This window comes from Gorilla gorilla, chromosome X (assembly GCF_029281585.2).
Source record: "Gorilla gorilla gorilla isolate KB3781 chromosome X, NHGRI_mGorGor1-v2.1_pri, whole genome shotgun sequence".
NCBI lineage: Eukaryota > Metazoa > Chordata > Mammalia > Primates > Hominidae > Gorilla > Gorilla gorilla.
Window position 1 is genome coordinate 161,393,057 of NC_073247.2, and position 70,592 is coordinate 161,463,648.

Here is a 70,592-nt window from a genome sequence, read left to right on the forward strand (position 1 = left end):
GGAAGATCCTGGCAATGTTGTCGCCCTGAACACACGCCTCCCACCACTGCCACCTCAGGGGACTGGGAGTCAGAGACTTGGTGTGAAGGGAGCAGACCCAATTGGCAGAGGGCAGGGTGTCCAGGCTCTGCAAGGAATCAATGTCAGGACCCTAAGGGATGCTTGAGGGCCCCTATAACCATTCCTACCCCCATGCCTGGAAGAATCCAGTTCCGCTGCTGCTGTCGACCCAGGGAAGCCCCAGGCTTGGGGGCCGGATGTCACGCCACTGACGTGGCCTCAGGGGTCAGAGGATAGCAAGAGCGCCTCGCTCTGAGTGGCAGCTTGAGATTGGTGGAGGGAAACAGGCCCTGGCTCTGTGAGGAGGCAAGGTGAGACACTGAGGAAGACTGAGGATGCCCCTACCCCAGAGAGAGGACCCCAATTAACCCAGTGCCACCCCTGCTGCCAGCCCTGGGCCACCTGGGGGCAGACTTCTCAGGCTGGGCCGCTCCCGGCTCCACTGCCACTTAAGCCGCAGGGCATTCTGGAGACAGAGCTTGGTGTGACCAGGGAAGGGCTGATTAGGAAAGGGCAGGACCCATGCTCTGCCTGCCAGGCATCACGGCCCGGTCCCTGAAGGAGGGCTGAGATCCCACAGAGCGAGGCTCCATCTCTGCTGTCAGCCCTGGGAAGTTCCGGGCATGGTGGACAGGCATGTGGATCCTGATGTTCACATCGGGGGCTGATGGAGGGAAGGGGCTTGGAATCATGAGCATGGCCTCAGGGGAGCAGAAGGTGGGTCCAGGCCCGGCTGGGAGACAAGGCAGGCCTGAGGGGACCCAGCAACCCAGAACAGGTGGCCTACTCCGCTTCTTTCTGAGACCGAGGCAGCTTCTCAATTGGCCTTGGGAATTTGAGGGATATAGATTCAGGTCCACAAAGGGGTGAGGCTCAGCCCTGACAGGATCAAGAGGAGGAAAAAGAGGGAGGACTCAGAGGACCTCGACCCTGGGAGGTCCTGGGAGTGCTGGCTGTGTGTGGCACATCTTTGCTGTGTCTTTGCGGTGCCAGTGACGAGAGGGGTGTAATATGAGGAGTAGAGCCTCAGGCCAGCAAAGAGAGAAGTCCCCTAGAGCCCTGAGAGAGGACTCAGCAGACCTGTTATCCTGGACCTAGGAAATCTGCCTCTGCTATCAGTCCTGGGAGGCCCCAGGCAGGCCTGTGGAGAAGGGACATGGTCCCCCACTTTCTCCTTGGGGGTCCCAGGAAGATGGTGGCCTTGGCACACAAGACTCATCCACAGTTGAGCAGGAGCAAAAGGGCTGGGCCCTGTCGGGAATAAATCTGAATACCTGGAGGAACGCAGACAGAGGAGGCACCCCTGAAACCTGCTCCTTCTGTCAGCCTTGGGAATCCCATGCAGAATTTTCCGTGTGGTGCCCCCTCACTTCTTTCTCCCAGATCTCAGAGAGGTTTGGGCCTTGGTCTGAGGCAGTGTCCTGAAGTCATACAGCAGAGGAGGCCCAGGTATTGCAAGCAGGCAAGGTGAGGTGTTTACTTTAAATGTATACAAAGGGCTCCACCGGCCCCAGAGCAGAGGGGACTCCAAAGTGCCAACCCCACCTGTCCTACTGTTAGTGCTGGAGCCGTGGCTTCTGCTGACAAGCTGCACCCTGAGGAGCCCTCTTGTTAGTGGTGGCAGGTACCCAAGTTACCCTGAGTTACTGGTGGTGTATCCATATAGGTCTGCAGCAACTTCAGTTCTTACCTCCTCAGAAGAAAGAATTCGACTGAGGGGCCAAAGGCAGAAGGAAAGACCGAGGCAAAAAACAAACAAACAAAACACAAAGCTTTAGAACAGTAAGGAAAGGAAGAAAAGGAAACAAGAAAAGTATAACTTGGAAGAGGGCCAAGTAGTCAACTTGAGAAACCAAAGTCACAGCTTGACCTCTTGACTTGGGGTTTTATGTTGGCATATGTATTAGTTTTCACATTGCTGATAAAGACATACCCAAGACTGGGCAATTTACAATAGAAAGACGTTTAACTGGACTTACAGTTCCGTGTGGCTGGGGAAGCCTCACAATCATGGCAGAAGGCAAGGAGGAGAAAGTCACATCTTACATGGATGGCAGCAAGCAAAAAAAAAAAAAAGCTTTTGCAGGAAAACTCCACTTTATAATAACCATCAGATCTCATGAGACTTACTGTCATGAGAACAGCATGGGAAGGACCTGCCTCTATGATTCAGTTACCTCCCACTGGGTCCCTCCCACAATGCGTGGGAATTCAAAATGAGATTTGGGTGGGGACACAGCCAAACCATATCAGCCTACTTCAGAGATCTTGTGTTACTTTCTCCCCAGTCCTGAGATCTTATTGGGAAGTTGCTGATCCATTTCAGGTGTTTTCTATTAGGAGACTGCCTTTCCCTGGCAAGGGCTGTGAACAATTATTACTTTACAGAAATAGTTAACAACCACTTGACCATCGCCTAATGGTCACCCAACATTCCTAGTGTGTGTGTGTGCATACACGCATGCATGTGCACATGCGTGAAGGGGCTGGGGAAACCCTCTCCTTCCCTATTCATTACCTGACTAGCTACCCACTGTAACACTCTCACTTCCTCCAAGTTCTCGGTGAACAGGCCAGCTAGGAGGATAGGTGCCCCAGGAGGCCCCAGAGGAGCACCAAATGAAAAGATCCATAAGTCTGCTTTTGTTAGAGCCTCCAAGGTTCGGCTCTCAGCTGAGGTCCCTCACTGGCTCCCTCTCTCCTCAGGCCTGTGGGTCCCGCTTGCCCAACTCCTGCCCACACTGCCATTCTGACCAGAGTCATCATGTCTCCTGAGCAGAGGAATCAGCACTGCGAGCCTGAGGAAAGCCTTGAGGCCCGAGGAGACGAGGCTTTGGGCCTGGTGGGTGTGCAGGCTCCCTTGGCTGAGGAACAGGAGGCTGCCTCCTTCTCCTCTCCTCTGACAGTGGGCACCCTGGAGGGGCTGCCTGCTGCTGGGTCACCTGGTTCTCCCCAGAGTCCTCAGGGAACCTCCACCTCCCCCACTACCATTGACAACACTCTATGAAGCCAATCTAATGAGGGCTCCAGCAGCCAAGAGGAGGCTCCAGGCACCTCACCAGACCCAGCAGACCTGAAGACCTTGTTCCAAGAAGCACTTGATGGGAAGGTGACTGAGTTGGTTCATTTCCTGCTCTACAAGTATTGAGTCAAGGAGACAATCACAAAGGCAGAAATGCTAGAGAGTGTCATCAAAAATTATAAGGATTACTTTCCTGTGATCTTCAAGTGCATGTGGCTGGTCTTTTTTTTTTTTTGACATGAAGGAAGTGGATACCACTGGCCACTCCTACATCCTTGCCACTTCCCTGGGCCTCTCCTGTGACGGCCTGCTGGGTGATGATCAGAGCAAGCCCAATGCAGGCCTCCAGATAATGGTCCTGTGCACGATTATAATGGAGGGCAACTGCACCCCTGAAGAGGTCATATGGGAAACCCTGAGTGTGATGGGGCTGTATGCTGGGAAGAAGCACAGTGTCTATGGGAAGCCCAGGAAGCTTCTCACCCAAGACTGGGTGCAGGAAAACTACCTGGAGTACCACCAGGTGCCCAGCAGTGATCCTGCACACTATGAGTTCCTGTAGAGTCCAAGAGCCCACACTAAAACCAACAAGATGAAAGTCCTGGAGTATGTGGCCAAGGTCCATGGGACAGATCCCACCTCCTACCCATCTCTGTATGAAGAGGCTTTGAGAGAGGGGGAAGAGGGAGTATGAGTACAAGTTGCAGCCAGGGCCAGCAGGTGGCAGGTTTAGGGACAGGGCCAGTGCAAGTTCCAGGGGCACAACCTACCCCATGTGAAATCAGGCCCTTTCTTCACCCTGTATTTGAAGAGAGTAGTCAGAGTTCTTGGTAAGGGAGGTCAAGGTGGGTGGAAGGAAACACATTGCATACCATCTTTGGCTTCCTGTTCTATTGAGTGATTGGAGATTTATCTTTGTTTCCTTTTAGTAATTTTCAAATTTGTTCCTTTTAACAGAAGATTTAATTAGTTTCAACATCTAAGTTTATGAATGATATTAATCACACATGTATTTTTACTAATCCATTTCATGTATAAGAGTTTGTTATTTTGTAATGTTATGGGACTTTTGGGGTGTCATTTTTCTGGCTAGAAACCTCTGTGGCCAGTGGCACCTTTGCCCGAATTTTGCTTGGGCCTGTTGGGCTTGTTTTGACCATTCAACCTGGCATGCTGTGCTTAGCTCGCACTACCAGTCTGTGTCCCATTCCCGCCAAGGGCGAGTCAGGCGTGGAATGGTGAGGGTTGTGTGAATGACTGTGGGGTCCAGCCACTGCACACAGTCCGACATACCAGCTGCTGCAGTGGGGCAGGCAGCTCTAGGCACTGGCACAGGTGTTGGCTCTCCACAAACCTGCAGCTGGACCAGGCACACCACAAGCAGCTTCCACAGCTGGCACTGCAGAACATGGTGGCACCTAGAAGCTTGGAGATGCCAGGAACTGCAAGGCCCCAAAGAGGGAGTCACAGCCCTGGCTCAGGGAGCTCCCAGGTCTGGGCTCCCGGATGGGCCACAGGTCTTATCTCCTTCTCTTTGCTCGCAACATGGTGAGCAAGGGGCATATTTCAGTCTGTTTGTGTTACAGCTCTATTAGCTCAGCTATTCAATGGGTTCCAAGTTCTTGTCCTGTGACCAGGAAGAATGAGGTACACAGACAAATGGAGGGTGAGCAAGATGAAGAGGAGCTTTAATTAGCAATAGAACAGCTTAGTCTCCTGCAGGGGGTCAGCTCCTTCCTGCAGGCAGGGTGTCCCAACAAGTGTTCAGCTCCTAGCAGAGAGGAGACCCTGGAGTGGGAAGCTTCTCTCTGCAGGCAGGTCCTCCCATCTCTGCAGCTTCCAGCAGAGGGGAGGCCCTGGAGTGGATAGCTCCTCTCTGAAGCTGGTTGTCCCGACATCTGCTCACTTCTGGCTGAGCCTGGGGATTTTTGGGCCTCAGAAGGGAGAAAGTGCATGCCAATTGGTCCATCGGTGGCCAAGGGTGGGCCCAGAAAAGGCACCACAAGTTCCCACTCTGGTCCACAGGACTGGCAGCCCAGCCCCCAGACTTCAGGCCCTCCCCGGCCTGAAGGTGGGGCCTCACCAGGGACTCGCCACCTTCTGCCCAGGAACCTGTCTGCCTCCTGCTGTCATTCACAGAGCCCAGGCCATAGGTGCCAAGGGATGCCTACAGGCCAGTTATGAGCTGCCCTCACCACCCCATCAGCTTCCCTACTATGCTCATTGGCGCCCAAATTCCGTAGGGGTCCAAGCCAGCAGGGGACTGACATGTCAGCACTGCCCTGAGTGTGTGCACACCCAGCCAGGCTGTGACAGCACCTGGGCTTGGCCCAACTTTGCTCTGAGTCTGGAGTGGTTGCTGATAGCAGGGAGAAGCCAGGAGTAGGAGCAGGCATTTCTGACCCTGCCAGGGTGGTGGGGGCCTTCCTGGGCCCTCAAGAGGGCAGGTATGCCAGAATCTGCAGTGATGGTTTGGGCGGTTGCAGCTGTGCCCAGGGGAGGGGGGCAGGGCTCCTGCCTGCTCCATGGAGCAGGATGCCTGGGTCTGCAGCCATGGTTTGGGTGGCTGCAGCTGCACCCAGGGGAGTGAGGCTCCTGTCTGCTCCATGAAGCGGGAGGCCTGTATCCAAAGCTGCGACTTGGGTGGCTGCAGCTGCACCCAGGGGAGTGAGGCTCCTGTCTGCTCCATGAAGCGGGAGGCCTGTATCCAAAGCTGCGACTTGGGTGGCTGTGGCTGCACCCAGGGAGCTCCCACCCCACCAACTCGGAAGGGGCAGGGCTCCCACTTGTCCCTGCCTCATGCTGGTTCCAAGGAGTGTGCAGCCCTGGCTGCACCTCCCTGTTGTAGTTCATATGATGGTAGCATCCCCTCCAGACTGGCCACTGCTGCCTTCAGTGAGACATACTGGGAAACCTTCCATATTGCTTTGTGACTTATAACAGTATACCATGGCATTGGAATAGATATTTTCTTGGCAAATGTAAGAAATTATCAATAAGATTGATGGGGCCATAAAATAGAGAAATAAAAGGAAAAGTCTGCTAATTCTAGCCTTTTTATCCATTTTCATCTGTTGTTCTATAAAATTGAAACATATACATATAACTGGATTTGCTTCGCTTTTTCAAGGTTGTCGGAGAAATTACAACTTAAACAAAAGACCTGCTCACTGAGTCTTTCTTTCCACAACTTTTATGAGCATCTCCTCTTTGGAAGGCTCTGGGTTAGTAGTGGAGTTACTAGAATAAGCCAGAGAAACCCCTACCCTTAGAGTAGTAGAGTCTAGGAGTTGCATTCATGTAATTAAGGTGGCGAGATGTCCTCTAAGATGCAGAGGAAAAGTAAGAGAGGGGTGAAGGTGTGGGGCTCCAGGTGAGAGTGGTGAAGTTAAATGCCCTGAGCTGGGCGTTTTGATCTTTGGGAAACCGCAGTTCCTTCTTGAGGAGTTGATTATAATGAAGCTGACAAGCACCACAATCTCAGACCATGAGTCTCAGAGGGTGAGAGAAAAGCCTGGAATGAAAAACTGCTCTGAGAAGTTCCTTTTGGGTGGTGGATGTAGCAGAGAGGAGTCTCCACCAGGGGCAGGAATGGAAGGTGTCCTGCACTTTCGTCCCAGTGTAGTTGAACACAGTGTAAGAGGTGGCTGACTGATACCCAACATCTGCCATCTGCAAGAATTTCCTGAGATAAGCATGAATCTCTCAGGAAGGGAGGCCAGAAGCCACTGGCCAGGTACTCTTCTGCCTGGTTTGGTGTACAGCTGACTCCACTGAAATGGCTATACTTTTGGTGGGGATGATATGAATGAGGTGAATGAAAAATAGTGGTTTGGTTGAAACAGAAGCTGGGAGGGAAGAAAGGAGTTTGTGACCCAAATTCTAGGATCTTAAAGTTAGGGAGTTGCACTCAGCTATGGAAGACTCCCCAACACCTAATTAAATAATGAATCCTCTTCAAGGGACATTTACTAAGCAGCATTTTTTAGTGATAATTCTGTTTCCCATTCAACTGCAAATTCTCTGAGATGTCCTGGAAAACAAAAATGTTTTCCAAAATCTAGGGTCAAAATAATATTAGAAATAAATGATAGTTGGGCTGGGCACGGTGGCTCACACCTGTAATCCCAGCACTTTGGGAGGCTGAGGCGGGTGGATCACCTGAGGTCAGGAGTTCGAGACCAGCCTCAACATGGAGAAACCCTGTCTCTACTAAAAATACAAAATTAGCCAGGCATGGTGGTGCATGCCTGTAATCCCAGCTACTCGGGAGGCTGAGGCAGGAGAATTGCTTGAACCTGGGAGGCGGAGGTTGCGGTGAGCCGAGATCACGCCATTGCACTCCAGCCTGGGCAACAAGAGTGAAACTCCGTCTCAAAAATAAATAAATAAATAAATAAAAGAAATAAATGATAGTTATTAAAGATGCAATGTATGTCAGGCACTGTGCCAAGTGTTTTAATAAATGTCTTATATTCTAATAGTCTATTATAAAAAGTACCAAACACATGTTACAGATAAAGAAACTGAGGCTCACTGGGCTTAGTAATTTCCCAGGATCACATAGTTAGTAAGTGACAGATTGGCACCAGATCCCTGGCCTGATTCATCTAGAGACCACGCTATTCCCATTCTCCCCAGCTTGAGGTCTATCTTCTGACTTGTAATTCATTTTTGTAGTAAGTATTGCAGAATGTCTCTAAGGTGACAAAAAGAAGAATGCTGAGGTCAAGGCACTAAAAGCTGACCTAAAGTAAGCATGTGAAAATGATCATCTGAAAACTGTGCCTTGCTCCCAGTGGAATGGCCCAGAATCACCTGCCTTCCCCCTGGCATAGAGCATGCCTGCTTCCTGAAAATGTCCTTTGGCTGTCACATTGCTCACCCTGGAACTCCTCCAATGGCAACAGCCTCTTTGACATAAAAGTTCACTTGGACAGTGATGTTCAGATGCCTGGTTATATGCCTGAGAGTCAAAATACACTCTGAAACTTTTCCAAATGGGTGCAGGCTCTGATTTGGCACACAACGTATTCCTTCTTGTTACTGAAATGTAAAGTTAGATAAAGGGTTTTTGAAAGCATCTAGATATAGGAGTAGGATTTTAATAAAATGTCTCATTAGACTTTCCACTGAATACACACAGGTTAATAAGATTAGCTAGGTGGTCAAACATCAAAGCTTGTAGATGCAGAAAGACCATGTAAACCACTGTAGGAAAAAAAAATCTACTGAAGCAGAATTTCTAAAAACCCTGGAGCCCTCCAAGGAGGTGAAAAATGCTTCCTTTTTGGACATGCTAGCTCTGATTTAAAAAGGAAAAAAAAACTATATTTCTGCTATCTCTTGTCTGTGTACCTCTCCACAGGAAAATCCTTGTTTGCAAAGTGCCTAATGGCATTTGCACAAGTCTTCAGGTATGTTCAGTTATGTGGACAGTAACAAAGACTCACAAGTTAAAATTTTGACCATGAATCAAAAAGGGTAAAAATCTCAACCTACTGAGATTAGAGGTTATTGCAAAGGGAAGTGCAGAAATGTGCCATTGAGTGAAGAAGGTGAACCTTCCCTGATGAGATTTCTAGAATTATTTGAAAAGTAGATGTGATCCTGTATTTGAAGCATCTGTCATATAATAAGTAGGTACTTGAAAAAGCTGGGGAATTTTGAAGCAAATCTGACCTTTTCAGAAATTCCTCCCAGAAATGAAGAGGATTGCTGTAGTAATAAATTATAATACAGTTGACCTTTGAACAACATGGGTTTGAACTATGTGGGTTCACTTATACACAGACTTTTTAAAATAAATATATTGGAATTTTTTTTGGAGTTTGCAACAATTTGAAAAAACTCACAAACTGCATAGCCTAGAGATATAAAAAAGAAAAGAGTTATGCCAAGAATGAATAAAATATATGTGGATACTAGGCTATTTTGTTATTTAGTACTATAAAATATATGAAGTCTATTGTAAAAGGTTTTATCAAAATTTATGTACACAAAAAGTTACAGACCGTACATGGTATTATTCACAGTCAAGATAAATGTAAACAAATGTTGAGATGTAGTATTAAATCATAACTGCATAAAATTAACTGTAGCATAAGCTGTGCTACTGTAATAATTTCATAGCCACCTCCTGTTGCTATTGCAGTAAGCTCAAGTGTTCTTGTATCTGCTTGAAAAGCCATGGGACGCTAATTATCTCCATGTGAGGAGTTTGTCTCTCCAGTAAATTGCGTATAGCAGTAAAAAGTGATCTCTCATGGTTCTCACGTATTTTTCATCATGTTTAGTCCAATACTTTAAAACTTGAATAACACCATTGGATCTATACAATGTGCCACTAGTGATGCTGGAATTCCTGCCAAGAAGCAGAGAAAAGAAATAACATTATAAGAAAAGTTGAATTGCTTAACATGTACCGTAGGTTGGATTTGCAGCTGTAGTTGCCCACTGTTTCAAGATTAATGAAATCTGCATAAGAACCATTGTAAAAACAAAAGAAAAAAGAAAAAGAAAAAGAAATTCGTGAAGCTGTTTCTGCAACTACATCAGCAGGTGTGAAAACCTTGCACATTTTGTGAAACACCTTTTTATCCCATATGGCAAATGCAGCCTTTATGTGGTGCAGAATTGCCACAAGAAAGGCATACCTATAGATTCTAATATGAATCCAGAAAAATCCAAGTTATTATATGATAACTTAAAGCAAAAGATCCGTGAAGAATATAAAGCTGGAGAATATAATGCCAGCAAAGGATGGTTCAATAATTTTATTATATATATACATATATATTTAAATATATACATAATAAAATGAAATATATATGTATACACATTATATATAAACTGGGCCAACTGACGCCAGATATTGGGGAGTATGGGCAAGTTTGGGCAAAGCACAGGTATATATATATATATATATATATACCCACTGGGATAGAGGCAGTGGTTTGATAATCTTAGAAAGAGATTTGGCTTGAAAAATGTCAAGATAACAGGAAAAGCAGCTTCTACTAACCAAGAGGTAGCAGACAAGTTCCCAGACGTCATTAAGAAAATTATTGAGAAGAAAAGATATCTGCCTGTACAGGTTTTTAATGCAGATGAAAATACCCTGCTCTGGGGGAAAAATGCCACAAAGGACATTAATTAGTGAGGAAGAGAAGGGAGCACCAGGATTTAAGGCACAAAGCAATAGGCTAACTCTATTGTTTTATGCAAATGCAGTCAAGTTTGTGATCAGGACTGTCCTTATCTATAAAGCTGCTAACCCTCAAACCTTGAAAGGGAAAGATAAAATATCAGCTTCTAGTCTTTGGGTTGTACAAGAAAGCCTGGACAATTAGAACACTTATTCTGGATTGGTTCTATCGATGCTTTGTCCCTGGAGACAGGAAGTATCTTGGCAGTAAGTGACTGCCTTTTAAAGTTCTTTTGCTATTAGACAATGTCCCTGGCCACCCAGAACCCAATGAGTTCAACATTGAGGGTGCTGAAATGATCGAAGTTATCCCCAAACACAAGGTCTCTAATTCAGCCTCTAAATCAAGATAAGGACTTCTAAGGCTCACTACACATGGTACTCTATGGAAAGGATTGTCAACGCTATGGAGGAGAAACCCCATAGAGAGAAAATTATGAAAGTCTGGAAGGATTTTACCATTGAAGGTGCCATTATTGTTATAGAAAATCTGTGAAAGCGATCAAACTTTAAACAATAAATTTCTGCTGGAGAAAATTATGTCCAAATGTTGTGCATGACTTCACAGGATTTACGACAGAGACAAATAAGGAAACAGTGAAAGAGGTTGTGGATATGGTCCAAAAGATGGAATGTAAAAGATTTCAAGATATGAATCTTGAAAAAATTCAAGAGCTAATAGACACCATGCCAGAGGAAATAACAGAAGGTGACTTGATGGATATGAGTGTTTCCAAACCAGTGACAGATCATGAGGAAAAAGATGTATAAGAAACGGTGCCAGGAAAAAAAACTAACACTAGACAATCTGGCGGAAGGGTTCCAATTTTTTAAGACTGCTTTTGACTCCTTTTACGACATGGACCCTTCTATGATGTGGGCACTGAAACTAAAACAAACAGTGGAAGAAGGATTGGTACCATATAGAAACTTTTAGATATAAGAAAAAGAAAATTACAACGTATTTTCATTCAATTACACTGAGTATGCCTGCCTCTCCTGCTTCCCCTCCTACCTCTTCCTCCTCTGCCAGCCCTGAGACAGCAAGACTAACCCCTCCTCTTCCTTTTCCTCAGCCTACTCAATGTGAAGATGATAATGACGCATATCTTCATGATGATTTACTTCCACTTAATGAATAGGAAATAGGAAATAGGAAATTCTCCTTATGATTTTCTTAATTTTTTTATAGTTTATTGTTAGAATACAGCATATTATACACATAATACACAAAAATATCTGTTAATCAACTGTTTACATCATCAATAAGGCTTCCAGTCGACAATAGCTTATTAGTTAAGTTTTGGGGGAGGCAAAAGTTATAGGTGGATTTTTGACTGCATGGAGGGTCAGTGCCCCTAACTCCCATGTTGTTCAAGGATTAATTGTAGTTGCTTTATGTTGGACATCTGCAAAACAGTTTATGGGAGATACTACAAGTGCTCATCTATGTCTTGTCCTCCTTTCCTTCCTAAACACAGGGGAACATCACAGTCCTTTTGAAGTTAGGAAGGGTCATGTGATGACTCTTTGCCACTGAAATAGAAGCAGACACATTATTTTGTCACAGTCATTTCTATTGAAGGTGCTGCAGAAGCAATACATTAATTCTCAAACCATAACAACACAGAACACAGATCACTCTACACCTAGGAGTTGTCATACACATTTGCTCCTTTAGATGTAAGAAACCAGATTCTGTGCATTTAAGGCCCTGGGTAGGAATCACCCCACAGGATGCTGACTACAGGAAGTTTTTCATGTGACCTGCAACCTTCAGGCTTCCGAAAGTGGTGTTGTCCTCCTCAGTATGGGTGGAAGGCAGTGGCCAAAATAGCCAAAATCTCAGTTGAGACCAGGGGTTTCCTTCTCTTGTTGCTGTGCCCAAATTTGCCCATAGTCCCCAATACTTGGCCTCAGTTGGCCCTGTTTACAGCTTTACCGTTCTTATCTCTACTAACAACCACTGGGCCCAAGACAGGATCTGATGATTATGTTAACACGCAAATATCATCATTTGAAATTCCCCAGTAAGGAATCCCCTTCCAAGATATTGTGGTAGAACTGGCAGGAGATGATGAAGTTTTTGGCGAGTCTCCTAGTGGTTGGTAAATAATAATCATTGCAGTGTGATGAGTGACAAATTACTATGATTAGGAGGTACTATTCAAATAATCCCCCATATAATGCCTGGCTTTTGATTAACTGATTACCTTAAATGGGTGACAATGAGGTTTTGCTTTCTGAGGTTGATCCAGAGAGGTGGGGCTGGGGTGTCCTAGCAGAGGCAGCTAGGGCCTCAGTATGCCCAGACAGGCAGTTAAAGAAGACTAAAGGCTGTAGCAGATGGTGGGGGCGGTGAACATCGGAACACTCCTCAGTTCCCGGAATACACTTAGATCCACATTAGGATTTCGAAAGGAGCTTGGTGTGAGAGGGCTTTGGGGTCCATGCTGAGGAACAGCCACCCCAGGAGATGAGTGAGGAGGAGCACCTGCCAAATCCAGCTGTACTGCCCTGGGCTGGCTGTGGGGAGAGGGACATGGGAGCAGAATGAGGCTGGACCATGTTATGAGCCAGGTACTCCTGGGAATGGCCAGATGCAGATGCCTGTGTGGCACTCCAGAATGGAAGGAAGGACACTGCTGGAAACAGGGATACCGCATGTCTCTTCTTAGAGCCAAGGTGTGTGGAGAGTGCTCACCCTGTGTTTCCTAAGGACTGCAGGGCTGGAGCAGCTAGGATGTTCCACACACCCCCACAGCCTCCCCTGGAGGCATTTACAGGGTCCAGCATCCTCCACAGCAGCCTCTAGTGTGGGCACACATCACACAGGACAGAGCCAATCTTGACCATGTCAGGGCGGAGCAGATAGGAGCCTCCCCGTGCCCATCCGTGGATAGGTCTTGAGGGTTTCCAGATGTCCTGAGCCTGCCCCCGAGGGGCGGGTGGGAGGCCTCACAGACGTGGTCTCACTTCCCTGGGAAACCTCCCTGTTCCACCAGCCATGGCTAACCCCCTACTCTGAACTCCAGCCCCCTTGGCAAGGAGCTGACCGCCTGCCTGGCTCTTGCCAGCCCTTCCCTTTGTTGACATCAACACAATAAATTGCTGGATTTTAATTGGGATTTTGTTAAATATATAGATCAAGTTAGGAAGAACTGACATCTTGACAATACTGAATCTTCCTATCCATGTATATTTGTTTTAAATGCCTCCATTTATTGTTTTTAATGTTTCTGTACCAATATTTGTCTTAGAGTCTACATGGGCATTGATTGGTACATTTCTTCCTCTCCTGAAAATCTGTTGTCATGGGTAGTTCATCTCACATCTCGGAACTGTGCAGATATGGTATAACTTGTTCTAGCCCTGGCTGGGGCAAAAGTCAGGGTCACTGAACTGGGGCCAGGATCAATATATGGATCTGTGGGTGTTGACCCTGAGGGAGGCTTCCAAGACATCTTCCAGGCCCACCCTCCTTGCATTCAACCCAACACCCCAAAGTTTTGTGAGGGAGAGTCCTCTGGCTGGACACCCTGAATGCCAAAGAAAAGGTTCCACACTGTGCATTCTCCTGGCCTCCCAAGTTCATGGTTTTGAGGAATGCTGGAGCCACATTCCAAATTACCTCTGTCACAGCTTGTACTTGCAGGTTGGCCTCCACATGATTATTTAAAAACCATTCTTACTAATTGTCTGGGAAATGCAAATTTAAACCACAATGAGACACCACCTTACTCCTGCAAGAATGGCCATAATTTAAAAATAAAAAAAATAGATGTTGGCATGAATGTGGTAAAAAGGGAACACTTTTACACTGCTGGTGGGAATGTAAACTAGTACAACTATAGAAAACAGTATGGAGATTCCTTAAAGAACTAAAAGTATAACTACCATTTGATCCAACAAACCCACTACTGGGTATCTACCCAGAGGAAAAGAAGTCATTATATGAAAAAGACACATGCACACGCATGTTTATAACAGCACAATACACAGTTGCAAAAATATGGATCCAACCTAAATGTCCACCAACCAACAAGTGAATAAAGAAAATGTGGTAGATATACACCATGAAATACTACTCAGCCATAAAGCAGAATGAAATAATGGCCTTTGCAGCAACTTGGATGGAGCTTGAGGCCGTTATTCTAAATGAAGTAACATATGAATGGAAAACCAAACATCGTATGTTCTCACTTATAAGTGAGATCTAAGCTAAGAGGACGCAAAGGCATAAGAATGATGTAATGGACTTTGGGGACTCAGGGGGAAGGGTGGGCAGGGGTGAGGGATGAAAGACTACATATTGGGTACAACGTACCCTGCTCAGGTGATGCACCAAAATCTCAGAAATCACCTCTAAAGAATTTATCCATGTAACCAAAAACCAACTATACCCCCAAAACTATTGATATTTTTTTAAAAACTACTGTTGCTCACACAATCATTTTCAAGGTTTGAATCAGCCTGGGGTTACCTACTTGTCAACTGCAAACCTCTCTTGTGCCAATAATATTTCCAATTTCCTTTTCTACATTTCCTCCCAGAAAGCAGCCAGAAGAGGAATTATGTCTCTGAGGACACAGTTATGCCCCCATAATGAACTGGAAGCCACCTCTGAGTGGTTTGGGTAAGACTCTGTGATGGTTAATACTGAGTGTCAACTTGATTGAATTGAAGGATGCAAAGCATTGATCCTGGGTGTGTCTGCGAGAGTGTTGCCAAAGGAGATTAACATTTGAGTCAGTGGGCTAGGAAAGGCAGACCCACCCTTAATCTGGGTGAGAACCATCTAATCAGCTACCAGCATGGCTAGAATATAAACCAGGCAGAAAAACGTGAAAAGACTAGACTGGCATAGCCTCCCAGCCTACATCTTTCTCCTGTGCTGGATGCTTCCTGCCCTTGAACATCGGTCTCCAAGTGCTTCAGTTTTGGAGCTTCAACTGGGTCTCCTTGCACCTCAGCTTGCAGACAGCCTATTGTGGGACCCTGTGATTGTGTGAGTTAATACTTAATAAACTCATCTTTAAATATATATACATATATCTATCCTATTAGTTCTGTCCCTCTAGAGAACTCTGACTCATACAGACTATAAAAGATTAGTTCTTCTGGCTTCACCTTTTCTATGCTTGACCCCTAGTGATCTGCCAGTTTCCTCATCTGAAAAATGGGGTGTATTAGTCCATTCTCATGCTGATATGAAGAAATACCGGAGACGGGGTAATTTATAAAGAAAAGAGGTTTAATTGACTCACAGTTCTGCAGGGCTGGGGAGGCCTCAGGAAACTTATAATCATGGCAGAAGGGGAAGCAAACATGTCCTTCTTCACATGGCAGCAGCAAGAAGAAAAGCTGAGCAAAAAGTGAAAAGGCCTCTTATAAAACCATCAGATCTTGTGAGAATTTACTCAATATCCCAAGAACAGCATGACGGTAACTGCCCCCATGATTCAATTAACTCTCACTAGGTCCCTCCCATGACAGGTGGGGATATGGGGAACTACAATTCAAGATGAGATTTGGGTGGGGACACAGCCAAACCAAAACATAGCACAACTTCAGAGCATTGGTGTAAGATTGCGCTAGTTTCCTGGGACTGCCATACCGAAGTATTGTACCACAAAGTGTGTGGTATAAAACAATACCAATTAATTCTCTCTCAGTTCTGGAAGTTCAGTGCCTAATATCAAGGTGTTGGCAGGGCTGTGCTCCCTCTGAAGGCTCTAGGCGCAGATCTTTCCTTGCCTATTCCAGCTTCTGGTAGCCCCAGGTGTTCCTTGGCTTGTGGCAGCATCACTCCAGTCTCTGCCTTCAGTTTTACATGGCTGTCTTCTCTCTGGGTCTGTATTTCATTTTCTCTTTTCTTACAAGGACATTAGTCATATTGGATTAAGGGCTCACTCCAATGACCTCATTTTAACTTTATTACAGCTGCAAAGTCCCTATTACCAGTGAGGTCACCTTCACAGGTATTGGGGATTAGGACTTCAGCATATTGAAGGGTATATTTTGGAGGGTACAATTCAACTCATAACGACGATTAAAAGATGGCCCAAAGTAGGCCTTCTTATGATGAATAAAAAGGAGCAATTACTGCTGAACGTCTAAGATGCACCTTCTCCTGTACATGGTAATATTTCTGAAAGAGTACAGATCTTAAGATGCATAAGTACATTGATTCATGCAGGGTTTCTCCCTTGAAAATCTGTTATTAAATAGATGGTTCATCTCACATCTTAGAACTGTACAAGCATGGTATAAGTTGTTTTATAATAAAACACAAAAAACCTCAACATGTCAATGATTTGTAGGAAAGTGGGAGTGTGGGTACCCACATAATGTCTGCAGCTATTAGAAACTTGGAAAGAAAGGGTCATTTTTCCTGCAGACACAAGTTGCCTGGTTTGAGGCAAGGGATGAGGAAGAACTGCTTTTTTGTTTGTGCCCTGTGACTGTCCAACATCAGCATTCGTTTCATGACCATTGCCTGAGCACCTACTGCATGCCAGGATCCAAGAATACAGGGGCATAGTGGGAAGCATCATGGGACTCCAGAACTGACTCCTCCAAGCACAGAGAGCTGAGAGAGCACACGCACAGCTGCCTGTAGGCAGAGTGGGGTGGTGGGAAGGGAAGGGAGGATGGTTGCAGACAATATTGTTCTCCAAAATGGTGCACCTGCCTCCATTCACTGACTTCTGTGTTTTTACAACTGTTGTTTACTCTGCCTGGAACCTCATTTCCTCTCTTCCTACCCTGCAATGTTATTTTTTCTGCTCAGCGGTTCCCTCATCCCCAATGCTTATCGTGCACAATGCTGTGTTTTCATTATTCATATCTGTGTGCTCCCAGTGCCTTCCACAGTGCCTGGCACAAAGCAGACACTCTGGAAGACATATGTCAGATGAATGCAACTAAAGGAGTGAAGATTACAGGCTACCCAAGATGAAAGGATCCATTAGGGGAAGGCAAGATGAGGAAGAGCACATTTGATTAGTTAGGGCAGAGGGCCCCAGAGGAATGTGTCAGAAATACAGTGTGGAAACAGAAAGGGAGAAAGACAAGCATTGAGTGGAGATTCAGGAATGAGAGCAGGTTGGGAACAAGGAGAAAAAGGAATCATGTGGGCAGCTGGTTGGTGACCTTTGGCAAGCATGGGCCTTTTTGTCTGCCCCATGTGCTTGGCCACACACACTTGACCTGGGCTTTGCATACACAGCACACTGGAGGAGTGTGGCACAGCCGGGAAGGCTTCCTGGAAACCCTGGCATCAGGAGAGGTCCAGAGGAGAAGCACAGGGATACCGTGGTGGTTTGCAGGCCCAGGCAAAGGCTCCCCATTCTGTCTTCCAACAGGAAATGGCCCCTGCTTCCTTTAGCAGAAAGCTTGCTCCATGAGGGATGATAAACCACCCACTCCCAGGGCTACCCTGGGTGACAGGAGGTCCACTGGGGCCTTGGGACTGTCCTCCCTCCCTCTTCTCTCTCAGTAACTGTAATTTGCCTACCTGAGGGAAGACTCCCTGAGGAGGTGGCTCCTTCTGGGCTCTGGAAGGCCATGGGGGTTGCTGCAAGTCCAAGCAGAACTACAGCTACTACCTCTGTGGTCCCTTCAGTTGCCTCCCTGCAATCTCCTCCTCCAGTTCTCCAAGCCCCTAAATCTAGCCCTGTATTTAATCAAATCCCTGTCTAGACTCCAGACCCACCCACCTCCCAGGGAGATCTCAGATGTGTATCCAAGTTAGGCTAAAGTTGCCTGAAACAAAGGGTTCTGTCAGGAAGCGGGAGATTGCATTCTGCAGGTGGACTAATTCCCAGCATCTTCAGCAATTCTCTAATTGGTGGCATTCGAAGTGTGGACTTTAGGGAACCTAGAGTGAGGAATTCCAGGCTGAGAAAGCCTTGCAGGCTGGCACCTCCATGTTTCCTGGCTAAAGAACTTGTCAATCTGACCTCCCAGAAGCTCTTTATAGTCCCATAGGCCTTGCACGGGACTGGATCCCAGCTGGCCCTCCCTCCACTGGAGCAAGGGTGAAACTGGTGTTGAGTTCAAATCTACTAATTCCACACTCTCTCCATTCTACTGCTGCAGCCAGGGAAGGAGCCTTGGTGGTGTGTGGAGGGCGGTTCCACAGCCATTTTCTTCCCCTATGCCAGGTCTCCCCAGTCCAAGTGTCTAAATTCACCAGGATTCTCTTCACCAGTGCCTTGCTCTTCAGAGGAGAGGCATCCTATATCACCACATTGGAGCCAATGTGAATATTGAATTGGACAAGCCACCAGCTTATCAGAAGGGTGGTACAAATCCAAGTTAGTCCTTAAAACCATGGTCAGATATACACTGATGCTTCTGGAACACTGTAACCTAAGCCCACCCCAAAGTCACAAGAATATGCTGTCTGGCTTATTTGGGGGTCATGCTTTTTCAATCCAGAGCCATTTCTTGCCTTTGAGTGAAGAATGTCGGGAGCCCCTAGTAAGATAGCCCTGGAATTTTTTGGCAAGTCAAGGAAAAGATAAAGTCAAACTCTGCTAGTGGAGAAGATGTGGGTGTCATCTTCTCCACTAGTCATACTTAGCCTTGATGTATCACCTTTCTTCTGAGAATGTAGAAACATTTAATAAGTGGTAATTAAGCTTCCCAACACTCCTGGTGCCTGCATATGACCCAGGGTCTTTCTTTAATGTCAGGATCACTTGTGGGTCTGTCTACACAGGTCATTGAGGCTTTGGACCTCCATCTAGGGTGGGACACTGAGTGAGGGCTCTGAAGTGAGCAGCAGGTTGTCAGTAGGGTCTTTTGCACTTGCTGGAGAGAGGGCCAGATGGACATCTGGTTTCTGGCTTTTTTTTCCCCATGAGAGCACCAGTAGCGTACAGGGTTGGGCTTCCAGAATCAGTCCAGGTAACCCACCTCTTGAAGACTGGGGATGTGAAGCCTTGGGAAAGTCCAGTTCTTCCTGTATTTCCTCACAGACAGGTTCATATGTTCCTCTTGGCAATTTACCTTGTCAGAGCAAAAGAACACACTGACAAGTAATTTGTGCATCAGTGCCCTGTTGCCTTTGCTAGATAGCTTCCAGGGCCTGGTCAACTCTGGAAGAACTGCTAAAATTGAACTTGTGGGCCTGCAGAGCAGTGGTTCAGCTCCCAGACTCCCTGGGATCTCATTAAAGTAGCGTCTGCCCTCAAGATTCTGGACTCTGAGGAGCCTGCCTGGTCTCTATCTATGAAGCTCTTGAAAGGGCAGTGATGCCTGTTATTCAAGTGTCTGAATTGGCAGACCATCTTCTCATGCCTGCTTGGGGCACGGTCACTGGTAATGAAGATGGTGCTGTCCAATCTGACCACTGGCAAGCACCTCTTTCTAACAGTATGGGCTGCAGGTTCAGCTAGACCCTGAGTTTCATCTGTGCTCCTTCACCCTTACTTGCTGGCTCGCTCAGGGCCTGTTATACAAGCTTCTCTGTGCCTTAGTTCCTTGTCTGTATTTGAGTGTTCATTGAGAACCTCCTCTGGGCTACACATTGGACTTTACCCAGAGGATGGGAAAGGAAGATGGGTGAAAAAGTTTGGGACAGGGTCCTGGTGCTTCAGCAGATGAAAACTTGATTTGGCTTACTCATCCTTAAAATCAGCTCATATAATAATATCCATTTCCCAGTGAGTGTTGGGAAGCTTAATTACCACTTATGATATGTTTTTACGTTCTCAGAAGAAAGGTGATACATCAAGACTAAGTATGACTATCGCAATTGTGATTCTCTCAAGCTGCCCTTGGGGCTAAACAGTATAAAATTGTCATTTGTGAAACTCTGCTATTGCAACAAAGGATGACTATTATCCATAATGATACTAGACTAATGTTTAAGGCATTGTTGTGCTCATGAAAACTTAAATCTGCCCAAAGTGAAGATGGTAAACTAGGTCACCTGCTATGAGCTTGTCCTGCTCTTGGATTCCAAAAGCAAACAAAATTCTTGAGGAGGTTGACACCTGAAAGAGTACCAGATAGCAACAGCATTCTTTGTACACCTAGCATGTACCAGGCAGTGTGTTATGCACACGATCTCACTGAATCTTCCTAACACGCTTAGAAAAGAGGTTTTTATCATTTCCATTCTGCGGAGGAGAAAAACTGAGACTCAAAGATGTTGACTTGCCCAAGGAAGATGAACCTGGTACTTGTAAGTAGGGCAGCCTGGAGTGGAGGCAGAGGTCAGGTGTGAAGTGACCACAAAGTTTAGACAGGATCCAAGGAGGCTCTAAACTGGGTTAGAAAAATGAGGATGATTTCCACGTCTCCTGCTTGAATACCCCCCTGCGTACGAATAGGCCTGCTGCTAAGGGAAAAAGGGAACCCAGGAGGGGAAGGCGGTTGGGACCGGAAGTGACTTTGGTGCTAGGTAACTTGAGTTGGGAATAGCCAGCATATCTGGACACGCTGGCTTGGGAATTGGAAGGGAAGTTGGGACCCAAACTTTGGAGTCGTTGACAGATGTGACAGGTGAAGACTGGGATGACATCGCCAAAAACGCAACGTCTCACTCATTGTCACTACTCCCAGGGCTCAGTCGTCACTGGGGAAAATCTCCAGAAGGTAGCGCGGGCCAAGGTGACAGGTGTCTGCCAAGATCTGCCCGCCAGACTCCCGGGCGGCGCGCTCCCTCCCTGCAGGCCTTCAGCCCGTCAGCATCCCCTTCCTCGGGGCCCTGCTCACTCCCAGCCTCCATCCCCCTGCCATCTCCTCCGCCGGTCGCGTGCGGACACAAGGATGGGGACCTCTCAGCGAGGAGCGCTCTGGGCGGGGCTCCGGACGCATGCGCGGCCCTCGTACGGAAGCCCGGAAGGAGGGGCAGGGGGCGGTGGCTCAGGTTTCTCCGGGCGGCGGCGGCGGCGGCGGCGACGGCAGCGGGGACGGCAGCAGTAGCGGGAGCAGCAGCGTGGACGCGGCTGGCGCTGGCGCCATGAACCCGCTGTAAGGCGCAGGCTGTGCAGCACGGGGTGCGGGGGAGGAGGTGGAGGACGCCGCGGTGAAGTTCTCCGCCATGAACCTGAGGGGCCTCTTCCAGGACTTCAACCCGAGGTGAGGCGGCGTCGTTGGCGCCCCCGGGAGTCCGCGCTGCGGGCTTGGGCGCGGGCTGGTGTTCGGCTCCGGGGAGGCACGGCGGGCGAGATGCTGCAGCCCGAGGACCCGGGCGCCTGCCCGAGCCTCCCTGCGGGTGCAAGCGGTCCCCAGGCAAAACAGTCGGCCTCGGCGCCCTCCCGCTTCCTCCTCCCGTGCCCGGTGCTTTCAGCCCCTGTCCGGCCACAGCCGGAAGGGCCCGGCCACGAGCCCCGTCCTGCCCCAAGGGAACCCCATTCTTTTCTGCTTGCTGTCCCTCATTGGTGTCCCAACTTCTTCGTCTCGGTTCCATCCTCTTCTGCGCCGCTGCGGGCCCTCCATTCTCCGCGTCAGGGCCGTCTCACTCGACCCAACACCCCTACCCCCACCCCAGCTGTTTCCTCCAGTTCCTCGCAGTCCTTGGGGTTTTCCTTGGGTTTATGCCCATCCCTCTCTTGTTTGCTTCTTTGTTGAACGGATACCTGAAACACTGTTGAATCCTTGGAGTCAGTGTCGGGGTATGGCAATACCTTATATAATGCATTTCTGGGTGAGCCTGATCATTTTCCATACTCATTTTCTCATCAGTCTTCATTACAAGTTTATTTGCAGGAAGTAGATATTGCTGTCCTTCTTTTCCAGATGGGGAACACCCAGTGAACAGTGTGGAGAAAACACTGGCTAAGCACTGAAGCGCCTGTCCTTGCACTTGCCCGACTGTTTTGTAACTGTTCTTTACCCCAGGCTGTGAGCTCCCTGAAGCTGAGACCATCTCCTGCTCATCTCAGTGTCCCCAGCGCCTCCCACCCACCGTATCTGGCACATAGTAGGCACATATAAAATGTTTGTGGAACTAAACTGAGCCCAAAGACTTGGATTGGAGACGAGGCCATATGTAACTGGGTGATTCTCTGCCCTTCTTTGGCCCTTCTGTAAAATGAGGAGTTGGCCTAACTGATCTCTTAAATGCACTACTCTCCGAAAGGAGTATCCGTTTCCCTTATTTGCTAGTTGGGAAGACGTGCTCAGTAAATATTTGTGTGCTGTAACCTATGCTAGGTGCTTTAGATGCTGGCGGTCTCAGCATGGGGTGAAGAAGGGCTTGTACACTTAAGATGCCTTACAGTACTGTGCAGTGCTGTACTGCGGGGGCCAACTCTGGGGACCTATGCCTTGGCTGCTTGTTGAGGATGAAAGGAAGTTTTAGGGGAGTATTTGTATGTTGAGGGTGCAGTCTCCCTAGGGATGGTGACATTTTAACTTGTGAGTCATTGTGACTTTCTATGTGCTCTTATTCCACTTTGAGTTCATGTTCTGGTCTGGAGTGCCAGTGTCTCTAACACAGTGCAGACATTATCATTGTTGGCTTCGAAGGCATAGAGGAGGTTACAGAACTAACTGCAGTCCCTTCCTCTGCTGCATCAGGGGGTTAAGATTGGTCTGCAGGGTAGTAGGGTTGGTGCTGTAGCTGGACAAGCCATGTATGTCTTCTATTTGGAGATGGTGATAAGAAAGTTAAGTAAAAACTGAATTGTTTTGTGCCCTTGGGCAACTCACTTATCTATTGTGTTATCTGTAGAATGAGTATAATCTCTCAGTGGGGTAGGGAGGCCAATTAAAGATTGATTACAAAGTGCCTTACAAATAGAAAGCTACAGTGACTTGTTTGCAAGGTGACAGAGAATTCAGAAGCCTCAAGAAACTGCCTCAAGTGATCAAACAGGCTAACAGAGTTGCCAAAGCAAAATAGTGCTGCACTGATATTACCTTTAACCATTTTTTCCTTTAGCCCTTTTCCCCCCCAAAAAATTAGTATATGAAATTACAATGAAATACCTGGTATCTAAGCAAATTTATAGTAATTATCAACATATTTATCAATCTCTTAATTCTACCTGGATTAAAATGTATTTCTACCTGAAAAGTTTAAAGGTCTTTTATACTGTGCCATTTTCCTGATTCATTGTTGCCAGAGGTAGTGAGTTCCTTAATTTTACAGATATTTCAAAAGGACATTGGCCAGGTATTATTGGTAAATCAGATTTGTTTTTTTAGCTGGTAGTGTTTCATGTCTCCTGAGTACTCCTAGTTTTTGACAGTGTGCTTTAGTCTCCTTCCATGCTGAGGAAGGCCTTCTCTATAGCTAGAAAGAAAACTGAGGGGTGTACACAGGAAGTTACCTTATGCTGGGGACTCAAACCTTGATGCTACTGCTTTGCCCCCTGCCTCTATTTTTGAACCAATTCAACATCTCCCTCCTACCCCAGGACCTTGTCACACACTGTTCTCTTTACCAGGAATGTTTCCCTCTCTTTTCCTCTCCTCCAGACCTAGTGAACTCCTATTTATCCTCACTTGGCACTTGCTAAGGGAAGCATTCCTGACTTCCCTGACCAGATTTACTGCTCCCTGTTTCTACAGTTCCTGTAGTATTTACTACTCCTCCATCATAGTGCATATTTGTACCCTTGTGTCTGTCTGGATGCTTATTTGATTAATACCTGCCTCCCCCACTAAACTTTAAGCTCCATGGGGTCAAGGCCGTGACTGCGTCAGTATTGTAGCCTGCATACTTGGAATAGTACCTGGCTCAATAAATATTTGTGGAGTAAATAAGTGAATAACTCTCCAGAGCCTATAAGATAAATCTAGAGCTGCTGCTTTCAATCACTACTTTCCTGGTGGTCTGTGGCCTGGTTCTCTTTCTTCTCATACTCTTCCCACCTTCAGAGTGCAGCCATTGCATTGGAGAGATGGGAGAGAACATGGCACTAAGGCAGAATATGGCTATATTTACTTTGAAGAGCATGTCTTTGTCATAGAAATAGTCACTGTCATGGTTTGGTGGGTCCCAAGGCATGGGTCATGGCTCCAGATCCCCTTTCCAGCCTTTTGGATCTTGGTAAGTCTGAACCCACTGCTGCGTTGGCAAGGCTCTGGAAACTGTAGTGACAGAGAATGGTTCACAAGTGTCAACACTCAGATGTACAGGGCTGCCAGCTGACCCACTCTACCTATTTCCATCTGGCACTGAACTGGTTGATCATGAACTTCTTCATAATTGCTTTTTAGTTATGCAGGTTAAGACATGCCGAAACAGATGTACTGGACCCACAAACAAGTCCTTCCTTGAATGCTTGAGGCTTCCTAACAGTGAAAGAGCCCTGTTCTTAGAATAGGCAAACTGATTCTGAGGCATTGTAGGTGGTAGGGATCTGGTAGTAGGTAGCATTAGGTGGGCTCCCGGCACTCACCATGGAGCCTTGAAATTTTCTGCTACTTTGGGGGAGTTGCTGGTTCAGAGAAGGCCCTTCCACCCTGCTAGCCATGTGGCACTGGAAGGCTGTGAAAACTCTGCTGGGCCTTCTTAGTCATCTGTGGTGAGCTCCTGATGGGAGTGTGGTGTATCCCTCAGGTGTGCTAGACTGGAACAAAGGCTGAGAAGTGTTGCTCTGGGGGTTCCAACTTGTGGGCATGGGGTACTGATGAGATCAGTAGTGTTTGGAAACTTCTGTATGCTCCATCTTCAAAAGACGTTCTGGAGTCCATATAAGTTATCTTGTCTCTTGTTTGAAGTCAGGAAAAAGGAATGCGATTGTTGGTAATATAGTTCACTAAAGTCAGCTACCTGGTCTCTAACAGTTATTTGCAAAGTATATTATAACATTGATTCCTCAAACATCTCCTAGGTTCCTATCTCGTGCCAAGTGATGTACTAGGTGCTCTAAGTACAAAAATAAAGGAATATAGTCCTCCTCTCAATGCGTAAGCCTGGTGGAAGAAGCAGAAATGAAAGGGAAATAAGAATTCAATAGAGTATGAGGCATTACAGTGAAAGAAACCAAATGTCTTGGAAGTACAAATGGCAGAGCCACTAATTCTGTCTCGAGCAGGCAGGGAAGAGTCTATAGTGGAAATGACTTTTGAGCTAGATTTTGAATTGAGCTAGTCTTTTGAGCCAGACTTTTGAGCTAGAATTGTAGGGTTGTCATCAGACCAGAGAGTAGGAAGGGTATCTTGTGAGGAAAAGAAAGAGAGATCAGATTGTTATTGTGTCTATGTAGAAAAGGAAGACATAAGAAACTCCATTTTGTTCTGTACTAAGAAAAATTGTTTCTGCTTTGAGATGCCGTTAACCTGTAACTTTAGCCCCAACCCTGTGCTCACAGAAACCTGTTCTGTAATGAATCAAGGTTTAATGGATTTAGGGCTGTGCAGGATGTACCTTGTTAACAATATGTTTGCAGGCAGTATGCTTGGTAAAAGTCATTGCCATTCTCCATTCTCGATTAACCAGGGACACAGTGCACTGCGGAAAGCCGCAGGGACATCTGCCCAAGAAAGCCTGGGTATTGTCCAAGGTTTCCCCCCACTGAGACAGCCTGCGATATGGCCTCGTGGGAAAGGAAAGACCTTACCACCCCCCAGCCCGACACCCGTAAAGCGTCTGTGCTGAGGAGGAGTAGTGAAAGAGGGGGGCCTCTTTGCAGTTGAGATAAGAGGAAGGCTTCTGTCTCCTGCTCCTCCCTGGGAATGGAATGTCTCTGTGTAAAGCTGACCATTCCCATTCGTTCTATTCTGAGATAGGAGAAAACCGCCCTGTGGCTGGAGGCGAAGTATGCTGGCAGCAATACTGCTCTGTTACTCTTTGCTACACTGAGTTGTTTGGGTAAAGAGAAACATAAATCTAGCCTACGTGCACATCCGGGCACAGTACCTTTCCTTGAATTTATTCATGATACAGATTCCTTTGCTCACGTTTCCCTGCTGACCTTCTCCCCACCTGTTGCCCTGCTACGCTCCCTTCGCTAAGATAGTAAAAATAATGATCAGTAAATACTGAGGTAACTCAGAGGCTAGCGCTGGTGCGGGTCCTCCGTATGCTGAGTGCCGGTCCCCTGGGCCCACTGTTCTTTCTCTATACTTTGTCTCTGCGTCTTATTTCTTTTCTCAGTCTCGTCCCACCTGACGAGAAATACCCACAGGTGTGGAGGGGCTGGCCCCTTTCAGTATCTCAGAAGGGACAAAGTACACAAAGGCATGGGGTCATGATAGTGCCTGGTATGTTCAGGTAGTGAAGAGGTCCATGTGGTATGAGCACTGCAGATGACATGTGTCGTATGAATTAAAAATACATAGTTACTGCAAATAGTTTTTACAGGTTATTGTTTTTAAGAAAGCAGTATCTAATGCATGAGTGTACCGTCAGTACTGTCAATGAACTACTTACCACCCAAGTGACTGCTTATCTGTTGTTCTGTCCTCTCAAGCCACCTACAGTCAGAAAATGGTCTTGATTTTACTGATGTTGCTGTTAATAATAGCTGTGACTTCTTGAGTACCCACCACATGCCAGGCCCAATGTAGGGGCTTTGCATCCATTATCCATGATCTTTACAACAACCCTGCAAAATTAGGTATCAGCCTTATTTTAAAGTCCTGACAGCTTGTGACTTCCCTGAAGTTGCATAGGCAGGAAGAATCTAAGTCAAGATTCGAATCCACGTCAGTCTCATGAAGCCTGTGCTCTTTCCTGCGTGCCATGCCGTAGTTCTAGTTAAGTGACAACTCCTTTCCCCCATGACATTGTAGATCCAGTATGCTAAGGAACCCTCTATTTACAAATTGTAAGTGATTAAACAAAACAAACCTGTTAGTGGCGCTTATACATCCAAATGAGTGTTGTTATTCAAAGAGGTTACTTGGGGAAAGAGAATGTATAAACCTATTCCATTGTTCATACTCCTTGTTACTCATCTGGAATTCCCTTTAAAGTCAGTTTACATATCACATAAGAAGATCCATCTCATTGCTTTATGATCATCTATCATTTTCAACCAAAATAGTTCCACCTAGTTTGATCACACATCTTATTCACTAACCTTGGCTCTGACTGACTGACTGCCATTTCCAAAATTTGAATCCACCCTCAGTGAAAATTTAGCACCATTTGGGATAGTCAGAAGATCAGACTGCAGGTTCTCAAGGTGCTTCCAAGAAGAAAGCTTCAAAGATGATTTGAGTAATGAAGTACCATTGGAATTACTGCATTGCCTCCCAAGGGGACTGGTTAAAGGAGAGAAATCTCATTTGAATGTATAATTTCCAGTTTTAAAAATATCATTCATATTACTTGATAATTACACACACATTGTTCTTAGCTGTGTTCTTTGAGGGCCAGGATTTGGAGGTGCTGAATTACGTGCTGAATGAGTGGATGTTGGGTACAAATAGACATCTACCACTGGGAAATCTTTGTTGTACAGGACAGACCATGGATTGAAGGAGTTTTAGATAGTTTCCTAGGACTCCGGAAGTTAAGCTTTTTAATATGGAGCTTGAGTTTTCTAATCATTTTGCCTGATATGTCATGCCTGTACAAGATGACTGGAATTTAAGACAAAAGCCTCGAACTCTGGAGATAGATGCTTTATAAGTGGAGACTCATACTTTGTCAGCTCCAACCTAATAGTGACAACAATGATTGCTAAATGAGATTGTTACCTACAATGTGGCAGAACTTTTGTCTTTCATAATACTGCTAAAGCTAGAATGGGTAAAATGTATCATTTACACAGTGCTTTCACATACCCTTGTCTTAAAGAATCAGTATATGAGGAATCAGATGAGGAGACAGACGCGGGGGAAAATAACTCACCCAAGACCACACCGCTGATGAATGGCAGTTGAGGAACTTAAATGCAGATCTTCCTACTGGCCTGGGCTCTGCTTTTATTTGGCTTTTGTGCTTTTTTGTATCTACTGGTTAAATGCTCTTAAACATTTTTCATCTTAATAAAACCAGCTAAAGTCTCCACTAAGACTTTAAATTTGGTTAATAAGGTGTAAGAGGGGCAATTCCCTTGATAGTTTGTGAGTATGTCAGGTTGTCATTTGGAGCCATTCTGTCAAGCTTTAGACTGGGATGTGCCATCCAAAGTTTGTGTGTGTGTATGTGCCCGTGCATGTGTACGTGCATGCAGGCATGTGTTAATGCACGTGTATGTGCTCCAGTGAAGCCAGCAGCTTCCACTGGAAAAAAACTGATAGGTCTAAAAAGAGTCCAGCTGCATTCTTATGATATGCAGAAAACAGATACTAGAACTTTTACATTCAGAGTCATCATTCCTTTGCTAAGTATATTCTCTCTCTCCCTCCCTTCTTCCTTTTCTCCCTCCCTATTCTCCCAACCCTGCAAAGTGGAGAGAGGGAATTTGAGCCTGAGCAGAAAGCTCCATATAAATTTCAGAGAGGATGCTAGCTTTGGCCCAGGTAGCACTACTTAGTGATTCATCGTATACTAACACTACAGAGTCAAATGAGAGTGGAATAAATCCATTCTAAAGGTGTAACTGGAAAAGTGAATTTTAAGAAGTAGTGATTAATGTTAAACCAGAACCTCCCATTTCTCCCAGGTTTGTGGAGAATTAAGCAGTCTATTTTTATACTTGGAATCTGGTCTGAATGTTTCTTGAAAAGTAACTCAAAGTAGTTTAGGCTATGACCATAAGTTATTTTTGTAAATACATTTTCTTATCACTGTATTATTGCATATTATTGTGTATTCTTTTGCAAATCAGGCTTGATATTTCCTTTTGGCTATGCAGTCACCTTTTAGACTTTGCTTGCAAATATATTGATGTAGTTAAGATACTATTCTTTCTTTCCCCAACTAGGAGTGTGTATGAATTACATCTTTTGAACTTTCTGATTGTATTACTTTGTTTTACTTGATCAACTTTGTAGTTTAATTTTTTTTAAAAGCTAGCTGTTGGGATTACTGATCGGTTTCATTTTTATATCTATATTTCTACTTTTAGTTTTATTATTTTCATGTTTTGGCTTTTTCCCCAAATTTCTTAGAAACTCAGTTTACTAGTTTTCTTTTGCCTCTTTTTTTTTTCTTTGTTTTCTACTTTTACTTAAACATTTGAAATGAACACATTTTCTCTTGAGTTTTGTTTTGGCAGCTGCCCAGGTATTTTTATGTTTCAATTGTATTTTAGTAACTCTACTAAACTGCTTAACAAATCAGTATTGAAAATGATCCATTTTTTGTCAGTTTTTTTATGAATTGTATAAAATGTCTACCTCTGGTCTCTACTGATTACAATCTACCTTACACACTCATATGTATCTTCTGTCACTCTTGTTGAGAAAATCTGCAGTGGCCCCATATTACCTATTAATAAATTCCAAGGACTTTACCTTGATATTCACATTCCCCTACCATGTTACCACAGCCAACTTCTGGCTTATTCCCCCCAGTGCCCTTTCTCCTGTCTCTGCAGCACCCTACCCACCACGATTTATAGAAAGTATTCTGTGTGTTCCAGTCTGCTGGAATTGGAGAGGGGAGGATAAAGAGGGGATGAGCAATGGGTACAATAATACAGTTAGATAGAAATAATAAATCTAGTGTTTGGTAGCACAAGAGGGCAAATATAGTTAATAATGTATATTTGCAAATAACTAAAAGAGTGGAATTGAAATGTGCCTAACACAAGTAAGTGATCAGTGCTTGAGGTGATGGATATCCCAGTTACTCTGATTTGATCATTACACATTGTATGCTTGCATCACAGTATCACGTGTACCCCATAAATAGGCACAACTGTTTTGTATCCATAATAAATAAAAATAATTTTAAAAAATTGGAAAACATCTTATTCCCTTTGTCTGGAATTCCTTATTCCCAACTTGTTGCCCAGATTCCACTTCTCTTCCCATCTCTCCCAGGGAAATTAATCTTCCAAGTCCCCTAGTTTACCATATGTAGTTACTTGTTGATACATCATCTCCCTCTGTTCCTATTAGTCTGAGCACCTTGAGCGAATGCATTGTTGCTCCTTTTTATGTATCTCACACATTTCAGGCACTCAAATATTTTTAAAAATTGTAAATTAGATGTGTGTTTATTGTATATTGCTGCCCCATGATCCTTTTTTTCTCCCTGGAAAAACTATATATATGTAAAGAAAGTATGTTTTCTTGTTCTGCTACTTAATTATCTTCATATAAGCTTGCTGTTTTTTAAATTTTCTCGTTCTGCTACTTAATTCTCTTCATATAACCTTGCTGTTTTTTAAATCTACTCTTGTGTTCATTTCCGTATTTTCTTTAGGAACTTCGTCTGTTTTATCTGTCATGATTTAAGAGTAGCATGAGGAAGCCCACAATTAAAATATTTCTGTGTATCCTTAAAAAAGAAAAATTGTAAAATTATTTCCATATTCCATGGTCATGTTGTTAGGTTTTTGTTATTTAGGTTTTTCTTATTAGTCCTTTTAGCATTTTAATACTTTCGGCTTTGAAATCTAATTTATGTAATTTTAAAGTTAGTAAATTGTTGCTCTTGTCTTCATCCAGGCATGCTAAACCTCTGTCATCTGATTTCTGATAGTTGGTTCGACTTTTGACTTTGATTCCAAGTGTAACTCTTGAATGTAACAGATTTACTTTCTTAATCTAGGAAGCAACCTTTCTTTTTACAGAGCTGTGGTAGGCAGAATAATGACACCCCAAGTATGTCCACATCCTAATCCGTGGAACCAGGGAATATGTTCTGTTACATGGCAAAGGGGAATTAAGGTAGCAGATGGAATTAAGTTTGCTCATCAGCTGACCTTAAAATAGATTATTCTGGATTCTCTGGCTGAGCCCAATGTAATTACGGAGCCCTTAAATATAGAAGAGAGAGACAGAAAAGGAGGTCAGAGTGATTCAGTATGAGAAGAACTGCATTCTCCATTGTTGACTTTGAAGATGGAGGAAGGGGCCATGAGCTAAGGAATGTGGCAGCCTCTAGAGCTAGAAAAGACAAAGAAGCATTCTCTCCTAGAGCCTTCAGTAGCATAGTCCTGCTGACACCTCAGGTTTAGCCCAGCGAGACCCATATTGGACTCTGACCTCTAGAATTGTAAGGGTTATGCTTTTTAAACCACTAGGTTTGTGGCAGTTTTGAATGGCAGCAATAGGAAATTAATAAGAGAACATTCAGCTCATGTATATTTTTCTAACCCTAGTATTTGAATCATGAATTATATTTTGTGGGTCCTTTTGTAAGTTTATCTTGTTTTCTATTTTTCATGTAATAGACATAAAATTTTAAGTTTCCTTTAAATTATGTCAAAAAACCACATAAAATAATCACTTTTCCAACATTTAAAACATTTTGGTACTTCTCTTTTCTTTAGTTCCACTACTCTCTTTTTTTATTAAATAAGGAAACTGTTTTACAGAGGATAATGAAGTTAGCTTACAGCATTTACCAACCCCCCCCCCCCCACCAATTTACTTTTTATTTATAGTCTGAAAATCCTTTAGGATAAAAATTACCTGTACATGTTATCTAATTTACATATGAATCCTGTGTCGTCATTATCTTAGCATTTGTTAATGTTCGAATCCACTAATTTCTTTTTTAAATAGTCTGTTTTCAAGTCCATTGTTTCTGGTAATTATATTTGTAGCCACAGGCTTTAGTTGACAAATTGGTTCTGATTTTTTTAGATTTTGGAATATTTCCCTCTGCTTTAAGAGAGAAAACTTCTGCCTCTACTAATTGTGTACTGTAATTGTGGTGATAACTCCATTTCTATTAACTTGTGAATCCCGCTCCACCCCACCTTGACAGAGGCTCTCTTCTTGTCCAAAGTCTAAGGGATGAAGTCATTTTTATCTTGGTTTCTTTAAATGTTCTGTCTTTCTTTGTAGCAGCTTATAAAAGCCTGTTTTTGTTTTCGAGTATTAATAATATTAGCTAATGTGTATTGAGTACGCTGGTTATCAGACTGTTTCCCACAGACCTTGGGAGTGGGCCTTGAGACCCTTTTCAGGTATCTGCAAAGTCAAAATTATAATACTAAGACATTCTTTGCCTTGGTCGACATTTGCACTGGTGGTACAAAAGTAGTGCATCAAACAGCTGGTGCTGGAGCACAAATCAGGACAGTGGCACCAGCTGCACTAGTCTTCTGTCACTGGATTCTTCACCACCACGTGCTGGACTTGCAGTTAAAAAAAATGCCAGCTTCACTTACGAATGTCCTTGATAAAGCAGAAAAATATTAATCTCATTTAATCTTGACCCCTGAATGCACATCTAGTTTAATATTCCATGTGATGAAATGGGAAGAATGCATAAAGGCCTGTTGTATGCTGAAGTGCAATGGTTGACTCAAGGAAAAACGTGTGTGCCTGAGTTACAAGCTGCTGTTTTCATGGAGTATCATTTTTATTTGGAAGGACAACTGACAGACAAGACTGTGGTTATTTGCGTTATGGTGTTTGGCAGACGTTTTCTTGAAAATGCAGGAAGCGACAGTAAACATACGTGTGCATGTGTCTTTATAGCAGCATGATTTATAGTCCTTTGGGTATATACCCAGTAATGGGATGGCTGGGTCAAATGGTATTTCTAGTTCTAGATCCCTGAGGAATCGCCACACTGACTTCCACAATGGTTGAACTACTTTACAGTCCCACCAACAGTGTAAAAGTGTTCCTATTTCTCCACATCCTCTCCAGCACCTGTTGTTTCCTGACTTTTTAATGATTGCCATTCTAACTGGCACTATTCACAATAGCAAAGATTTGGAACCAACCCAAATGTCCAACAATGATAGACTGGATCAAGAAAATGTGGCACATATACACCATGGAATACTATATAGCCATAAAAAATGATGAGTTCATGTCCTTTGTAGGGACATGGGTGAAATTGGAAATCATCATTCTCAGTAAACTATCGCAAGGACAAAAAACCAAACACCGCATGTTCTCACTCATAGATGGGAATTGAACAATGAGAACACATGGACACAGGAAGGGGAACATCACACTCTGGGGACTGTTGTGGGGTGGGGGTGGGGGGGAGGGATAGCATTAGGAGATATACCTAATGCTAAATGACGAGTTAATGGGTGCAGCACACCAGCATGGCACATGTATACATATGTAACTAACCTGCACATTGTGCACATGTACCCTGAAACTTAAAGTATAATAATAATAAAAAGAAAAAAGAAAGAAAAAAATACTATAATAAAAGATGCTTCTATTACACACAAAAAAAGAAAATGCAGGAGGCAAAACTTCAAGGAAAACAACTCATGGTATTTTTTGTAAATGGTAAAATTTGATCTTTCATGGGAAAACCAGAATTTTTGAAAAGTTGTATCTGCTACCATGAGCTTGACAACCTCCCAGTAATTAAAATATTTCTGATGAAGTTGGTGAAGATAGTAAGTAATGTGATTTTTTTTGCTATTGTATACGAAATGTGTCAACATTTGAAAGATCTTTATAACTCAGTAAACCAATATTTTCCAGTCGACCTACATTGCATTATACAATAATGCTGGGATAAAAGATTCATTGAAAGTATAAGAGAGACCAGTGGATTTCAGTGTAGCAGAGTACAAAAAGGTCATTGATATGATTTCAGATTCCACATCATAGTTAACCTTTAAGAAACTACCACTTGTTGAGTTTTAGTGTCCTGTTGAAGAACATCTACCATTATCTGAAAGAGCGATTAAAATAGTTCTTTTCTAACTACAGATCTCTGTGAGGCCAGATTTTCTTTGTATACTTGAACCAAAACAATGTATTGCAACAGAATGAATGTAAATATAGATATTAGAATCTAGGTGTCTTGTATGATATCATACATTAAAAATTTTGCTAAACTGTAGAAACAGTGCTGCTACTCTCACTAAATTTGTGTTGGTTTTGGAAATGTTTTTAAATAATGTTATTTATGTTAGTATGTAATGTGTTTATTATTACCTTTGAAGAGTAGATATTTTTTGAATAACAACTGTATCGTAAATATTAAATACCAATAGGGATAACCCATATCAACAAGAGCTCTTTGGGATCCTCAGTAATTGTTAAAACTGAAAAGGAGTTCTTTTTAAGAGTTAAACGTCAAAATTTTTGATACTAAAAACTTTGAGAGCCACTGATTTAGTGCTTTATACAAAGCACTTGTTATACTCATTATCTTATATTCGTAGCCACCTTATGAGGTACATATTATTGCCCTAACTTTATGGGTAAGAATACCATGACACACTGATGCTATGTATATTTTTGTTAGCAACCCCTCTGAATCTCATGATCTTCCCAGCGTAGTTTTCTCTCTGGGAGGCTTGCTTCCAAGTTTAATTTTGTAGGTCCAGTCTTCTTACAACCCTCCTCCCTTTTTTCCAATCGAAGTTTCTTACGTTATTTTTCATAGTACAAAAACAGTACATGTACCTTACAGAAAACTCAGATATCATAAGCAAAAGAGTGTAAAGACTATCCTTAATCTTCCCGAGTGGAGACCTGTTAGCTGCTCAGCGGATATTTATTCAGATGCTTTTCTAAACATGTTCATTTATCAGTGTAAAGCCAGGATAGTATAATACTCAATTAGAAGGATTTTGGAGTCAAATGGTTTAACTCCCAACTCTGAGCTCTTAGACAAGTTATTTAACATCTAAGCTTTCTGTTCCTTATCTGTAACCGCACTGATCTGTTTTCTGTGTCTAGGGTTTTGCCCTTTCCAGAATGTCAAATAAGTAGCATTGTACACACTATCTTGTGTTTTCCATCTGAATTATTTTACTTATAGTGCATTTTAGATTCATCAATGTTGTTGTTTTCATCCATAGTTTGTTACTTTTTACTGCTGATTAGTATTCCATTGAATGGATATATCAAAATTGGGTTAACCATTCACCAGTTTATGGATGTGTGCGTTGTTACCAGTGGCAATTATGAATAAAGCTTCTTTGAATATTTGAATACAAGCCTTTGTGTGGACATACGTTTTCCTTTTTCTTGTGTAAAATACCTAGGTGTGGGATTGCTGGGCCATAGAATAAGTATACACTTAACTGTATAAGAAACTTCCAAAATGTTTTCTAAAGTGGCTGTACTATTTTGCATTCCCACCAGCATATATAAGAGATCTAGTGTGTGTGTAATCTTATCTCATTGTGGTTTTAGTTTGCATTGTCCTAACATCTGAAAATACTGAGTATTTTTTGTGTACTTATTTGCTTTTTGTATGCCTTCTTTGATGGGATGTCTCTGAATTTTTTGGCCATTTTAAATCGGGTTGTTCACTTATTTTTTTAGTTGTAAAAGTCCTTTTTATATACTGGATACAGGTTACTTTGTCAGATACGTGTTTTCAGAGTATGGTCTCCCAGTTTGTGGCTTGGCTGTCATTTTCTTAATGATAGGTATCTTTTGGAGAGTAAGAGTTTTTCATTTTGGAGAAGTCCAATTTCATATCCCATCTAAGAAATGTTTGCCTAACCCTAGGTTGCAAGTATTTTTTTTTCATATGTGTTTTGGACATTTTATAGTTTTGTGTATGACATTTAGGTCTATGATCCATGTCACATAAATTTTTGTATATGTTGTAAGGTTAAGAGTCAAGGTGTACTTTCCTCATTTATCCAGTTGTACCAGCATTTATTGAAACATAATTATTTCTCCATTGAGTTGCTTTGGCACCTTTGTGGAAAATTAACTGACTCTACATGTATGGGTCTGTTTTCCAACTCTCTAGTACGTTCTATATATCTATTCTTATGCCAGTACTACATTGTGTTTATTACTGTAGCTTTATAGTAAGCTTTGAAAGCACGTAGTATAAATTGTCCAACTTTGTTCTTTTTCAGAATTGTTTTGCCCATTCTAGGTCCTTTGCACTGTCATATGACTTTTAAAGTCAGTATGTCAATTTCTACAGAAGAACCTGCTGGCTCCCAATTTTCGCTGGGATTGCATTGATTCTTTAAAATAATTTGGTTAATTTGGTGTGTGTGGTAGGCTAAATCATGGCCCACAAAGATACCCACTTCCATGGAACCTGTTAAAGATCTTGAGATGATGGGGTTATCCAAGTGGGGCAATAAATGCAATCAATCACAGGTTCCCTTAAAAGAGGGAGATAATATTAAGAGGAGAAGGCAGTGTGGTGGAAACAGAGACAGAGATTTGAAGATTTTATGCAGCTGGTTTTGATGATAGAGAAAGGGGCCATGAGCCAAGGGAATACAGCTCTGGAAACTGGAAAAAAACAAGTAATAGATTCTCCCATAGAGTCTCCAGAAGGAGTAGGTCCTGCTGACATCTTGATTTTAGCCCATTGAAACCCTTTTTGGACCTCTGGCCTCAGGATAATAAATGTGTGCCATTTTAAGTCACCAATTTTGTGGTAGTTTTTTACAGCACCCATAGGAAACTAATACACAGAGGATGTAAATCTTAACAGTATTGAGTGTTCTGTGAACACAGTATATGTCTCCATTTATTTAGATCTTTAATTTTTCTTGGCAGTTATGAACTGAATGTGTCCCTTCAAAAATCACAAGTTGACTCTAGTCCCCAGTGTGATGGTATTTGGAGGCAGGGCATTTGGGAGGTGATTAGGTTATGAGGGTGGAACCCTCATGGTTGGAACTAGTGCCCTTATAAAAAGAGACCAGAGAGCTAACTCACTCTCTTTTCACCATATGGAGGGTATTGAGAAGTCTGCCATCTGCCACCCAGAAGGCAGCCCTCGCCAGAACCCAGCCATGCTGGCATCCTGATCTCCGACTTCCAGCCTCTGGAACTGTGAGGAATAAATTTCTGTTGTTTATTAGCTTCCCCACAGTCCTACCAGTGTTTTGTAGGTTTCAGTATATAGGTTTTGCATATATGTTGTTACATTTATCCCTAAGTGTTTTATATTTGTGATGCTATTTTAAATGGTGGATTTTTCATAAACTTTTAATTTTTGAATAGTTATAAATTTATAGGAAAGTTGCAGTAAATGATACATATTTTTAAATTTCTGTTTCCAATTTGTGATAGCTACTATATAGAAATGCAATAATTTTTGTACGTTTACCTTGTATCCTTCAATTTTGTTAAATTCACTTACTAGATCTACTAGCTTTTTTGTAGATTACTTAGGATTTCCTACACAGAATATCATGTTGCCTATAGATAATGACAGGTTTACTTCTTTCTTTTAAAACTATATTCTTTTAATTTATTTTTATCATCTTATTGTTGTGGCTAGGACGTTTAGTACAATGTTGAATAGATGTGTTGAAGTGGACATACTTGCTGTGTTTCCTGTCTTAAGGGGAAAGTATTGAGTCTCACCATTAAGCATTATAACTGCAGGTTTTTCATAGATGCTCTTCTATTCCTAATTTGTTTAGCGCTTTTAACTTGAATGGGTAGCAAATTACGTCAAATGCTTTTTACACAACTATTGAGATGATCATATGATTTTTCTTTTTCAGCCTACTAACACCACGAAGGTTGCTAACTGATTTTCAAATGTTAATCCAAGATTGCAATCTTGCAATCCTAGCTAAACCACGCCTAGTCGTAATGTAGTATCCTTATATATTGCTGAATTCAGTTGGCTAAAATCTTTTGAGGATTTTTGCATCTCTGTTCATGAGAGATATTGGTCTGTAGTTTTCTTTCTTTGTCGGTTTTGTTATCAGGGTAATGCTGGCTTCATAAAATAAATTGGGAAATGTTCCCCCCTCATCTTTTTTGCAAGAGTTTGTGAAGAATTGGTGGTATTTCCTCATTAAATGTTTGGTAGATTTTGCCATGGCCTGACATTTTCTTTCTGAAAAAGGTTTTAACTAGAATTGCAGTTTCCATGTCTTTGTTTCAAGAAATTTCCTGGCATAAAGTTGTTTATAATATCCCCTACTTATCCCTTTAGTATTATTAGGATTTGTAGTGATATCCCTGTTTTCATTCTTGATATTAGTAATTTGAGCCTACTTTTTTTTACTGATTATTCTGGCTGTAGATTTACCAATTTTCTTACTTTCTCAAAGAAACTGCTTTTAGTTTCGTTGATTTTTTTCTCTAATCCCTTTTTACTGTATTTTATTGAGTAATGTGCTTACATTTATCATTTTCTTCTTTCCGTTTACTTTTTAAAAATTTCCTTCCGTTTCTTACATGGAGGTTCCTTACCTCCATGTTCTTTCTAGTTTCATAAGATAGAATCTTAGATTATTGACTTGATATCTTTTCTAATGTAAGTATTTGATGCTAAAATTTCCCTTAAGTACTGCTTTAGTGTATCTCACAAATTTTAGTATATTGTGTTTTTGCCTTTATTTAGTCCAACATATTTTTCAATTTTCTTCATAGTCTTTGACCTATGGATTATTTCGCAGTGTGGCATTTAATTTTCAAGTATTTTGAGAATTTTCCAGATATTTTTCTATTGTTGATTTCTAGTTTGACTCCATTGTGCTTGTTTACTTTGTATGATTTCAGTCCTTTTAAATTTGTTGAGCCTTGTGTTATGGCCCAGAATTCAGTCTATCTTGGTGAATGTTCCGTGTGTGTTTGAAAGGAATCTGTATTTTGCTTTTGTTGGGAGGAACTCATTAATATTAATTAGGTCAAGTTGGTTGATAGTGTTGCTACAATCATATATATCCTTAGTAATTTTCTGTTTATGTGTTCTATTAGTTACTAAGAAAGGAATGTTAATTTCCATTTATAACCGTTTGCTTTTTTTATTTCTCCTTTTAGATTGATCAGTACTTTCTACATGTATTATGAAACTTTGTTATTAGGCATATGACAAATTGACCCCTTTATCATTATGAACTACCTCTATTTGTCCCTGGAAATAGTCCTTGTTCAAAAATATACTGTGTCTTATGTTGTGGTAGGCAGAATGCCCCACCCTCACAAATACACAGATACCCAGGCCCTAAGCCCTGAAACCTGTGAATATGTTATTATTTTACATGGCTAAGGGGACTTTGAAGCTATATTTATTAGCATTCGTTTCTGCTGTTACCATGACAAATTACTCTCAGTTCTTTAGGTCAGAAGTCCGGGTACAGCACGACTCAGATGGGTCTTCTGCCTAGTTTCACAGGGTCAAAATCAAAGCGTCAGGAGGGCTCTATTCCTTTCTGGAGCCTCCAGGGATTAATCTGCTTTCAAGCACATTTGGGCTATTGTCAGAATTTAGTTCCTTGGGGTTGTAGGGCTAAGGTCCCGTTTACCTTGCTGGCTGTCAGCTGCGAGTTATTCTCAGCTTCTGAAGCCTGCCTGCATTCCTGGGCTCATGGTTCCTTACCTCCATGTTCAAAGCCAGAAGTAACAGGCTGAATCCTTCTCAAGTCTGGAATCTCTCTGACTTCTGCCTCATCTCTCTTCCACCACATTTCTCTGACTTACTCTTCTGCTTTCTTAAGGGCTCATGTGATTACACTGGGCACACCTGGATAATCCAGTATAATCTTCCTATTGTAAAGTTAGCTGATTAGTAACCTTAATTCCATCTGCAAAGTCCCTTCACAGTATTACTCAGATTAGTGTTTGATTGAATAATCAGGGGACAGGAATCCTGGGAAACTTCTTTAGAATTCTGCCTACCAACCACAGTTATGGACCTTAAAATAGGGAGAGTAGCCTGGCTTAACCAGGTGGACTCAGTTTCATCACATGAACTCTTAAAATCAGAGAACTTTCTCTCACTGGAAGCAGAAGCGATATGACAGAAGAAAAGTGAGAAAACATCCCAAGCATGAGAAAGATTGAATATGCTATAGCTTGTTACTGGCTTTGAGATGTAGGGGCCTATTTACAAGGACCCAAGAGAGGCCCCTACTATCTAAGATCAGCTGCTGCGTGACAGCAAGCAAAGAGACACATACCTCAGTCCTACAACCACAAGAAACTGGATTCTGCCAACAACCTGAATGAGCTTAGAAGTAGATTCTGCCAGAGTCCCCTGATAAGCATTCCACCAACAGACATCTTTATTTCAGCCTTGTGAGATTCTGAGTAGAGAAACCAACCAAGCCTGTCTGGCCTTCCGTCATATAGAACTGTGAGATAATAAATTTACGTTGTTTTAAGCTGCTAAGTTTGTGGTAATTTGTTACAGCAGCAATGGAAGACTAATCAGATGTTAATATAGTCATTCCAGCTTTCTTTTGGTTAGTGTTTATTTGGTATAACTTTCTCTTTCCTTTTGCTTTTAATCTATCTGTGTCTTTATAGATAGATAAAGTGGGATTCTTACAGACAGCATATAGTTGTCTTGCTTACTTATCCAATCTGATCATCTTTGTCTTTCAGTTGGCCATTTATATTTAATATAGTTATTGACAGGGTTGAGTTTTAACTGTTTTCTTGCTGCAGCCTGGAAACTGCCTCTGATCTGCAAACTGGGGCAATAGTAGGGTTTACCTCCTTTATTTCGTCCCTCTCACCTGTTCTCCACTGCCTGTTGTCAATGTCTGAAAACTGTTCTTTTGTAGACTGTATCAAGTTTCTTATTTAGGCGGGAAGGTAAATTATATTCCTACTATTAAGTCAAGGCTGGAAATAGAGGTCCTCAAGAGTATAATTTCTAATTATTTCAAGGACATCCTCTGTAGCAATTCCCTTTTATATGAGACGTGAGCATGTGTGTATGTGTAATTTATTCATTCATGGAAAGTATAATACATACACTAAAATGTTCATGCCATATGAATATGACAGATGGCTGCCTTTTTAGAAACAGAATCAGTAAGTGATACAACTTGACCATTTTCAGAGCATGTCAGCCTTTTCCAGTCTCTGTGTCTTGGTATAGCTAGTTCCTTCTGCCTGGAATACTTCCTCATCTCACTTGCTTTCCTGCCTGGCAGCTTCCTACTTGCCCTCTGGAACCAGCTCTAGGGTCACCACATCTCTGCTTCTGAGTGCCTCCTCAGACACAGTCTGTATTTCCTGTTCCAAGCTCTCATCACAAACATTGTGCTGTATTATATGTTTCTGTGTGGTCTTCCTTCTATGAGGAAGCCTTGGAAAGCAGGAGACTTATTTTAGTCTTTATGTTTCTTTTATTCCCAACACATTATGTCTGCCCCATAGACCTTTTCAATAAATGATTGTTGAGTTAGTGACTCCTTTTACATGCTGACAAATGTGGCTCTTATTACTCCCCATTTCAGTATCACATATTTGTAAAAGTGAATCCTTCTTAATCGTTTTACTTTTCTCCTAGTAAATTCCTCATCTATGCCTGTCTGCTGCTGTTCTCTGTGCTGCTGGCCCTTCGTTTGGATGGCATCATACAGTGGAGTTACTGGGCTGTCTTTGCTCCAATATGGCTGTGGAAGTTAATGGTCATTGTTGGAGCCTCAGTTGGAACTGGAGTCTGGGCACGAAATCCTCAATATCGGTAATACTGCTTTATACAACCCATTGGTCTCTAGCATGAGGGAGCAATATCTTGACTTTTCTCACTTTTGATGAAATAAGGACCATTTTATTTTCTACTTATCTGGGGTCTTAGAACTATAGTATAAGCTAACAGATCTCTTCTGTGTTTTTGAAAATTTAGTCTTTGGTATGTATTTTCTTACAAAAGCAGTGCCATTTGGGGGTAAGTTGCCAGCCAGCTCACAGATGCCTATATAATCCAAAATGCACCCAAAATACAGAACTGGTATGCCATACTAGACTAAGCAGCATGAAACCACCCTGTTTTTAGGAAAAGACACTCATATTATGTTTGGTCATGAAAGATCTTTCTCCAATACAGTTTTGGAACTGGGGCTCCCCTTGTCCCACCCTCCTAGTCCCAGAGCTTTAGGACTATTAGCAGTGTAGGGGAGGTGGCTTGACCAGGAGACCATGAGTCCCTGAGACAGCAGCTGGGGAATGAGGAAAGTCAAAGGTTGGATGCCGAGAAGGAAAGCAGAGCCTTTGGGGGCAGGGGAGAGGGGTACCCTTTACTGTTTCCAACTCTTGCCCTCCCTGCTCTTGGATGCCTCCGCTGGCCCAAATTCTTGGGAGTTGGCTCACGCCAGCATGCAGCCTGCTTGTTGCTGGGACCTGTGAGAGGCTTTCCCTTCTCTGCCACAGAGACTGTAACTACATAAAGGGAAAAAGGGGGACTTAAGACTGGGAGGCTATTATGAACCTCCACTGGGAAGATGAGGAGTATAGGAATTCCCAGAAGGCAGCTGCTCATGTGGGAAAAGTGTAAAGTTGAAACTACCGCACCTTTTTTTTTTTTTTTCTTTTTGAGACAGAGTTTAGCTCTTGTTGCCCTGGCTGGAGTGCAATGGTGTGATCTTGGCCCACTGCAGCCTCCACATCCCGGGTTCAAGTGATTCTCCTGCCTCGGCCTCCTGAGTAGCTGGGATTACAGGCACCTGCCACCATGCCCAGCTAATTTTTTGTATTTTTAGTAGAGATAGGGTTTCACCATGCCAGGCTAGTTTTGAACTCCTGACATCAGGTGATCCACCCGCCTTGGCCTCCCGAAGTGCTGGGATTACAGGTGTGAGCCACCACGTCCAGCCACTACATCAACTTTTTAAATTTTTGTTTACTAAATATGAAAATGATTCAGATTGTGTAAATTACATATCACATACATGTCTAAGAACTGTAAAACAGTTACACAGAGAGCCTTGGCAGGTGAGAGACATTCATGTATAGCTGTTTCAGAGTTCTTAGATTTTTTTTGAAAGATTGATGACCTGTGTGGCTGTATGGGTTTTATTTTTTATGAGATATTTTCAGATATCTAATATTAAATGCTTCTCAAAGAATGCAAAGTTAAATAAACATTTAGGTTCTACTAATTGATATTTAGAATATATTCAAACTTCTCTTTGTTGGTCTTATTTAAGATGCTTTGAGCAAGGAAAGGAATTGTGTATGTGGGGTTGAATGTAAGGAATGTACAGGCGTGGTCATTCTCATGTTAACATTAACCAGTGGAACATGGTTGGATCCTACAGGAATAGCCTCTGATAGCATTTTCTCTATGATCTAACTTCCGGTGTATTTGTCACCCACAATACATGTATATCATAAATGTTCATCTGTATTTTGAATAAACATTGTAGGCCTTTCAGATGCATTATAGAGCCTTTTCCTGATTAGCGGCCTTACCATTGCTCAACTGAAGATCTGTTAAGGTTATTGTGCATGATACTTAGCTAATTAAACTGATTTTGTTTGAGAACAGTTTTAACTCTTGTTCTTCTTTCTCTTTCATCTGCAGGTGTTAATTTGTCTTAATGGAATAGAAAGGAAAATGAAAATCATTTATACGTTTTATTTGCATTTAAAAATAGCACCTAACAATAGTTACTACTATCTTGAAATATAACTGGCACTTGTTCATAGAACTAGAGTTATTTTTATAATATTGTGTGAAGGGTGGTTTACATGGTTTCTTGAAAAATGAGGATCATGAGACTTAAGGGGTATTTGCCTGGTTTTAGCAGCAGAAGCAAATCAGCTTGAATAATCTTGGAAGTAACTCTTGTTGTTGAATTTAAAGATGTGAACAGAAGTGTTTATGTACATTGTCAGGGAAATAAGAACTGGCTATTACTTTTGAGAATATCCTTATACAGTTAAAACATTAAATTCTGGTTTGGTTGTAATGTTCATTTTGTATTATGTAGTAGTTCTTCGATGTTTCAGAGATTGCCTACCAAAGCTTAGGTTTAAGTTAGCTTTCTACCTGATTTCCCTTTGCTTTTGTCAAATTTTCAAGTAAAATTCAAAGTATAAATATAAGTTGGTATTTGCCCTGAACTGCTTGCTTATAGTGGAGATTCTGAACTGAGGGTGTTTTCTTCTTCTCTCCCTTTTTTAGAGCAGAAGGAGAAACGTGTGTGGAGTTTAAAGCCATGTTGATTGCAGTGGGCATCCACTTGCTCTTGTTGATGTTTGAAGTTCTGGTCTGTGACAGAATCGAGAGAGGAAGCCATTTCTGGCTCCTGGTCTTCATGCCGCTGTTCTTTGTTTCCCCGGTGTCTGTTGCAGCTTGCGTTTGGGGCTTTCGACATGACAGGTCACTAGAGGTGAGATTTCATATATTTAAGAATGTTTTCCACTTTGGGAGGTCAAGGCAGGTGGATCACTTGAGGTCAGGAGTTTGAGACCAGCCTGGCCAACATGGTGAAACCCCATCTGTACTAATTATACAAAAATTAGCCGGGCGTGGTGGCACGCGCCAGTAATCCCAGCTTCTCCGGAGGCTGAGGCGGGAGAATCTCTTGAACCCAGGAGGCGGAGGTTGCAGTGAGCCAAGATTGAACCATTGCACTCCAGCCTGGGTGACAGAATGAAACTCCGTCTTAAAAAAAAAAAAAAAAGAATGTTTCAAAAGTAAAATATTTTGCTCAGTTATTCAGATGTCAATTTCTTACCCTTTGTTAGGAAGAGCTTGATCATTACCAACTCTACATCATGAGACAACAAGGCAACAAAAGATGATGGAAATAACAATTTTTCTTTCTTCACTTAGAACACTAGCTTTTCACCCAGGACATCAGCCTTCTCCCAGCTTCACATCCTGTATCAATCAGACAGAAACAGAACTGATAGGTTAGATACAGATATATGTATAAAGAGAGTTAAGGAACTGGCTCACATTACTGTGGGGCTGGCAAGTCTGAAATCTCCAGGGCAGGTGAACAGTCTGGAGACCTAGGAGGAGTTGACACTGCAGTCCTGGCACAGAATTTTTTCCTCTCCAGGAAACCACAGTTTTTGCTTTTAAGGCCTTCACCTGATTGCATGAGGCCCACCCATGCTATGGAGGGTAGTCTCCTTTATTCAAAGTCAGTACCTTCACTGCAACAGCAAGCTTAGTGTTTGATTAAATAACTGGGTACTATAGCCCAGCCAAGTTGACACTCAAAACTGACCATCTCCCCACCTCAGACCCCATGATTTAGCACCTCCCCTGCTGTCTGGTTAGCTTATCCTGATGTGCCCCTGTGTTTGTTTATTCATTCAATAAACATTTATCAAGTATTTACTAGATGCCAAGCCCTTTTTCCCTAAGCATAGAGGATATGCAGATGAATAAAATACCAGGACTAGTAATAATAGTAATGAAAATAATTGCAGATAACGTTTATTGAGCACTTACTGTGTGCCAGGCATTGTGCGAGGCACATTACATATGGTAGTTTTCTTGCTAACTCTGTGAGGTAGGTCCAGAGAAGATAAGTCATTTGTTCATGGCCACATGTGAAGGGGCAGGACCAGGATTCCATTTGAGTCAGCCTGACTCTAAAGCCCGGGCACATAACTACATAACTGCACAGAAGCTGAGGGCCCAAAGCTGAATACTGATGGGTTGAGGGGAGAACTAGAGGCTGTAGATGCCTGGTTTTGAGCCGTGTGGATAAAGAGTGAAGGGAGAAGACTGCAGTTGGCTTAGGAAGTAAACATAGCAGCTGTAGGGTGGGTCAGGCATATAAGCCTGGACCCCAGGTATGGGCGTGAGGGGAAGGTATGTAGACAGAGGGACGGTGATGGAGCAAGGCCCTGTGGGACTCAGGGAGAATGGGACCCGGAGCACCAGGAAGGGTTTGGCCTTGAACAAGGGGAGCTATTCCCTGATTTTCGTGCTGGTGGAAAGGCCACAGCATGGGTATAGTGGTAGGTAGGAGTGAGCCGTGGAGGGAGAGTATCTGATGGTCCACTTTCACCTTCCCTACAATTCCCAGTTTATATCAGGGACTTGAGCATCCATGGATTTTGGTATCCACAGGGGGTCCTGGAACCAATCCCCCACAGATACCGAGGGACAACTATACAAGGGCTAGGACTGCATTGGGCCTGAATTACAGAAAATAAGTCTTTCATATATTCACGATCTAGGCATTCCTGCCCTTGGAAGAAGCAACATACCAGGAGCTGAGCTCCCTCCTCCTGTGATGCAAGAACAGTACCTATGTTGGTGAGGGGGTGGTCTGGAGTAGGCTCATATAGAGATGGGAAGGAGGAGTTGAGGGTCTGCCAGGAAGCCCTGTGTTGGGAGGGAAGGGATGGCATTTTTGGGACACATTGAAGCCTAGAGGCAGGAAACACTCCATCAGCTGAGTGTGTGGCGATTCAGATCCGACGGGAGCACAAGGTGGAAAGGAAGGAACTGTGGGAGTTGAGAAGAGAGGGAGCCTCTACAGAGGGATTGGGGCAAATAGGGGCCACATCCTCTGCCCGCAGAGCATGTGCTGAAGTGCCCCAGGCACCCCAGTGCACTCACAGGGCACCAGGGGATAGTGGACATTTTGAGGAAAACAGTAATACCTGACATTTGTTGGGACACCATACAAACTACTAGCTTGAAATAGTTTACAGGTTTATTTTTAGGCCACACTGCATTCCTTTCAGTGACGTCGTATCTTTAAGAAGCTGGGTTTTCAGCAGTTGCTGTGAAAACAAAAAAGGCTAATGCTGTGTGAAAATCCAGGTGAGGAACAGGTAACGAGTGGGAGCACCTTGTCTGATTCCAAGGCGTGGGAAATGGTGAGCTACCTGACAGGCACACGCATCCCACTGGGAATTAGTTTTGGTTATTTAAGAATAATATTAACATTTTTCTTTAGATTTATATGAATTATTTTTTCTAGTGGCTACTTAGAAATACTTACTAAGTTAGACGTAATTACTTAAATCCGTGCAACTGTTGGCATTCCCAGCCACATTAGGGATTTCTTTTGGCCTAGAGGTCTATGGAGGAATTACTAAATTCCCCATGTACCTATGTACTGAGAACTTTTGGGAAGCTCTGGGCCTGGTCCCAGATTTCAATTTTGTGGGCAAGAATGTACTTTACCAGAGTGAGGAGCAGCCTGCAGGGCATTTGGGCTGGAGGCGGGAGGTTAGTAAGGGGTTGCTGAAGTGGTAGGCGGATGGTGCGGAAGAAGGCCTCACTAGGCAGTCATCATCAGGATAGGAATTGGGCACGGGATTCAGGAGAAATCTGGACTTTACAGCGGACAGGATGTGGTGACTGAATGCGACAGTGTGGGAAAAAGAATGCAGGGTGATTCCCGGGCTCATGGCTTGAGAAATGACACCACTGTTGTGCCTCCAAGTGACATGGGAGGCCATAGAAAGTGACATGGGAGGCCATAGAAAGTGACATGGGAGGCCATAGAAAGTGACATGGGAGGCTATAGAAAGTGACATGGGAGGCCATAGAAAGTGACATGGGAGGCCATAGAAAGTGACATGGGAGGCCACAGAAAGTGACATGGGAGGCCACAGAAAGTGACATGGGAGGCTATAGAAAGTGACATGGGAGGCTACAGAAAGAGGAGATACAAGGTTCTAAGTGCAGGTGATAATGATCTCTATTTGGGACTGGCTTCATTTGAGGTGCCTTTAGGAGAGCCGAGTGGCCTATGCACAGCTGGGTCTGCTATGCAGCAGGAAGGCTAAGTTGGAGACAGATGTGAGAACTAACCACTAAGGAGGTAATAATGCAGACCAAGGGTCTGGTTGAAATTTCTTCTCCCCCAGTCCAGGGTGCAGCGGGTGAGTGAAAATATGTGTGTTTGTGTGTCTGTCTTCCTAGTCGGGAGAGAAGACAGTTTGTGGCTCTGCGGAGCATCACCATTTAAGGAGGGGGAAAAGGAGACAGAAGGAATTACCAGAGCACTCCAGAGGGCTCCAAGACTGTATGGTGGGATCCTAGAAGGCCAGGAGGAGGGGAGCAAACAGGAAAGAGTCATCCACAGTATCAGTAGGATGCCAGTTGAAGTGTTTTTGCTGCCTCCCGGTTATCGGTGACTTTGATGAAAGCTGTCTTCTGGTGGTCGTGGGGGTGGAGGTCAGATCACAAGGAAGCTGGGAATGGTAGATGAGATGGTAGGGGCTTGCATATTCATTACTGTCTCACAGAGAGAAACCTGAGGCTAAGAGCGGTCTTGGATCAAAGGGTGGGGTGGGTTTATCTGGTTTCGGGGCTTTTGTTTTTAATGAGAAGGAGTTTTTGTTTCTGTGCTGCTAGGAGGGATCAATGGAATAGGTGGGGTTAAAGATACAGTAAGGAATCTATAATTGATGGCTTGATGTGACAAGGTCCTCAAGGAGCCTGAAAGGAAGGGGTGGGATCCAAGGGCAAATCCGAGGTATGAGAAGAAGGATGCACAAGGATGGTTTCGAGTAGACAGTATTGTTGGTAGGGATATGAAGGAAGCTTAGTGGTCTATTGCAGCTGGCCTGTGTTCCCAGTGAACCTGGAAACAAGGTTCTCATCTGTGCTCAGGCCTCAGGCCAGAAAGGGCAAGGCAGCAGAGGGGCAAGACAGCAGAGGGGCAAGGCAGCAGAGGGGCAAGGCTGCAGAGGGGCAAGGTAGCAGAGGGGCAAGACAGCAGAGGGGCAAGGTAGCAGAGGGGCAAGACAGCAGAGGGGCAAGGCAGCAGAGGGGCAAGGCAGCAGAGGGGCAAGGCAGCAGAGGGGCAAGGCAGCAGGCTGAGCCCTATTTTCCCTTGCCGTAATACTGCTGTGCCCCTCTGGTACCGAAAATCAGGAGTTTCCAGTGCAATATAATATTATACAAGTTATACTGTATTATAATGTGTATTGTCTTTTAGTGTGTTAACCAAATTACTGCAGTATTAAATGCAAATTATACTTTGTTTAACTGATTCTTCTCTTCATTTTTAGTTAGAAATCCTGTGTTCTGTCAACATTCTCCAGTTTATATTCATTGCCTTAAGATTGGACAAGATCATCCACTGGCCCTGGCTTGTATGTAACTTTTAAAATCCTTAAATAAACTTCTTTTTTATTATAAAAGTAATTCATATTCACTGTACAAAGCTTGGAAAAGACGGACAAGCAGAAGTAATAGCCTAATAGTCACCCATAATCCCACCATGGGGAGATAACTTGGTTAGTGTTTTTATGTCTGTGTTTTATACAAACAGTTTGGATATAACTGTGTGCACCATTTTGTATCCTGATTTTTTTGTTTTAATGTTGTATCATAAACATTTTATCATGTTAATAAAAGGTCTTTATAAACATGACTTCTAAAGTTTAATTGATACAAAATATTCTTCAAGTGCATGTATCAGACCATCCTCTTATTTCTAAAATATGGTATTTCCATTGTTGCCAGTGTTGAATGATTTTAAATCATACTGCAGTATATATGTTTATGCATTAAAATGTTTGCCTTTTGTTTTTTGGTTGTTTTCTTAGGAAATAGTCCAGAAATAGTGTTACTGAGCTAGAGGTTGGGAACTATTTGAGATTCCTATATACGTATACTGCACTGCCAACTTGCTTTTCCAAAAGCCATACCTGGCCAGGCGCAGTGGCTTACACTTACAGTCCCAGCACTTTGGGAGGCCGAGGTGAGCTGATCACTTGAGCTCAGGAGTTCGAGACCAACCTGTGCAATGTAGCAAGACCCTGTCTCAAAAGAAAAAAAAAAAAGCCATACCCATTTACACTCTTGCTGGTGGTGGCATCTGTGTCATGCTTCTAAACTGTGACTTCAGTTACTGGGCATTTGGTTGAAATTAACCGTGAATAAATGGGTAGATGGATACAGAGATAGAAAGATAAGTGGCAAGGTAGAAATTAGAGAACACAGTATAGTTTCCACTATTAAATGCATGGAAAAAAGATGGAGACTAAAGGCAGAAGAGTTCCATTGCCACTGGGAGGTAAGGTCATGCTAGTGTTTTTGTTCGGTTTTATTTTCTCTGTTGTTTGATGTAAAATTTGCATACAATATATTTTATGCATTAAATATAGTTACCCTTAAAAAGTGAAAAGTATAATAAAGAATTGGGAGCAGAGAAGAAATGAAGGGAACCTAAGTATACTCCATATTTAAAGATGGGAATAATCACTTCTGCCCAAAGTCTTTGATAAAACATTCATAATAAAAAATATTCAGTCACTCATCCTACAACTTCACAGTGCTGTATCTGGAGAATGGTCATTGGGTTCAAAACTGTTTCTGTTGTGACGTGAAGGAAACATATCTAAACAAGACCAAATTTTTTCATATAAGATACTGTCAGGGGAAAAAAAAAGATTAGTAATTTTGAGAGCTTTCCACAAATGAGAAGAAAGATTTTTTCTGCCCTTCATCCTCTGTAGATCCCAGTTGATGAAGCAGTCTGAGTACATGTTTCCCATAGTGAGCAAAAGAAAACAAGGAAGGCTATTGAGATCTAACATTCCACCCATGAAGGGAACTTCAGTAAAAAGGAGAATCTCATCACAGAATGGGGAAGGGGGAAGAAAGGCTGTGCATAGACTCTGCAGAAAAACCTACAATCAAGAACTGGTCAGGAGAAGTAAAATCTGTATGCCAACTCAAATCATAGATCTAAAAGAAAATGTAAAACTATAGATCTGTTAGGAAATAACATAGGACAGAATCTTTGGGGTTTGCAATTAGGCAAAGAGTACTTAGAAATGGCATTGTTAATATGGTCCATATGAGAGAGAAATCATAAATTTGGACTTCCTCAAAATTAAAATGAAATGAAGACAGGCCACAGACTGGGAGAAAATATTTGCAAAGCACACATCAAAACACTGACTTGCACCCACAACATACAGAGAACTCTTAAAAACTCAAAACTGCAAAAAGAAACACCTAAAAATTGGCAAAAGAGTTGACAATTTGCGAAGGGGATATACACATGGCGAAAAAGCACAGGAAAAGATGTTCAACGCCATTACAGGTTAGGGAAGACAAACTACAACCAGGATGAGGGCCCGAAACACATGGCTTCAGAATGGTGAAACTCAGCAACACTGACAAGGCCACGTGCCTGGGAGGATGCAGAGGAACTGGGACACTCCAGTGTTACTGGCGGGAAGGCAGGTGCTACCGGCACTGTAGAAAATGGTTTGGCCATCTCCGATGCAGTTAAAAGCGCACTTACCGTGGGACTTGGCTGCCCCACTCCTGGGTATAAGATTTACCCCCAGAGAAGTGAAGGCGCGCAGCCTTGTAGAAACCCACACACCAGTGTTTGTAGCAGTCTTGTTTGCATTTTGGATAGCGGCCTTGTTTGGTTTTCACAAACCACCCTCAGCGGACAGTCAGATAAACTGTAGGCATCCATACAATGGAATACCACTCAGAACTGAGAGGGAACGACCTGTGGATACAGGGATGGAACAACTTGGATGAATCTCATTAGAGACATTATGTGGATGGCGGGAAGCCAGTCTCAACAGGTTACTTGTCTCGCGATGCCATCTACATAAAGTTCCAGCAGAGACAAAAGTACAGTGACGGAGAACAGATCAGTGTTTGCCGGGGCTAATGGTGGGGACAGTGTGATAGTGAAGGGACAGCACGGAGAGTTTTGCAGGGTGACAGACCTCTTCTGCATCCTGCCTACGGCTGTGCGAATCTACACTTGTGTGAAGACTCAGGGAACTCACACCAAAGGAAGACGGTCACTTTTCCTACTGTATGATAGATGAGTAATAAAAAGGGAGAACGGAGGAGTGTCGTCCCAGGAGGCAGGGCAGGAGGGCGAAGACGTGTCACAGGGGAGCCTGGCCAAGTGGCGCCCCCGGAACTCATCCTCTGGGCTTGTGTGTGGATGAGACAAGGTCTACCTGGTACGACAGGGACATACTGGGAATGCGCCCTTGCCGTGGAGGCGGGGACCCGGCAGAGCTACGTATCCAGCATCAACCCGCCAAGTTCACTAACTTGGTAGGGGTGAGGTTAGGGATCTTTAGGAGCCCAGGCAGCCAGACTTTCTGGGGAGCCCATTCCCATTTGTGTTGCCAAAGTACCCCCAGCAGGTTGTGGGAATGTTGCCTGTGAAGAGAGTCTGTTGGGGTGAGATCTTGTGTGTGTGCACAGGGTGACAGTTGTGTCCCATTTCCCGGGAAGCTGTGATGGCAGCAGAACCTAGAGGAGCCTGAGAGAGTGTGGGAGAGTGGGCCTCTGGAAGAGTAGAGGCTGCGGAGCCAGGTGCAGGGCTGTCTGTCACCCAAAGGAAGAGGGACTGATGACTCACTGAGCGTGTGTGTCCCCTGGTGGCAGCAGGCCCCATAGTGAACATACCATACCTTTTCTGTCCTGAGCGATGCTCCCAGCAGTCCTGGGAGATGGAGCGGTCCTTATTCGTCTCACGGGAAGGACCGCCTTAACTGGACAGACACAGCAAGGTGCTAAAGATGCCTTCCATCAGAGGCCAGGTTGGAAGCTCTAAAGAGACTTCTCTTGCTGTTCTCTCACCCACCCCCAGGTTGTGTGTGTCCCGCTGTGGATTCTCATGTCCTTTCTGTGCCTGGTGGTCCTCTACTACATTGTGTGGTCCGTCTTGTTCTTGCGCTCTATGGATGTGATTGCGGAGCAGCGCAGGACACACATAACCATGGCCCTGAGCTGGATGACCATCGTCGTGCCCCTTCTTACATTTGAGGTAAGCGTTCCACGGGAAGCCTCTTCAGCCCCTGAAGCTTGCGCTTCCCCTGACAGGATTCTGCACCCCTAGAAAGGCAGCCTCTGTCCCTCGAGCTCACAGTGAGCCCACTCTAGGAGAGGGGAGAGAACACAGCCGTCTCCGAGAGGGAGCTTCGGTGAAAGGAGAGCATCCTTCCTTTCTCTTGGGGGCAGAATGTGGGGCTGGCAGGGAGAAGAGTGCACCTTTTTAGCCATGGTGCCTCTGTATGGCTCCAGTTTCCACTCTCGGAAAAGCAGAGTTGGATGTCAGATTTGTGTATTGGAGTCACGTGGAGAATTCTAGAATGGGAGCTGTTGACTCCTTAGAACAAACACCGGGAGGAGTTTGCCATAAAACTGCTGGCACTGGGAACTTTTCAAGTGGATAGGCTATTGCCGAGCTCTGAAGAGGGACATGAAAGCTCATTTTGAGCTTTCCCCAGGGATAGGTGGTTTCCTGCCTTTTTCTGGCGGTGCTGATGTTGCCTCTTGTGGGAGCTCACGCGGGGGTGGGGTGGTGGGGAGGAACTGCCTAATCAAGTCTGGCTTCCGCCTCTGCCCATTTTCGGTGCTGGCATCAACCGGGACTATGTCTCTTTCTTTAGATTCTGCTGGTTCACAAACTGGATGGCCACAACGCCTTCTCCTGCATCCCGATCTTTGTCCCCCTCTGGCTCTCGTTGATCACGCTGATGGCAACCACATTTGGACAGAAGGGAGGAAACCACTGTATGTACTCAGCATTTCAGAAGTCCTTGGTGTGTGTCTGGGGTGGGACCAGGGGGTGGGGGGGCGGATAGAAGTCTAGGAAGGGATGAGTCCCCGAGGGCCCCAATTTAGAAGCTTGTGTGGGAAAGTGAGGGCTGAGGAAATTCTGGGACCTTCTAAGGGAAGGGCATGCCGTAACTCTGGTGTTCTGCTGGCCTGCACCGGGACTTTTCTCGCAGTGCACGCTGCCATTTGAGGTAGAACCAGACACGGCAGGCAACCTCTCAGAGATCCCGTTCCCTCCTCTGCAAAATGGGGATCAAGACAGATTCTTCCCAGGCCCGGGAGGGTTTGATGGGAAATCCACATCTCCCACCCAAACCTGGGATTCATCCTAGGTCCCTGTTGGCCCCTCTGCCTCCCCCATATCCTTGCTGCCATCACCCGAGTCTTGCCTGTCTTGCCTTGCTAACACTCTATTCCCCTCCACCTGCTTGCTGAGGCAGACACTTCCAAAATGATCTCTGCAGAGGGTGCCTTCCTGGCAAGGCTGTGAGCTCCATGGCATGGAAGCCCAGAGCATTGCCCTTCGGAAAGCCAGTGGGTTTGGGGGCAGGGCCTCACTGCAGCCCAGCAGCCCAGGCTATGCTTGCTGTTTGTGTCTCTGCCCCCCCGGGAGCAGGGAGGGCTTGCACCGAGCTGACACTCCAGTAGCCTACAGAGAGGAATAGTGGGACTGGGAAAGTGGCTTTAAGGTGGCTCCATGAGTTCAGGCCCCCTCCTGGCCAGGACCCACGCATGACTACCGCCCTCGCGGATTCCAGAGGGTGACAGAAATCTTGTTCTTGGGTGGCACTGTCATCCATGAGTTTATCCTGGCTGGAGAAGATTAGCGGAAGACACCGTAATCTGCGCACCACAGATATTTTGAGACTCACTGGAGCAGTAGTTCTCAAACTTGGGCATCCAGCAGAATCCCAAAAGGGCCAGGAAAAGGGGACCGCTGGAGCCCACCCTAGCCCGACTCAGTTTCTGGAGGTCTGGGCTGGGGCCCGAGAATGGCATCCCTAACTAGGCCCCGTGGACGCTGTCCCTGCCGGTCCGGGAACCCCACTCCGAGCAGCACAGAGCTAGCATTTGCACTTCTTCCCCATTTTGGGTACTCAAGCCCTGTTCAGGCTTTGTGACTCAGGAGTCTGGATAAAGTATGTTATGACATTGTAGGAGTGAAACTTCTTGTTATGGAAAGAAAGTTAACAGGAAGGTCGGTTGAGCCTCGTGTGTGAAATAAAAAATTCTTATTTTTCAGGGTGGTTTGGTATCCGCAAAGATTTCTGTCAGTTTCTGCTTGAAATCTTCCCATTTCTACGAGAATATGGAAACATTTCCTATGATCTCCATCACGAAGATAATGAAGAAACCGAAGAGACCCCAGTTCCGGAGCCTCCTAAAATCGCACCCATGTTTCGAAAGAAGGCCAGGGTGGTCATTACCCAGAGCCCTGGGAAGTATGTGCTCCCACCTCCCAAATTAAATATCGAAATGCCAGATTAGATGCCACTTCCGGGGACAGAGCTTAAGTGGACTGGGACGCACTCTCTCCGCCTTCCTCTGCCCCCTCGTTCACCCCGCAGACCAGAACCAGTACTGGAGCTGGGTCTCCAGGTACGTCCATCTCATGCCTTGTTTGCATCCAGCCCCTATCAGCCACTCACCACGACGGGACGCGGAAGTGGCAGGTGACGGGGGTGTGTGCCAGCAGATGCGGATGCCAGGAAGAGTGTGAGAACGGGTGGGATTTCCATCTGTCTGGGAGGGGCTCCAGGTACCCCTCTTCCCCGTCAGACCCACTGGGAGATGGCTGCTTGCCAGGCCCCCAGAAGGAACATCTGTCTATACGGTGCTGAAATCCCAATCAAAAGTATTGTTTAGAAATGTATTTCTCCACAGGGCTGACCTCCTGCAGCTCGCTCAGCACTCCCAGGTCCTCAGCACTCCCAGGTCGTGGCTGGGGCAGTCAGTAGGAACTGTAACTATGCCTCCGATGCACCACGTGTTTAGACACAGCACAGTCCTTTTTTCTGTTCCTACTGTGGAAGTAGTTTCTCTTTGGGCATGCTGACAGCAGTTTTTCATAGCCTCACGGATGAGCCCTTTCTATGGGAGTGACTCCATGCTTGTATACAGAGTATTTATACAAATGTTTTAGCATCTTCATATGCGGTGTTAACCCCTAGTTCTGTACAGCATATTCTGTTCAAGTATTTTTTTACAAGCTTGTGCTGTAGGCACATGCCTTCTGCTGCAGAAGTGGACGCCTGTGGCACACTCCCCCCCCCCCCCCGTGGGGTGCCACGCCTTCATGGGACATTGCCACTTCTGCCCTGGAACTCGTGCAGGTACGTAGTAGCTGCTACTGCCAGAACGGCAACACCAAGCAAGAGATGGTCCATGCTTTTCTGACGTTCTCAGAATAGTGGCTAGCTTCAAACCTGACAAGCGCTGCTTGAAGCTGGAACACTAGAGAATGTTGCTGAGAGCAGAAACGGCCACGCGGGTCACGACTGTGCGTGGGAAAGTCTCAAGCTTCCCTCCTGCCAGCAACAAGAAGGCTTTGGAGTAGGCACGATGTTTTCACGTGTGCGTGCTGTTTCTCCAAGCACTGCAGGTTCCGCCGTGTGTCAGAGGCTGCAAGTTTAACATCCTCCTGCCTGAAAACAAATACGTCCTTTGCTGAAAAGAGGGTAAAAAAAGAGCTTTGATCTTCTCAGCCAGGAGAAGAGTGTGGTGTTTTCACGCGGGCAACTGCTCGCCGGCCTACATGGGGTTAATTCAAGTCTGCTGCGAACACGACTCCGCCCCTGGCACTGGCCTCCAGCAAGCCCTGTTCTCTTTGGGGTACAGGGGAACGGGATGGTTTAGCCTTTCCTGCTCAGTGTGTAAAAAATGTAGCTAAAGCCACTATTTTTGCTCTCTTAAGCTGTTCAATAAAGCGGTTCCTCATTTTACACGTGCATGATGTGTATCTTATTTGCTGGATGGCCCAGGAAACTGGAATGGTCCTCTCAGCCAGCCTCAGAGGAAAGAAATCTCTAGCTGGCACAGGCAGCCAGTGAGTGAGGCTGGCGGCTGCAGGGGCACAGCCTTTAGAATGAGTCCTTCAGTGCACAGGTCCCAGGGTATACGGGGTAGTGGGAGGAAGGAGGGGACGCCTCGCAGATGCCACTGTTGGCTGGGCTACACCGTGCCACGCTTGTTACTGCTTAGGAGGCTTTCTGGAGTGTTCCTTGGGTGCTACGACAATCTGCAGCAGACACTGTCCTTTTACCGCTCCTGGTCCTCGTTTGCTCCCCAGTGATGTCAACAGCTGAGGACTGCTCACGCTGCAACAAAAGGCTCTGCAGTTGCTGTCTAGCTCGCCCTAGCCGTCTCTAGAGTTCTGCCTGAACTGAAACTCAAGTGGGGTTCAGCTCATGACTTGTGGCAATTGACCAGGAAATTCACCAGTTGCTGTGGCTGGAAGGATTTTCAGTCCTGTGGGTTGTAACCAGAGGCCACAGGTGGATTCTGCCTTAGGCTCATGAGATTTCTGACTTGCTGTTCAAGAAAATGCCTTGTGAAGTGACAACAGTAGCTCTGACCCAACTGCCGGTGCCTCGCTAGTTCCTATACGTCCCACTGGATCCTCACAGCCCCGGGAAGCAGGTGCTACTACTCTTATCCCCGGGAGGAGACAGAGGCCGAGAGAGGTTAAGTGACGTGCCCAAGTCGCACAGCTCGGCAGCGGCCGGGTTGAGCATCAGCAGTCTGTTTGCAGACCCCTCACTGTCACCCCCTGAGCCAGTGCGTCTTGGGCCCTGCGGTCAGGATGTCTCAAGCGTGGAGGCATCACCGGTTCGTGGCAGTCTCTGGAAGGTCACTGAGCTCTGTGCCCAGAATCGAGTCGGGGAAGTCTGTGCAGAGGTGGCCCTGTGTGTGGGGACAGTGTGTGACACAGACACTGCTTTGGATGGACACCTCTCCCGTGACCTCCTAGCATCCAATCCCAAAGGAACAACTGTTGCAGAGATGGACCGCTGGACACAAACCCACGTGCGTTTCTCTGGAGACACTGGCCAAGGAAAACAAAACATGCTCGAAGGCCAACAGCTGTATGCCCCACCGCGATGTGACCGCAGAGACCCGGGGTGTAGAAGGGTCTCTGCCTGGTGGGGGGACACGTGCAGGCCGAGGAGAGGCAGGAAGGAGGCTGCCTCCGACTCCCCCTGGACTGCATGGCGACGGCATGTGGTGGGGCAGTCAGCTAAGCCATTTGCCTAAGTGGCTGTCGGGCATCTGCGTGCTGGGGACCGACAGTGTGGGTGTGTTAGGATCTTTATGGAGCACATTGCTGCCTCTGGCTAGGACAGGGTGGAAAGGGTGGCGTGGCTACAGCCTGACCCATGGGCACCGTCCTACCCTTTGTTCTGTGCTTCCGAGTGTCAGTCATGTGCTGGGGTCTGTGGGCCCATGACTCAGACGGTGAGCTCTGACCTTCCTGAGCCAGGGCTTTGCTGTAGTTGTGCCTGGCTCAGGAGCTCTAGGACAAGGGGACCGCTCCAGGTCTGCATCTACGGTGTGGCAGGGCCCCTCGGCACTCTTGTGCACTAGTGTCATCTTTCCCATTGAAATGACTGTGAGGACCAGAATGTGCACATGCAGATGGGCAGCTACTTGTCTGCCTTGGCCCTTTATTACATAACTTGCTGGGGGTGTGGAGATGCCACCCCCCCCCCGCAGTCAGAGCCCCTTTATGATGTCATGGGGCTGGTTACATGACTGCCAAGGAGTGCTGCTGGCCACACTGCACTAGCAAGTTTGCCAGATGGAGGACAAGCCATCATTGAGTATGGCTCGCTGTGAAGAAAGAAATTCGAGAGGACAGGATCATGGCTTGGAAAGGGTGCCTTTTCCTCCCCAATTGCACTCAGAGACCTACCTTCACCCAGCAGATCCTTCCCCTGCCTGGGACGACCCGGGGTCCACTGGGAGCCCTAACTTCAGGCTGCTGACAGAAGAAATCGCTTTCCAACCTCTGGCCGAGGAGGCTTCGTTCAGAAGGCCACACCCTGACGGTGACGTCCCGCCCCAGGGAGAAGATAATCTCCTCTCCCTCCCCTTTCTGCAGAAACTGTGGAGACTGGCCAGCAGCAACCAGTTTTCATCCATCTGGTGGGATGACAGTGGGGCTTGTATAGTGATCAATCAAAAACTCTTTGAAAAGGAGATTCTCAAAAGGGACGTCGCACACAAAGTGTTTGCCACAACTTCGATAAAGAGCTTCTTCCGCCAGCTAAACTTGTATGGCTTCCGAAAACGGCATCAATGCACTTTCAGGACCTTCACCCGCATTTTCTCCGCAAAAAGGCTGGTCTCCATCTTGAATAAGGTAATGAACGACAAGCCTCTGGAGGGGTTAAGTCGGTGGGCTCTGGGGCCTGGTCGGGTGGAAGTCCCAGGACTGCCTCCTGGGAAGTGGGTGACCTCAGGCAGGGTGTGGGGCCATCGCTGTGGGCCTGTGTCCCCCTCTGGGTGGAGATGACATGAACTAAGAGTGAATGTGGGGAGAGGGCTGAGGATGGTGCGGGCCCCTCTCGAGTGTGTAAAATATCACAGGTGCTAAGTAGCCGTATCTGCGTGTCGTCCTCCCCGGGGCCAGCCATGTCGTCTGGCGGTTGCTGTGTCCCCCTGACTCCATAGCACATTACCCTGTGAGGTGAGCAGGCCAGGGGAGTCTGGTATTTGTACCACTGTCACCCTAGCTGGTGTCTGGAGAGGTGCTCAAGGGGAAGCACTGAAGGGCGCCTGGCGCAGGAGGTGCAGATGCTCCTGCTGCCCTTGGTAGGTGGGCCCCTGGTGTGGAAGAGCCAGTGCCCAGGGCCTCCAACCCAGCCGGGGTGCATTCTGTTGCCAGCTGACACTGCATGGGGGAGGCCCAGAATCTTCTTCCCTCCTGGTCTGCAACTTCAAAGACCGTTTCTGCCGGCCATGGACACCCTAATCTGCCATTTTGAGGCTTTTTCCAAGACGGAAAGGCCCGCCACAACTTGGTAAACCTTGACGATGTGAACGCCAGTCCCCAGCTTCCTTTGGGGACTGGGACCTTTTCCAGAAAGGCCTCCTGGGCCTTTCACAGTAGAGTTCTCTTGCACAGGGGCGTAGATGGTTGGTAGTTGTAGTCCATCCTTGTGACTTGCAGTTTCCTTTTGTTTATTTAAACTTTGACTTATAGTTAGAGTTCTACTGCCATCCTTACTTTCAAAGAGACTCCCCTCACCTCCTCGTGAGGATGAAGAGAAGAGTGGGTGTCAAGTCTGCACCAACACATCAGGAGGAGGACAAGCCAGAAGCTGCTGGATCCTGTCTGGCACCAGCAGACACTGAGCAACAAGATCACATGTCTCCGAATGAGAATGACCAGGTCACACCGCAACACCGGGAACCGGCAGGTCCCAACACCCAAATCAGGAGTGGCTCTGCTCCACCAGCAACTCCTGTGATGGTGCCCGATCCCGCCGTGGCGAGTGACAACGCTCCAGTGACCCAGCCGGCCGGCAGGTGGTCAGAGGGCAGCCAGGCTCACGTCACTCCGGTGGCCGCTGTCCCTGGGCCTGCAGCGCTGCCCTTCCTCTATGTCCCTGGATCTCCCACTCAGATGAATTCTTACGGGCCTGTGGTGGCCCTTCCCACAGCGTCCCGTAGTACCCTGGCCATGGACACCACAGGACTTCCTGCACCTGGCATGCTGCCCTTTTGCCATCTCTGGGTACCGGTGACCCTAGTGGCTGCTGGGGCTGCACAGCCTGCTGCCTCCATGGCCATGTTCCCCCGTCTCCCAGCTCTGCACCACCATTGCCCCCACAGCCACCGCACGTCACAGTACATGCCAGCTAGCGATGGGCCCCAGGCGTACCCAGACTACGCAGACCAGAGCACATAGAGGGGAGCATTTGGGCAGAATATGTGCTGGTCAATAAATGTGTCAGAAAATGAGTAATTTTCTGACTGCACAAAAAAGTCTTCATGGTCTCCGTCCTTTTTCTTTCTTTGCAGTCCAGTACCCCCCTCCGACATCTTTGGCTTGCATGATAGAGACTTCAGCCTAACACACCTCCCTGGAAAAGTGCCCAGGAGATACTCGAGCAGGTGCTGGGTTTTAGGAAGCCCCTCAGACATCCTACCTCTGCTCATTAAAAATTACCTGGAGCTGGCCGGGCGCGGTGGCTCACGCCTGTAATCCCAGCACTTTGGGAGGCCGAGGCGGGCAGATCACGAGCTCCGGAGATCGAGACCGTCCTGGCTAACACGGTGAAACCCCGTCTGTACTAAAAATACAAAAAATTAGCCGGGCGTGGTGGCAGGCACCTGTAGTCCCAGCTACTCGGGAGGCTGAGGCAGAAGAATGGCATGAACCCAGGAGGCGGAGCATGCAGCGAGCCGAGATCGCGCCACTGCACTCCAGCCTGGGCGACAGCAGGACTCCGTCTAAAAAAAAAAAAAAAAAAAAAAAAAAAATTACCTGGAGCTGCTCGCTGAGTGCCAATTGTGCTGCTAGCATTGCCGGCCTAGGTAGGGTTCACAATGACTCTGTGTTACTGGCCATTCCTTGTCATGGCGGTGCCTTTATATAACAGGATCTTCACTTTACATACAGATGAGATCACGTCTGGCTTTGTCATTGGGTTAAAAAGTGCGCTTGATAGTTGTGGAGGTGACACATACTACCAAGGAGTCCTACGGGTTTGCAGTTTAGAGGGTGCTCATTAGTGTCTGGTGGACAGGATTTACGTTTGGCTTTTATGTCTGTACTGGATCCGGTGGGGTTTTTTACTTCCTTCCTTGATTCCCCCACTATGCCCCCACTTTTTCTTTCTTGTTTTCCTTCCTTCCTACTTTCCTTTCCTTTCCTTTTTTCTTTCTCTCTTTCTCTCTTTGCTTCCTTCTTTCCTTCCTTCCTTCCATCTCTGTCTCTCTCTGCTTCCTTCTTTCCTTCCTTCTTTCCTTCCTTCCTTCCTTCCGTCTCTCTCTCTCTCTCTCTTTCCCTCCCTTCCTTCCTCTTCCTTTCTTTTGGAGTCAAAAATTAATTTAAAAGATGTCATGTCATGTTTTAACTTAGGAAGCAGCCTTTTCTGGACACTTGGGGTGTTCATCTTAGAACACATGCTATCATCGACGAACCTCTTTGACTGATCAGAGGAAATAGATTCAAGTTCTTACCATAGACACAACTGGGCACAGACATCAAAAGAGCTCTGAAATCGGGGCGTGCAGAGAGCCCCAACACCCACACACCAGAACCCAGAGGTATCCCTGCCTGTGATTTTTAATTTGACAGTAGGTGGCAGAGTCCTGGGAGACGTGGGAAGAGGCCATAAGAGAATGCAGACATGGGAATGGATTAATCCAGAGTCCAGCCATGGTCTGCAGGTGGATCTCCCTGTCTCGGCCTGCTCACTTACAAATGGGTGCTCATTTACAAATCTGTGTGAATCACATTTCATCATTTGTGAGCTCCTTAGTTTCCAAGAAGTACAATTTTCTCATGTGTTTCTTGGACTTTATGCATATGCCTCCAGAGTTTGAATCATGCAAACATGCTGCCACTTAAAAACCTCTTTCCTACAAACTTACACCCCTCCGATCGTGGTTTTCCCGTGAATCTCAGCCGGGCACGGTGGCTGACGCCTGTCATCCCAGCACTTTGGGAGACTGAGGCAGGTGGATCACGAGGTCAGGAGTTCAAGCCCAGCCTGGCCAAGATGGTGAAATCCTGTCTCTACTAAAAATACAAAAAATAGCCGGGCACGTTGGCAGGCACCTGTAATCCCAGCTACTCGGGAGGCTGAGGCAGGAGAATCGCTTGAACTCAGGGGGCAGAGATTGCAGTGAGTCGAGATCACGCCACTGCACTCCCGGCTGGGCGACAGAGTGAGACTCCATCTCCAAAAAAAAAAAAAAATACTGTTAGAAGAATGGAAAAAACTATATAGATGGAGAGAAAATACTAGTAATCTGATATCTGATAAAGAACTCATATGCTGAATAAATACCAAACTTTTAACATTCAACCTTTGAAAACAAAGAATCCAACTAAAGATGTAAATGATTTGAAGACATTCACCAATGAAGACACGCAGAAATACACATACATTCACCAATGAAGATACACACATGAAAAGATGATCACCATAACTATTCACTAATAATGCAAATGTCAACAGCACTAAGATTCCTCTACCCACCTATTACAATGGATAGAATTCAAATACCTGAGAATATCAAATTCTGGAGAGGATGTGGGATTCTCATTCATAGCTGGTAGACAAGAAAAATGTTTCATTCACTCTAGAAGGCCTTTTGGCCCTTTCTTATGTAGTAAAACATAGACTTACCTTTAGATCCATCAGTCGTACTACTGGTTTTACCTAAGTGAATTGGAAACTGGTTCTCACATGGAAAATCGTGTACACGAATGTATATAGTAGTTTATTCATAATCACCAACCAAGATGTCCTTGAAGAGGTGAATGGATAAAACCAATGGTACTTCCACAAACTGAAAGTGTATTCAAAGTTCAATCTACCCTCAAATATTCCAGGACAGGAAATTTTGGAGGCCAGTTCAGCCAAGTGGCAAGGGAAAATGAATCACCATCTTATCTCAACTCTTCCAATGCATCCAAAATGGGCAATTGTTTAACTCATTCTCCCAGGCTCGCTCTCCTAGATTCATAAACAGATGAAGGCACCCGAGCACTCATGAAAAGAATTTGTGAGGCAAGTGTTCACACACATCACAGCAAATGTCATAAACAGATAATCACATATCCAACACAACAGTGGATTAAACGAACAAGCTGCCTGTACGCATGGAATAAAAATAGGAGTAAATGTTAGAAAAAAATTGAATTCTAATTCCCTGCATACAAGCTAGACTAGAAAAAAACATTCAGTCATGACAATGGGTACAGGAAAAGGCTCTGAAATGAATTCTGTGTAAGTACAAATTAACAATGTTTAGCAAACTAACATTAAAAGGAACTTCCGTTTCCTAAAATGGGCAGCAAGCATACATAAATGTGAAATGTCAGAAGCTCTGCCATTCACGGCAGTGACAAGTCGTTGACATATGCTGTCACCACTACCACCTACATCTGCAGTGAATATCAAAATGAAAAAGAGCCAGAGCTATGGATGTCAAGATGAAAATGAGATATGAAGACTGCAAAGAGATATAGTATTTGTTAACTATATGATTATCTACATAGAAAATTCAAAGGAATAGACACATTGAATATTCAAATGAATAAAAGACTTCAGAAAACATCATACAGAAGGTCATTAAAGCAAAATCAAGAGCCTTGCCACACAAAACCAACTTAGTGCATAAAATGGAAAATAGAAAATACACCATTCACGGCAGCATTAAAATCCAAAATGTAAATAAGAAGAGCCTGACAAGACCTTTATGGAAGCAACTGTGCAAAGTTGCTGATAGACTCAGGAAATAATCTCAAGTAAATGGATCTGTATACCATATTCCTTGATGGGGAACAGAATATGGCAAAGATGTAAGTGCTACTTAAATTAAATACAGAGTGAGTGCCTTAACTGTCATTGCCAAAGTGACAACCAAGCTCAGGTTGCTGTGCTCTGCTCCCCAAATCAACCCCGGAAAAATATAGGAGGGAAAAGATTAAAAAAAAAAAACCATCAAAACAGAGAAAGCCCTGGGGATGACTGAAGACTGTGCTAAACTAGTACTTGTGTTTTGGGTCCAGGGAGCAGCAGGGAAATCGAGGAGGTCTGTACCCTGCATAGATGGCAGATTACAGGATGGATAGGAGAAAGTGTTTAACATTCCACCCCACATCATCGCGCAATCTGAGGCAGCACCACAAAATCTGATGCCAGTAGCCCTGGACTAGTATCAGGACACCAGGAAATTTGAGTTGATTGAGACACTATGGCTCCAGAGTTCTGCTAACAACCACCTGAAACAAACTTAGTAGGAGAAGACCAGCCTTCCAAAAAATTACTATTTTAATGGAATATAAAGAATGAACTAGGAATAGAACAGTAAGTATGTGTGAAGGCCACATACTATGAGTAGATATTAATAAAATATGTGTGCATATATATAGTATAAAGTCTAGAAATACAAACGAATATGTAGCTAAAGATATATACATGTAAGTACATATAATTATACATATATGATATAAAGGTATATATGCGTGTATGTATACATATAAGCATAGATGTATATAATGTCTAAAACAGGTATGTATATAAACGTAGATATAAACAAAATGTACAATACCATGTATAATGTACACATACAATGTAAAATTTATTACCATATGAATGAGAATTAAAATATGAAAATCGCTAATCTGGACTCTGCTGTGTTCGATACCTTCAAAACACATGGCTTCTCCAAATCTCTTGCTGCTGCTCAGCCTCTTCCGTGTAAAAATAAATCTTTTAGGACAAAAGGTTTGCAAAGTCTAGCTCTGGCTGGGGAGGAGCCCCCATGGGAAGGTGTGCATCTTCTCTCACAGGTCCTACAATCACAGGTGCTGCAGCCCCCCAGGGAGCATCTAGCCTTGGACCCGCAGCCATTCTCTGCAACGCGTGCAGCTGGGCAAATGCTCAAAGGTGACATAAACAGATCATCTCCCACACATCACTTCATCAAAGAGCCAGGAGCCAGGAGGAGAACCCTCCTGAGAGGGGACTGAAGGTCCACCCTCCCCACATAGAGGGGCCACAGAATCCAGCTCAGCCCTTCCTGTCAGCCCTGGAAGACCCTGGCAATGTTGTCACCCCGACCACACCCCTCCCCTCACTGCCACCTCATGTGACTGGGAGTCAGAGACTTGGTCCCAGAGGAGCAGACCCAATGGGCAGAGAATGGGGATCGAGACCCAGGCATCAAGGTCAGGACCCCCTGAGGGATGACTGAGGGCCCCTATCCCCATCCCCACCCCTACTCCGCCAGAACCCGGTTCAGCCCCTACTGGCAACCCAGGGAAGCCCCAGGCTTGGGGGCCGGATGTGACGTCACTGACGCACGCACTGGGGGTCAGAGAGAAGGGAGAGGCCTCCTTCTGAGGGGCGGCTTGATACCGGTGGAGGGAAGCGGGCCGAGGCTCTGTGAGGAGTCAAGGTGAGGTGCTGAGGGAAGACTGAGAATGCCCCCACCCCAGATAGAGGACCCGAAAGAACCAAGTGCCGTCTCTGCTCCCAGCCCTGGACCACCCGGGGGGCCGATCTGGGGCTGACTTGTGAGGCTGGGCCGACCCCCTCCCTCCGCCGCTCAAGCTGCTGGGCACTCTGGAGTGAGAGCTTGGTGTGACCAGGGCAGGGCTGGTTAGGAGAGGGCAGGGCCCAGGCTCTGCCGGGCATCAAGGTCAGGACCCTGAGGGAGGGCTGGGCCCCCCCAACCCAACCATGACCTACAGCCCCAGGTTCCCCAGCCCCATCCTCAGCTCCACTCTACGCCCCACCCCACCCCAAACTCTCCCGCGGAAGAATCTGGTTCCGCCCCTGTTGTCAACCCAGGGAAGCCCCAGGTGCCCGGATGTAAGGCCAGTGACTCCCACACTGGGGGTCAGAGAGTAGCGGGGGCCTCGCTGTGAGGGGCGGGTCGATATCGGCGGAGGGAAGCGGGCCCAGGCTCTGTGAGGAGGCAAGGTGAGACCCTGAGGGAGGACTCAAGACTCCCCCGCCCCAGATAGAGGACCCCAAATAATACAGCGCCACCCCTGCGCCAGCCCTGGACCACCCCGCGGGGTCGGGCTTATCAGGCTGGGCCCAGGCTCTGACTGGCATCAAGGTCAGAACCCTGAGGGAGGGCTGAACGCCTCCACACCCCTAACCCAGCCACCACCAGCATGACCTACAGCCTCAGGTTCCCCACCTCCATCCTCACCGCCCCCCCCCCCCCACTCCACCCCACCCCCAAGTCTCCCGTGGCAGAATCCGGTTCGGCTCCTGCTGTCAACCCAGGGAACCTCCGGGTGCCCGGATGTAAGGCCTCTGACTTGCGCACTGGGGGTCAGAGAGTAGCAAGGGCTTGGTTCTGAGTGGTGGCTGAAGATCGGCAGAGGGAAGCGGGCCCAGGCTCTGTGAGGAGGCAAGATGAGACGCTGAGGGAGGACTGAGGACGCCCCCACCCCAGATAGAGGGCCCCAAATAATCCAGCACCACCCCTGCCGCCAGCCCTGAACCACCCCGGGGGCGGACTTCTCAGGCTGTGGGCCACCCTTCGTCACCCCACCGCTTAAGCCCCAGGGGACTCTGGGTCAGAGCTTGGTGTGACCAGGGCAGGACTGGTTAAGAGAGGGCAGGGGCCAGGCTCTGCCAGGCATCAGGGCCAGGACCCTGAGGGAGGGCTGAGGCCCCATAGAGGGAGTCACTGCCCCTGCAGTCGACCCTGGGAAGTTCCGGGCATGGCGGTCAGGCAAGCGGATCCTGATATCTGCATCCTGGGCTGAGCGAGGGAAGGGGCTTGGTATCGGTATCATGGCCGCGGGAGAACAGAGGGAGGGCCCAGGTCCTGCTGGGAGACAAGGGAGGCCTGAGGGGACCCAATACCCCAGGACAAGGGGCCCACCCCGCCCCTATCTGAGACCGAGGCCCCTCCTCATTCAGCCTCGGGAATCCGACAGATAGAGACTCAGGTCCACAGAGGGGTGGGGCCCAGCCCTCTAGGAGACCAGGGAAGGAACAAGACGGAGGACAGAGGCGACCCCGGAGTCCAGCTCAGTGGGGATCTTGGCCTGGGCGATCCCGGGCACGGTGGCCGCATGTGGTGCATTGTGGCTGGTGGGATCGGGTGTCAATGGGAACAGGGCTGTGGTATGAGGAGTGGGGCCTCAGGTGAGCAGAAGGAGGAGTCCCAGAGGCCTGAGGAAGGATTCACCAGACCTCTCATCCCAGACCTAGGAAACCTGCCCCTGCCGTCAGTCTTGGGAGGCCCCAGGCAGGACGGTGAGGAAGGGAAGTGCCCCCTCCACCCCCAACACACACTTTCTCAAAGAGGGTCTAAGGGAGAAATTGGCCTTGGTCTGCGAGACTCATCTCTGGTTCAGCAAAATGGAAGGGGCCAGATTCTGTCAGAAGCAAATACGAATACCTAGAGGACACCCAGACCGACGAGGCCCCCTGGAACCTGCTCCTTTGGTCAGCCTTGGGTATCTCATGCGTGAGTGACCATGAGGTGGCCCCTCACTTCTGCCTCCCGGGTCTCAGGGAGGTGGGGGCCTTGGTCCGAGGGGTTTCCTCAGCTCAGCAGAGGGAGCCACACCTGGTCAGCACAGGGTGGAATCCAGGGTCTTCCAGGAGTGACGGGGAGGAAGTTTGGTGAGGACTGAAGGTAAGAAGGTACCTCCACGCTCTCAAAAAAGAAAGGACCTCACAGACACTGGTGTCACCTGTTCTCAGCCCCAGGTGGCCCCAGGCAGGAATGGCATGAGGCATGCTCTCATTTCTCCCACGTGACTGGGGGTGAGCGGTCTCAGGGAGGTGAGTACCTTGATCCCAGGGGGCACTGAGAGATTCAACAGAGGGCTCCACACCTGGTCAGTAGAAGGAGGACTCCCAGGATCAGCAGGACCCAAGGTGTGCCCCCTTCATGAGGAATGGAGGTACCCCCAACGCAGAAAGAAGCCACCCCACAGAGTCTAGGTGAACTCTGTTCTTAGATCTGGGGGCGGGGTGGGGGGGGCCTGATCAAGGATGGTGCTAAGTGGCAAGCTCATTTGTACCACGGCAGGAAGTTGAGGAACCCTCAGGGGGATGAGGCGTTGGTGTAAAGGGAGATGTCTGCTCATCTCAAGGGTTTGAGGGTCGAGGAAGTGGAAGCCCCAGCAGGAGTAAAGATGAATAACCCACAGGAGGACTTTGGAACACCCACCTCATACCTGAAGGGTTCAGCTGGTGGGGTCAGCCCCGGACACCCCACGCAGGGGTGACAGATGTGGGGCCTCCTCACCTCTGTTTCTGGGTCTCAGGGAGGTGAGGACTTTGTTCTCAGAGGGTGTGTGGACAAAACAGGGAGGCCCTGTGTTCGACAGACACAGTGGTCCCAGGATTGGAGAGCAGTCCAGGTGAGGAACCTAAGGGAGGATCGAGGGTACCTCCAGGCCAGAGAAACTCTCAGATCAAGAGAGTTAGCCCTGCCCCTACTGTCACCTCAGAGAGCCCAGACAGGGCTGTCTGCTGAGGTCCCTCCTTTATCCTGGGATCACTGGTGTCAGGGAGGGCTGGCCTTGGTCTGAGGGGGCTGCACTCACGTCAGCAGAGGGAGGGTCCCAGGCCCTGCCAGGAGTCCAGGTGCAGACTGAGGGGACCCCACTCACCAAACACAGAGGACCTAGCCCCACCCTGCCCCTTGTGTCAGCTGAGGGAAGCCGCTGGGTGGATGGACTCCCCTCACTTCCTCTTCAGGTGTCTCCTGGAGATAGGGCCTCAGGTCAACAGAGGGAGGGTTCCAGACCCTGCAGGCATCAAGGTGAGGACCAGGCAGTATCCTCACCCCAGGACACATGGACCCCATTGAATTTGGACATCTCTTACTGTACTTCCGAGGAAACCCTGGGCAGGTGTGGGCAGATGTTGGTTGGGGCATGTCCTTCTGTTTCATATCAGGGATGTGAGCTCTTGATCTGAGAGACTCTCAGGCAAGTAGAGGAGTAGAGTCCAGTCCATGCCAGGAGAAAGGTCAGGGCCCTGAGTGAGCGCAGAGGGGACCATCCACCCCAAAAGTGTGTAGAACTCAAGAGTGTCCAGCCCGCCCTCTTGACAGCACTGAGGGACCGGGGCTCTGCCTGCAGTCTGCAGCCTAAGGGCCCCTCGATTCCTCTTCCAGGAGCTCCAGGAAGCAGGCAGGCCTTGGTCTGAGACAGTGTCCTCAGGTCGCAGAGCAGAGGAGACCCAGGCAGTGTCAGCAGTGAAGGTGAAGTGTTCACCCTGAATGTGCACCAAGGGCCCCACCTGCCCCAGCACACATGGGACCCCATAGCACCTGGCCCCGTTCCCCCTACTGTCGCTCATAGAGCCTTGATCTCTGCAGGCTAGCTGCACGCTGAGTAGCCCTCTCACTTCCTCTTTCAGGTTCTCAGGGGACAGGCTGACCAGGAGGACAGGAGCCCCAAGAGGCCCCAGAGCAGCACTGACGAAGACCTGTAAGTCAGCCTTTGTTAGAACCTCCAAGGTTCGGTTCTCAGCTGAAGTCTCTCACACACTCCCTCTCTCCCCAGGCCTGTGGGTCTCCATCGCCCAGCTCCTGCCCACGCTCCTGACTGCTGCCCTGACCAGAGTCATCATGTCTCTCGAGCAGAGGAGTCCGCACTGCAAGCCTGATGAAGACCTTGAAGCCCAAGGAGAGGACTTGGGCCTGATGGGTGCACAGGAACCCACAGGCGAGGAGCAGGAGACTACCTCCTCCTCTGACAGCAAGGAGGAGGAGGAGGTGTCTGCTGCTGGGTCATCAAGTCCTCCCCAGAGTCCTCAGGGAGGCGCTTCCTCCTCCACTTCCGTCTACTACACTTTATGGAGCCAATTCGATGAGGGCTCCAGCAGTCAAGAAGAGGAAGAGCCAAGCCCCTCGGTCGACCCAGCTCAGCTGGAGTTCATGTTCCAAGAAGCACTGAAATTGAAGGTGGCTGAGTTGGTTCATTTCCTGCTCCACAAATATCGAGTCAAGGAGCCGGTCACAAAGGCAGAAATGCTGGAGAGCGTCATCAAAAATTACAAGCACTACTTTCCTGTGATCTTCGGCAAAGCCTCCGAGTTCATGCAGCTGATCTTTGGCACCGATGTGAAGGAGGTGGACCCCGCCGGCCACTCCTACATCCTTGTCACTGCTCTTGGCCTCTCGTGCGATAGCATGCTGGGTGATGGTCATAGCATGCCCAAGGCCGCCCTCCTGATCATTATCCTGGGTGTGATCCTAACCAAAGACAACTGCGCCCCTGAAGAGGTTATCTGGGAAGCGTTGAGTGTGATGGGGGTGTATGTTGGGAAGGAGCACATTTTCTATGGGGAGCCCAGGAAGCTGCTCACCCAAGATTGGGTGCAGGAAAACTACCTGGAGTACCGGCAGGTGCCCGGCAGTGATCCTGCGCGCTACGAGTTCCTGTGGGGTTCCAAGGCCCACACTGAAAC

At 46.0% G+C, this 70,592-nt stretch overlaps 3 protein-coding genes and 1 pseudogene across 10 annotated transcripts in view; all 4 read left to right on the plus strand.

The window, feature by feature from the left end:
• Positions 1-696: 696 nt before the first annotated feature.
• On the plus strand, positions 697-3,319 carry LOC101151467 (melanoma-associated antigen 11-like; annotated as a pseudogene).
• Positions 3,320-21,114: 17,795 nt separating this feature from the next.
• Positions 21,115-56,387, plus strand: TMEM185A (transmembrane protein 185A). 2 transcript variants are annotated; one of them, XM_004064989.5, is made up of 7 exons: positions 21,115-21,386; positions 41,461-41,637; positions 44,080-44,287; positions 48,897-48,980; positions 52,475-52,651; positions 53,277-53,400; positions 54,689-56,387. In XM_004064989.5, exons 1-7 carry the CDS (start codon positions 21,349-21,351, stop codon positions 54,931-54,933), a joined length of 1,053 nt encoding a protein of 350 aa, XP_004065037.2. In that variant the 5' UTR covers positions 21,115-21,348; the 3' UTR covers positions 54,934-56,387. The 2 variants fall into 2 exon arrangements, with proteins under 2 accessions (XP_004065037.2, XP_063559143.1); XM_063703073.1 differs by lacking the exon at positions 41,461-41,637 and having other exon boundaries at positions 21,125-21,386.
• A 1,856-nt stretch (positions 56,388-58,243) lies between these two features.
• Positions 58,244-60,438, plus strand: LOC129530021 (heat shock transcription factor, X-linked). Its single transcript, XM_055376210.2, has 2 exons — positions 58,244-58,807; positions 59,651-60,438. The coding sequence occupies exons 1-2, from the start codon at positions 58,244-58,246 to the stop codon at positions 60,356-60,358; spliced, it is 1,272 nt and encodes a 423-aa protein (XP_055232185.1). The 3' UTR covers positions 60,359-60,438.
• A 5,047-nt stretch (positions 60,439-65,485) lies between these two features.
• The window catches only part of MAGEA9 (MAGE family member A9), a 5,783-nt gene continuing 676 nt past the window's right edge, over positions 65,486-70,592 (plus strand). The window contains exons 1-5 of one of the 7 annotated variants that reach the window (XM_055375992.2): positions 65,512-65,589; positions 67,869-67,949; positions 69,295-69,381; positions 69,540-69,610; positions 69,686-70,592. The exon at positions 69,686-70,592 is cut by the window's right edge and continues 676 nt beyond it. In XM_055375992.2, coding sequence (XP_055231967.1) covers positions 69,751-70,592 — 842 coding nt within the window. In that variant the 5' untranslated portion in view covers positions 65,512-65,589; positions 67,869-67,949; positions 69,295-69,381; positions 69,540-69,610; positions 69,686-69,750. Of the gene's footprint in view, positions 65,590-65,993; positions 66,117-67,623; positions 67,950-68,873; positions 68,938-69,294; positions 69,382-69,539; positions 69,611-69,685 lie in introns of those variants that run through there. The other 6 variants (XM_004064985.4, XM_004064986.4, XM_055375993.2 and 3 more) reach the window with 6 other exon arrangements.

What these genes read in the sequence shown, in the direction of transcription:
- TMEM185A (XM_004064989.5), top strand. Translation starts at nt 21,349, where the DNA reads ATGAACCTGAGGGGCCTCTTCCAGGACTTCAACCCGAG. An exon ending in TCATCCACTGGCCCTGGCTT is followed by an intron (nt 48,981 to 52,474) that starts GTATGTAACTTT and finishes ACCCACCCCCAG; the next exon opens with GTTGTGTGTGTCCCGCTGTG. An exon ending in ACAGAAGGGAGGAAACCACT is followed by an intron (nt 53,401 to 54,688) that starts GTATGTACTCAG and finishes CTTATTTTTCAG; the next exon opens with GGTGGTTTGGTATCCGCAAA.
- LOC129530021 (XM_055376210.2), top strand. Translation starts at nt 58,244, where the DNA reads ATGGAGGACAAGCCATCATTGAGTATGGCTCGCTGTGAAGAAAGAAAT. An exon ending in TGGTCTCCATCTTGAATAAG is followed by an intron (nt 58,808 to 59,650) that starts GTAATGAACGAC and finishes TTTGACTTATAG; the next exon opens with TTAGAGTTCTACTGCCATCC.